Here is a 71,699-nt window from a genome sequence, read left to right as displayed (position 1 = left end):
TAAAAACCAACTCTGTTAGAGTTCATCTTAGTGCAGTTGGCGCATACCACCATGGTGTACATGGTATGCTCATCTCTGTACAGCCTGTAATTTTACGTTTCATGCGAGGCCTGCTTCAATTGAAGCCTCCTGCTGTGTCTTGTGACCTCATTGTGGTGTTAGTTGATGAAAGCTCCTTTTGAGCCATGACTACGCCACTGGATAAGATGGGATGAGCAGATGCTCCAGGGAAAGATAATATTGCAGAGAGGTGGTAGGTGGGGAGAGTGATTGGAGGTGGAACTAGGCACAAGGGAAAGGCTAGAAAGAAATGGGAGGTGGAGCAGAGGGGAGTATGAGCGACAGGCTTGGATATAGGACGGTGCTCCCACATGTATTACTGTGAATTTTAGGCACCAGATTTTTAAAAGAACGTGGAAGGGAGCCAAAAAAGTTGTTGAAAGGACGAGGGTAGTACTCAGAAAACAAGGTTGACTTAGCCTGAAGATGAAACTTGAAATAAGAATAAAACATAAAAGCAAAAACTAGAAAAAGTTAAAAAAAAATTTTTATAAATTAAATAGAAAATAATGAATAACTGATTGTCAACAAACCCTACACATTTTGGATTTATTCAAAAAATAAAAACAATTTACTTTTACCAAGTCAGTGGGCGATCTCCACACAACTTTTCCGTCCAAGGTTAAATGGTTGACAGCCAGGTTGCTCACTATCAATATCAATTAGTCTTGACCTACTGATGGGTTTCATTGCCCCTCTCGTCCTGTTCCCCCTGACCCACATACACACAAGGACACTCATGTGGTGCAGCCTATTTGACACACGATTGTGGGGACAGGAGGAAAGAGGCGAAGCTAGGGCAGACACGTCTGAGCAGAAAACAATTGCTCAGCTGCCTTCTCCAGCCCCTCGCCTCCTATTCCCTACAAATAGCTTGGAGGGGAGGGGCTGAAGCAGGAAGCAGAACAGCTGCATTCTGCCAGCTATGGTTTGACCAATAGAGTTCAGCACCAGCCAGACCGTACACCTGTGCTTCTGCCAAGGGAAAACCTGCTGCAAGAAACTGGCGTCTCCTTTTTAAGGAAGCAACAAGAGATGATGTTAATGCCTGGGCTTTCTTGTTGCTTCTTTTAAAGATATCTACAAAGACTCCATGTGATGCACATCCTGTCCCTCAAACCAAAGGGTAGAAAGGCTGATGGGCAGTCGGGAATAAGCAAAATCTAAGTTAAATCACTATGTTACTTCAACCCCAACTTTAATTCTTAAAAGATAAAAATGACGGTGAATGCACCCTATGAGATAAGTACAAAGCTCATATTGGGTGGTGGTACCAGTGACTGTTTTATGTTGTTTGCAAAAAATGTTCTCAGTCCTAGAGCTGTATGTGATGAGGGATGAAAGGCTGTTGTGCATGGAGCAAGAGAGGGACCTTGGTGGGATTAATGTCTGGCGATCTGAAGATGGTGAAGCAATGTGACAAGGCGATAGCTAAAGCCAGAAGAATGCTGGGCTGCATAGAGAGAGGAATAACCAATAAGAAAAAGGAGGTGATGATCCCCTTGTACAGGTCCTTGGTGAGGCCTCACCTGGAGTACTGTGCTCAGTTCTGGAGACCGTATCTCCGAAGAGACAAAGACAAGATGGAAGCGGTACAGAGAAGGGCGACCAAAATGGTGGGGGGTCTTCATCAAATGATTTATGAGGAGAGGTTGAAGGATCTTACTATGTACACCCTGGAGGAAAGGAGGAGCAGGGGAGATATGATACAGAACTTCAGGTACCTGAAAGGTTTAAATAGTGCACAATCAACAAACCTTTTCCATTGGAAAGAAATCAGTAGAACTAGGAGTCACGTAATGAAACTCCAGGGAGGACAACTCAGAACCAACAGGAAATATTTCTTTAGGGAGAGGGTGGTGGAGGCCTGGAATGCCCTTATGGAGGAGGTGGTGAAGACCAAAACAGTGAAAGATTTCAAAGGGGCATGGGATAAACATTGTGGATCCCTAAAGGCTAGAAATGAAGAAAAGAGTTCTTGGGGGTAACTCGCTGGTGATATGGTTACTACCCTTAACCAATAAGCCTTGATACTGGTGATGCACTCCATTATTGCTCTCTGCTTTAATGGAAGGGGGGGAAGAGGAAAAGGGGAATTAGATTCAGACAGCAACCAACAAGAACATTGGATTTTACGGTCAGAGAAAACAAATAAGCATGGCGGTAATTTGCTGGTATGGCAGACTACCCTTAACCAATAAGCCTGATACTTTTGATGCAACTTCAACATTGCTCTCTGCGTCAACGGCAGGAGATAACGGGGAATTGGACTCATACAGCAACCAACAGGGGCCCTGACTTTGACGATTTGGGAAACTAAGTAAGGGGGTGACTTGTATGGTGCAGCAGATGCTACCATAAGCTTGCTGGGCAGACTGGAATGACCGTTTGGTCCTTTTCTAAGTTTTTATGTATGTGAAGGCAGATGATTATATAAAAAGGTGGAGATATGAATGTGTGACAAACATTTTTTGATGACACCTAGTATGATGGTCACATTGTAAATTCCTTTTAAGAATTAGAGTTGGGGTGGAACGCAGTAATTTAATGCAAGTATTCTCGCGTCTCATGCAAAATAAGAGGAAGTAGTGTGATGTTGTATTACAAAATCTAAACTAGCCATGAAGTTAGTCTCATGTTGAATTGGCACATTTAGTCTGTCCATGAATTTGGGTGCTGTACACTTAACCCCGAGCTATATCCAACAACTCAACTGCTGTCAGTTTTGATCATGGCAGTCGTGGTTCAGTAACTCCTGGTCTTGCCATCCTTAAAGGGGGCCATTAACGTATGATAAAGTAGAACTGAATTAATTAATGGTTTTTCCACTGCCTCGGAGCCAAGGTAACTTACAAGGTTACACATTTTACGATGATACAGTTCAGGCTTTGTTACTGTATATGAGTACTGTACTTAGTTTCAGGGACTGAAAGAGGATTGCAGCAGCAGTGTTTAACCCAGAACTGGAAGGTGGGCGAAGCTCCCTTTGTCTCCTCTGTAATCGACTGAAGTCTCAGAGGTCACAGTCAGTATTTCCAGCAGTAACGAAGGAGACGCGTTTGCTGCACAGAACTCAGTGGAACATACGCTCGGGGATCTGCCATGCTGCGTTGAATTTCCCCGTGACAGGTCCAAGTCAACCTGCTTTTGCAAATAAAAAAAATAATCCACCAGAACAAGTATCTCACTCTAAAAAAAAAAAAAAAACAAACCAGAAAACATTTTCTCTGTGGGTGTCCATCTACTGACGGGGACACACATTCGAGAGCGCGTGACACCTATTTTCAAGTCGTTACACTGGTTGCCAGTTCACTGTCGTATGCAATACAAATTGCAGGGCTTATACGCAGTTCACTCTGTTTCTTCCCCTTCGATCGCTTCTGCCTTACGGATTCATGCACCCTCACGTCTCTTGCGCTCTTCCAGACAATATCTACTAAATATCCCCCTCACTGAGACCGGCTTGCCTATCTGGCTCCTTTTCCCATCTCTGGTCCTACACGAGGGAACGCTTAAGCTATATCCGCCCTACCCAAGACAGCAAGGAATTTAAGAAACTGGTAAAACCACATTTGTTCAGCACGGCTTTAGCTAACGCTGACCGACGTTTTCTCTTGCGCGCGCTCCCTGTGTTTGTTATATTGTCACTGCTTGATATCTCTAATGCCTCCTCCTTTTGTTAAACCTGTAGCGTGATGGTATTGTTTCTGATTGCGTTATTAGTAAAAATTGCGTTATTAGTAAAAATTTGTAACTTATCATTAAAATCATCCATTGTACCTGAAGACTGGAGGATAGCAAATGTAACCCCAATATTTAAAAAGGGCTCCAGGGGCGATCCGGGAAACTACAGACCGGTTAGCCTGACTTCAGTGCCAGGAAAAATAGTGGAAAGTGTTCTAAACATCAAAATCACAGAACATATAGAAAGACATGGTTTAATGGAACAAAGTCAGCATGGCTTTACCCAGGGCAAGTCTTGCCTCACAAATCTGCTTCACTTTTTTGAAGGAGTTAATAAACATGTGGATAAAGGTGAACCGGTAGATATAGTATACTTGGATTTTCAGAAGGCGTTTGACAAAGTTCCTCATGAGAGGCTTCTAGGAAAAGTAAAAAGTCATGGGATAGGTGGCGATGTCCTTTCGTGGATTGCAAACTGGCTAAAAGACAGGAAACAGAGAGTAGGATTAAATGGGCAATTTTCTCAGTGGAAGGGAGTGGACAGTGGAGTGCCTCAGGGATCTGTATTGGGACCCTTACTGTTCAATATATTTATAAATGATCTGGAAAGAAATACGACGAGTGAGATAATCAAATTTGCAGATGACACAAAATTGTTCAGAGTAGTTAAATCACAGGCAGATTGTAATAAATTGCAGGAAGACCTTGTGAGACTGGAAAATTGGGCATCCAAATGGCAGATGAAATTTAATGTGGATAAGTGCAAGGTGATGCATATAGGGAAAAATAACCCATGCTATAATTACACGATGTTGGGTTCCATATTAGGTGCTACAACCCAAGAAAGAGATCTAGGTGTCATAGTGGATAACACATTGAAATCGTCGGTTCAGTGTGCTGCGGCAGTCAAAAAAGCAAACAGAATGTTGGGAATTATTAGAAAAGGAATGGTGAATAAAACGGAAAATGTCATAATGCCTCTATATCGCTCCATGGTGAGACCGCACCTTGAATACTGTGTACAATTCTGGTCGCCGCATCTCAAAAAAGATATAATTGCGATGGAGAAGGTACAGAGAAGGGTGACCAAAATGATAAGGGGAATGGAACAACTCCCCTATGAGGAAAGACTAAAGAGGTTAGGACTTTTCAGCTTGGAGAAGAGGCGGCTGAGGGGGGATATGATAGAGGTGTTTAAAATCATGAGAGGTCTAGAACGGGTAGATGTGAATCGGTTATTTACTCTTTCGGATAGTAGAAGGACTAGGGGACACTCCATGAAGTTAGCATGGGGCACATTTAAGACTAATCGGAGAAAGTTCTTTTTTACTCAACGCACAATTAAGCTCTGGAATTTGTTGCCAGAGGATGTGGTTAGTGCAGTTAGTGTAGCTGTGTTTAAAAAAGGATTGGATAAGTTCTTGGAGGAGAAGTCCATTACCTGCTATTAAGTTCACTTAGAGAATAGCCACTGCTATTACTAGCAACGGTAGCATGGAATAGACTTAGTTTTTGGGTACTTGCCAGGTTCCTATGGCCTGGATTGGCCACTGTTGGAAACAGGATGCTGGGCTTGATGGACCCTTGGTCTGACCCAGTATGGCATGTTCTTATGTTCTTATGTTGTTACTTTTATGAAATTGTGTGTGTTTTAGGGCACCTTTTGGAAGGGTGGGTGTAATAGATGCTTTTAAATACATGAAATAGTGTGTGGAGTTGTGAGCCAGAGAATTCATTCACTCAGCAGCTTCCTCCTGCTCCCTTGGAGTCCCAGCTCCGTCAGAAGAGCCGCTATTCCCTGCTTTTCATAGTCCATCCCCCTCCCCCACACCTTCCTAGCCCATGCAGCGACTGAGCTCGGCCGGAGCTGTGCACCCTCTGAATCCGGTCAGCAGGAATTATTACTGAGCAGAAATGGCTGGGAGTCTCCCGAATGCTGCCCAGGGACAGAAAACCTGAGCCAGCATTGGAAAAGCAGCACTGAGTCCCCAGGACGAGCCCCACATCGTTCATTGCAAAGGGATATATATTGGGGTCCATATTCACAGGGTGGGGGGTTGGGCCTGCAAGGCCCACTTTTGCGCTTAAATTTCTATCACTGACTTTAACAGCGGGTTTTGAAATTGCTGCTGCTTTCGCCACCTCCGACTTAACCTGGCTAAAAACGTAGCCTGCTAAGGCAGGGGTGGAGCAGTGTTATCCAGCTAACTTGACCAATATTTTATTTTTATCCGGCTGAGGTAGCCAGCACCGAGCAGTCCTAACATTATCCAGACCCATGAACTCGGATGACTTGGTACTTAATTAGCTATATTTAAAAGATAGTTGATTAAGTATAGGTTAAAAAAATGTCTTTCTGGCCCCATCCCTCATCTCCCCCCCTCCCCCCCCCCCCCCAAAATAATTTAGGTATGTGTTGGCTAGTGCCCCATCCCCCTCCTAACCTACCATCCCCCCAAATTAAAAAAAAAAAAAAAGATGCAGGCCTTAAGCCACCCAAGGCCGCTCCGCCCTCCCCATGATACTTAAGAGTAAGGTCACCGAGCCTGCTCCTGTGTCCCTCTCCGGACTCCAGCCGGAAGCACCGCATTCCTCTTGCCCGCCTCCAGCCGCTTCTCGCATTACTGTCAGGGCAGCGCTGGAAGGGGTTAACAATGTCCTTCGCTCTCAGCTGGAGTTTTAGGGGGGTTAATGGGGATGGGGAAGATGCAGGAGAGAGGGCTGGTTGACTTTTCATTCAGTATCATGGAGGGCTTGAGGGTTGGACTCGGGGTCACTAAGGCCTGCTTTTTTTTTTTTTTTATTAATATATTAGGGGGTTAGGAGGGAGATCCTGCTCTATTCAGCCCATTCCTCAAGCTTTTTTTTTGGGTGGGTGGCTCAGGGATGGGGCCTGGAGGTTACTTATTTATATATTTTGTGGCCTGACTGTATTCTGAATGTATCCGTTCCGCACATCCTTTTCCCCCATCGGGCTTTTCACGGATTCATGCCTCCTTTTCCTTTGACATCAGCCCCATTGGCACCTGCTTTTTCCGCAGCCACTTTTTTAAATGGGGGGAAAAAAAAAACCCCCATGCATGAAAATGTAAAACGCAGCCTGTGCGCGTGGGCTTCCCTCCCCTGCCAACCTAAGCGCGCCCTCAGGAAAGCCTCCGCTCCAGGCCGTGCTAACGTTCAGCCGCATGGGGGGGGGTGGGGGAAGGCAGCTGTCAGAGAGCCGATTCACGCAGGTAAATTACTCTGTACCTGGGTAGATGGCTTGGAAAATTGCCCCCCCATGGCACTAAGTTGTGACTGTCTTGAATGAGAGAGTTGCTTGAGCAGATGGCATTTCTACTTCATCTCTTTCACGACTCGGTCATTGATGACTTAGAGTGACCAGTCTCACCTCCTGAGAGGGGTCATCCTTCTTATCAGCCAGGTCATGTTACAAATAAATCCTGGGCTAGATAAGTTGGGAGAGGGGTTACAGCATATGGGGAAAAAAGTCCCCAGGCGAATGAAGGTTTATGACACCGTAGCCCCAACAGAAGCCAATTGTGATTGAACTGGAACCCCCAAGGAGCAGGTCCAAAACTGCTTCTGGGTCAGCAAAAAAAAACAACTTGAAAGTCTCATTCTCCTTCAGTAGATGCAATTTGCTTGGTGTGTCATTCTGTTTTCTTTGTCTTCTGCAGGTTCTCCGCAGGACATAGCCGTGGCAAGGAACCAAGCAGCCCTTCAGAGCATGAGAACGTCGAGGATGATGGCCCAGAGCGCGGGCATGCTGCCCATGGCACCCTCCCAGAACCCCGGCACCATGCCCATGGCAGCTGCCCAGCCCGAAATGGGGATGGCTCCGTATAGCAACGCATCAGCCGGCCCGGCAGGAATGTACAGCATGAGCACGGGCATGAGCCAAATGTTGCAGCAGCAGCAGCATCCAAACCAAAGCAGCATGAGTATGGCACACAACCCGGGGCAGGGACCACCAAGGCAGCCTGCTTCTGGGCAGGGCGTAGGGATGGTCGGAGGGTTTAGCCAAAGCGTTCTCGTGAACTCGGCCCTGGCCCAACAGCATCAGCAGCAAATGAAAGGACCTGCCATTGGCCAGGCCATGCCCAGGCCTCAGGCTCCGAGGCTTCAAACCATCATGGGAACTACGGTTTCACAAGCCTCGCAGAACTGGCAGCAGCAAAGCTTGCAGGGGATGCCAGGGAGGACTAGTGGTGAAATTGGGGCGTACAACAACGGCACGGTGTATCCCATGCAGCCTGGACAGCCAAGGATGTCCAAGCAGCACTTCCCACAAGGACTCAACCAGACGATTGTGGACAGCACGGGAACTGTAAGAACCTTGACTCCATCCATGGGACGACAAATGGTCCAGTCACTGCCTGGACAACAGGGAAGCAACCAGGTACGGTCACTAATGCCTGGTGTGGGCCAGGGAGTCCCTAGTCTGACTGCTTTCAATCAGACTCCCAACCAGCACATGGCAGGCAGTAACTTTGCTCCGAGCTATGACCGCAATCCTGGTCAGGAAATGTCGTACAGTTACAGTGACGGAGCTGGGGGCTCCTTTCCAGGGATCGGAGACAGTCCAGACCTCGTAGACTCTATCATTAAAGGGGGACCCTCTGACGAGTGGATGCAAGAACTTGATGAATTATTTGGAAACCCGTAACGGATGTGCTTGTACAGTTAAACACAATTCTGATTGGGTGGAAACAGGATGTTAGCTCATCCTTGGTTTTTTTTTCTGTGTAGCTGAGCAGCTGGTTGCGAAAGTGATTAAAGCGTCATTATCAAGTTTGCAAAGCAATGGTGGCCCCCACAGCAGTGTGTTCTGTGGGGGAGGCAGAGGCCTGAAGACTAGGTGGCATCTGTGGGCAGTCGGTGGACAGCACTGGCAGCCTTTGATGTGAGGGATGCTTACAGAGTGGGCAGTGTTCTCATACCTTACCTGCCCCGGTTCATTACGAAAAAGGAACAGTGTCAGGCGTACAAAGGGAGGTGTTCAGATTGGTCTGGAACCTGCCGGGGCTACTGAGTGATTGCACACAATTTACCTGTGGGGCCATAAGTGTGCTGAATTCAGTGGGTCGAAGGCAAGTTAAAGTCAAACTACTGTCTCAAATGAGGAGCGAGGCTCAGGCCGTATGTTATAGGCTACCTGTGACTGAGTGGGAGGGTCCAGGCACTTGCCTGTTGGCCAGAAAGACGTGCAGTCTGGTAGTGCAAATGGCACTCGGTGAGGGAGAAACCTGAGAGTTTTCAGGAGCGAGGCAAGACCAGAAAAGACAATGAGAAGCTAGACAGGGCGTAGCGAAGGTCCCCCCGATCCGAGCTCCTGTGCGACCGCACTAGTGTGAGGGAATACAAATAAAGCGATACCAGAGTCAGCGCGGTGGATGCCACCCGAAACCCTGCAGCAGGAGAACGGAAGCGTAAGCTCCAGGTATTTCCCTTTCTTGCTGTTCGGAGTATGAAAGCATTCCCCCGGGGCTGGGATGCATGTGCCATAAAGCGCATACTGTGCGGAGCTACTTCTGTTCTTCTACAGCAAATTGAGGGATTTTACAAAGCAAGGCAGAAAGAGACAGGAAAAAAAAGGACCCCAGTGATCATTAGTCAATGGAAACAACACTTAGGTGTGAGTTTCATCATCTGTAACTCGATTTAAATTTGATGGGGAAAAGAAAGCACCCCCCCCCCCCCCCCCCCATGGGAAAATGTTGCACACGCAGCGTTTCTTCAGATGTTTAACGCACCCAGGAGGATCGGTTGGGCTTTCCTTCTGATCCGCTTAGCATAAGCCCCCGATCAATTCCAAGCAGTCAACTTCTCCCATTGGTTTATCTTCTGCCATTTTCTTTCCAGTTGTTCACTGGCTTCTTACTGTTAGATAATGGCCAGGAGTGTGAGCGATGAGGATGTGTAAAATGGACCCCCATTACCCATAGACCCAGATTGTCCATCCCCAGAGCTTCTCCCTGCCGTAAACAACAGAAACCAGCCGAGGGCTGAAAGATAAAAAGCACATTACAGAGGACTAGATCTCTGTCACACTATAGCATCGAGGTGGGGGTAGAGAGAAGAAGATGCAGTGTGTTTCTTTCTTTTATAACAAGGGGGAAGGTGCACCACATGGCTCCATCTGAAAAGTGGACGAGCTGCTTCAGACTGGGGTTTACGCTCATTGCACGGGTTCTGGACCTGTTCCAGTTCCTTAAGAGGCTGGCTCGGCGTGGCCCAGCCCTCTTCACGTGGGTCGCCCAATCAGAGGAAGGGGGCGTTGGCCTGTCACCTGGAAGGGGCGTGGTGCAGAGTCCTGTCCTGCACGTCTGCTGGCCGATGACTCTCGCAGTACTGCTGCGGGCGGCTCGCCCGTCCGGGAAGAACCGACCTAGGGAAATCGGCTTAAGACAGATCCCCAGAATGGTGAGCGCGGTAACTGGCGTGGTAACGTAAGGAGTGTTACAACTCTGTGACGAGGACAGAATCACTGTTTGTAAAGCTTCCTCCAAATACTCCATATTGGGACCAAGTACTAGAGAAGTAGATTTTAATAGATTTTTTTTTTTTTTACTTTTTACTATGGTGCTGATGTACATGTAATGTGTAAAATGGTTATTTGTAAATATCTTTTTACAGAAATACAGCTATCACTGGGTCTATGATCTGTAAAATAATTATATATAAATATATATATATTATATATACTGATTGTTTAAAAGATAGAGTATTTTTCTTTCCTTGTTTAACTCATCATCACTGCAGTGGTATTGCACTTCAGACAATGTCTAATTACTAATTTGTACTGTGTACTTTATAGAAGCTTGCTCTACTTTATTCAGATATTTCTAGTTTTCTGTTTTTACTTTGTACATTAAGCATTGCTTATTTCCTTTTAAAAGCTGTACAGATCTCGGACGTGTAGAAATAAAGTGATGTTAACAAGCCACTTTTAAAGAGAAATAAAATAAATAAATAAATAAGCTTGTTATCTGATTAAATGCAAAGCGTCTCTTAGAGCCCTCATCGGGACGTGGACTCCATGGCCAGGTGGCAGGGCTTTCTGCTGCCCGGAAGGACTCCCAGAGCCGGCCAAGGGGCTGGCGACAGACACTGCAGAACTGAAAACAGCCTGGTGGAGGCAGGAGCCAGCAGAAGGTGAGATATGATGCTCCTTTCTCCTCCTGCCGGCAGGATCACCAGAATCGAGCTGGGGAGAAGAGATGACGACCCCTGGGATGGGACGAGAGAGTACCCATCTGCCTTCCCACCCAACCTAGCTCCTCCTTCCTGCAGCCGGCTGTCTTATGTTTTTCTTTTTTTTATTAAAAAGTGGGCCCACAGATCTCACGTGTGGAACAGCGTCATCCAGATTACTTAAAGGAAGCAATGGCAAGCTGGAAAGGGTAAACAGGGTTTGACTAATTTCTCAAACTGGCTCCTTCCCCATACGCACATTTTGTTGGCCCGCATCTGCCCCTGTTCTTCTGGCGCTTTCCTGCTTGTCTGATTTGGCTGCCTAGATGTCTCACCACCATCTTAAACTTGGCCAAGACAGAGCTTCTTGTCTTTCCCCTCAAACCTGCTTTCCCTGTATGTGCCTGGATCAGTCCAGACAGAGGGTTGAGCCTCCTGTCCAGCAGATGGAGACAGAGAAAAACTGAAAGGGTATCCTATATCAGGACAGAGCCTACCCTGTGTCCCTTCAGTATTTCTCTGTCTCCAGCAGATTCAGACAGGAGAACCTGCGGTTCCCTAGTTTTCTCTCTTTCTATTCCTTTGGGATTTTTTTCTCCTCTTCTTCCCATTGGGTTGATTCCGGATCAAGCAAGTATTGTTATTTCCATTTATAAAGCTTTAAAGTGAGACTTGTTTGTCTCCTTGCTCTTACTGGGTCCCAGGGGGGACTTGTCCCCTTGAGTATTCAGCCTGGGACCCACTTCCCGGTGACCTGGAGCCTGGCCTCAGGAGTGATACTGGTGGTCCAGTCACTCCCCCTTTTCTCTGCCTAGTCTGCACCCTTTTGAGGTCCCTGCCTCGGGTCCCATTGCAAGGAGGTTTTGTTCTCCTCTGTTTGCCTAAAGTTCTACAAGAAAGAAAAAGCAGCAGACTCACAGGCGATCGGCAGCAATCGGCAACGTTTTAATTTCAGCTTCTGGGGAAGGAGCGAAGCAGGGTTTGTTCCCTTGCTTCAGCTCAGGCACTGCCGTTCTCTTCTCACGGCTCCAGTAGGGTGCCCCCCCCCCCCACACACACACACACACTGAGTCATGCCGCGTTCGTCAGCCTGCCTTGCCCGCGGGAAGCCTGCTCCACGGCTCTCCCGCGACGGGCTTTGGTCTGTATGTCTCCCTGGAGGAGATACCACCGGGGCAGTATCTAAGTCTCCGGCTCGGGGTCAGGCCGTGAGTCGCGCTCCGAGGCCGGCTCGCGCGCAAAAAACCACGGGAATGGTGGCCATTTTGTTGTCGGAGCTACCGGCTGATACAAGCCCTGCTGACTTTCCAGAGCCGTACTTTAACTCTTTGCCGCCCGATCTCAGCTCACATGCGCTTTCTCCGGGCCTGGTTTTTTGACACACACACACACACACACACACACACACACAATCTCGCAGTCCTTCCCCTCCCCCTTTACCTAGCAAAATTCAGTAGCGTTTTTTCCCCCCCACCGGCTAAGGTCCCTCAGCACGGGACAGTGCCCTAGGGCCCCAGATTCACGTGCTGCTACTAGGGTCCGGTCCGTACCGGGCGTTCTGGATCCCCCGGACCCCCCCCCCCCTCAGCCATCTCCCGCGTCTGATGCAGATTCTTTCTGACTTGGTTCTTCCAGGTCCACCAGTCGACGGGGTTGATCCACGGGTCCTGCAAGGAGGAGCTGGGACCGCTCATTCCCTTTGTCCTGGACAAACTGGGATTTGATGTTCCCCTAGAGGATCCCCGCACTCCTTCGTCTGCTCGCAGTGTGGACCCAGTCTTGGCGGGACTGAGAGCTCCACCGTGCACTTTTCTACTCCACCCCCATCCTTATGCAGTTCCTGCTATGGGAGTGGGAGTCCCCCGAGTCAGGTCTTCGGGTGGGCAGGGCGATGGATAAGCCTTACCCCCTGCTGGACCAGTGCCTGGAGATGCTTAAGTGCCTAAGGTTGATGTTTCGGTGTCCGCAGTCACCAAGCATACCACCATCCCCGTGGTAGGGTCCATGGCATTGCAAGTTTTGCAGAATCAGAAGCTGGAGCTTCACCTCATATGGATTTTCGAAGTTCTGGCTCTTGGAGTCAGGGTGACAGTCTGTTGCAGTCTCATGCAGCGGGCAAGCCTCAGATGGGTTTAACAATTACTCAGCACCCAGGACCTCCCGTCTGCAGAGGCAGAACAGGCAGAATGCCTGGAAGGCGCATTTGTGTTTGGGGATGATGCCCTTTAAGATCTTCTCCGGGTGCAAGCCAGAGCCATGGTTCCTGCGCTTTCGGCTAGATGCCTCCTCTGGCTGATGAATTGGGCTGCGGACTCCTCTTCTCAAGCGCAGTTGGGCACGCCCCCCCCTCCAAGGGTAAGTTGCTTTTGGACAGTACCTGGAACAGCTTATTAAATCCTTGGCTGACGACAAGGTGCATAAGCTGCCGGAGGACCGCCCCAAACAGTCCAGGTCATTTGTTCCGTCACTCTCCCGCTTCCAGGGCCTGTGCAGATATACCAGGCTCCAAAGAGTTTCAGCGCAATACCTCCACTAGGGGTCAAGCATGGCCCCAGTTCTTTCGAGGCCAACGACCCTTCCGTGACACCACCTACCAAAGCTCTGCCTCCAAGCCCCCGCTATGAGATGAGGCTGGCCCATTCCTCCATTCCAGACATAAAAAAAAGACAGATCCTTCCAGCCAATCCTGGATCTCAAGAGGATCCACAGGGCCCTCATGGTTCTCCACTTTCCCGATTCGCCAAGAGTACCAAAGGTTCCTTTGTTTCAGCATTCTGGGCAGACACTATCAGTTTCAGCCACTCCCGTTCGGTCTCGCCACCACGCCGCACGTTTACCAAAGTGATTGTGGTGGTGGCAGCCTTCCTCCGGCAGGAGGGAGTCCTGGTCCATCCATACTTGGACGACTGGCTCGTTCAAGTGAAGTCAGAGGACCTGTGCGTGACAGCAGTCAACTGAGTTTTGTCGGTTCTTTTCTCACACGGCTGGATAGCCAACTTCTCCAAGAGCTGCCTCAAGCCCTTCCAGGTTCTCCAATTCCTGGGAGCCCGATTTGACACCTGCATGGGCAAAATGCTGTTACCCGAGGCTTGGGCACTCAAGCTCATGCATCAAGTGCAACATCTAATCTCTCTCTCAGTTCCCATGGCCTGGGATTATCTCCAGGGGCTGGGCTCTATTGCTTCAACTATAGGCTTGGTTCTTTGGGGCTTTGAGCATATGCGTCCTTTACAGAAAGCCTTGCTGTCCCTCTGGAAGCCAGCCTCGGAGGAGTTTCAAATGCCCCTGCCGCTGTCCGATGCTACCATCGCCGCCATATAGTGATGGCTTTCTCCCGCCCACCTATTGAAGGGGATGCCCCTGGAAACGTCTCGGTGGATCATTGTGACAATGGACGCCAGCCTCTCCGGCTGGGGAGCTGGGTATCAAGTTCAATCTACGCAGGGATGCTGGTCCCCAGTGCAATCCCACTGGCACATCCATCTTCTGGGGGGGGCCAGACGTTTCGTCTGGCACTCAAGGTATTTCTGCCCCTGATTCGTCGCAAAGCAGTGCGAGTCCTCTTCGACAATGCTACCACGGTAACCTATATCAAGCGGCAGGGTGGCAACAGAAGTCATCCGGTGGCCCCTGGAAGCCAGCAAGCTGCTTGACTGGGCAGAACGTCACCTGGACCGGCTGGCAGCCTCCCACCTAGCGGAGAAGGAGAATGTTCAAGCCGACTTCCTCAGCCGGCAGCGTCTAGACCCCAGAGAGTGGGAATTGTCCGAAGAAAATTGATCTGATTGTGCGTGAAGGCTTCCAGATTCTTCGGTCGCCAAAGAGAGCACTGTGCCGAAGGGGTGGATGCCCTGGTTCTGTCTTAGCCCCACGACGTTCTCCTCTACTTGTTTCCACCTTGGCCTCTGGTGGGAAAAGTTCTCAGGAGGATAGAACTCCACAGGGGGGCCTGTCATTCTCATCGCACCAGAGTGGCCTCGACGGCCGTGATTCACAGATCTGGCAAACTTCGCGGCGGATGGTCCTCTCCGACTCGGGCACCTCCCAAATCTGTTCTGGCAGGGTCCAGTAGATTTCGATCAGGCAGATCGCTTTTGTCTTTGAGCGGCGGCGTCTGGGGAGAAAAGGCTACAAGGAGGAGGTTATATCTACTCTGTTGCGGGCCCGTAAGCCTTGCACCTCCCTCGTTTACGTCTGTGTCTGGAGGATGTTCGAAACAGTCTATGCTGAGTCTGGAGTGCCGGCGCGCAAGGCTCCGGTATTTCAGGTTCTCTCTCTCTCTTTTCTACAGAATGGCCTTTCCAAGGGCTTCTCTATCTCTTGAAGGTACAGGTTTTGGCCCTTGGGTCCCTCTTGGGTACTGTCGATGGTTATGCTGGGGCGGTTCACCCGGATGTAGTCCAATTCCTCAAAGGGGCCCAGAATTTGAATCTGCCTGTCCGGGCCACTTGTCCTTCCTGGAGTCTCAACTTGGTGCTTCAAGTCCTTTGTGAGGTGCCCTTCAAGCCCCTCCAGCGTGCTATGCTTGAAGATTTATCTCTCAAGACAGTGCTTCTTGTTTCCATTTGTTCCGCCAGGAGGATGTCCGAGCTTTAGGCTTTGTCTTGTAGGGAGTCTTTTTTTTTTTGCTTCTCTGATTCGGGTGTCTCCCTCAAGACGGTCCCATCCCTTTGCTGTAGGTCATGTCTTCCTTTCATGTCAATCAGTCGGTGGAACTCCCTGTTTTTTTCCGCTGAGGAAGTTGCGAGCATCTCTGGTGGTGACCTGCGGCACCTTGACGTAGGATGAATACTACTGCGATATTTACAGGTTACAAATGAGTTTCGAGTTTCTCGTCATCTCTTTGTCTTATAGAGTGGTCCAAATATTTATTTATTTATTTATTTTGTTTTATATACCGGCAACCGTTTGCACATCGGGCCGGTTTACAGATAACTTACAACCAAAGGATATATAGGCAGAGCCTTTACAAGGAAGTGTACAAAGGAAATAAGGGAAACAAGGCTTCTAAAGCTACGATTGTTTGCTGGCTAAAGGAGGTGATTGCGTCCGTCCCAGAGGGCTTAACGGCTCATTCTTTGCATTCACGGGTTGCTTCTGGGGCGGAGAGTCAGTCGGTCTCTCCGCAATAAATCTACAGAGCAGCTATGTGGAGATCTCTGCATACTTTTGCTCGTCATTATCGCCTGGATGTACGGGCTCCAGTGTTTGGGCTCCTTCGGTAGGCAAGTGCTTCAAGAGGGTCTGTCTGGGTCCCACCCTGTTTAGGGAAGCTTTGGTACATCCCACTGTCTGGACTGATCCGGGTACATACAGAGAGAGGAAAATTGGTTCTTACCTGCTAATTTTCGTTCCTGTAGCACCACAGATCAGTCCAGACTCCCTCCCTTGATCCATCTGCTCATCATTTGTTCGCTCGAATGTTTTCTTTCACAGAATCTTGAACTGGTTACTTCCTACCTGAATTACAAGGCACCGGAGGTACTCATTATTCTATCTTGCATGTAAGAGCTTCTACTTACCTGTTGAACATCTAGGTTCCAATTTATTGTTCTCGTTTGTTAAAGTTTGTTACTTGCTTGATCTTACTCTGATTCATTTTTTATTTGTTCTGCTTTGATAACATTTATACTGAAGGGACGCAGGGTAGGCTCTGTCCTGATATAGGATACCCTTTCAGTTTTTCTCTGTCTCCATCTGCTGGACAGGAGACTCAACCCACTGTCTGGACTGATCGTGGTACTACAGGAATGAAAATTAGCAGGTAAGAACCAGTTTTCCTTTCTCTCATCCCTATTTTTCTTTCTCTGTAAATGATGTACTCATCTTCCCACTCCCCTCACCCTGTTACCTTGGGGTCATCCTTGGTGCTTCTCTCTCCATCTCTCCACACATCTAAAATACTGCTGAGGTATGCCCTCTATAGCAGTGATATTCACTCCCAGTCCTCAAGACCCACAAACAGGTCTGGATTTTTTTAAAATATCCCTAACGCAGTGGTTCTCAACCTTTTCCCCCATTGTGACACACCTGACGGACAGCGCTTACATGCATGACATGCTGTTCATTACAATCCATGAGGAAAATTTTTAAAAAGCCCAGTATTACTTTCATTGTTAAAATTGACACAAGGGAAAGATAAGTACACTCTCTGATAAGAAATTACATAAATAGTAAACCTCCCATACCAGAAATGCACTAACTTCCAGCACTCAAACAGTAACCACCTTACCTAAGAAAAGGCAACAATGAAAATATTGCACCAGGCCTTAAAACACCAATGCACCTCCTATTAGGGAAAAGGAAAAGGCCAGACTGCTATAGAGCCCTACACACAAACTACACGCCAGCAGAATACCTCACCTCAGTCACACGTGTAGACCCTCACATAACAAAGAATAAGGCATAAATAGAAACATGCAGACAAAAACTGAACTGGAAACTGCAACAAGCTAGAGACTCTGTATGCAGTGCAACAAAGGAACAAGAGCAACATCATCAGTCTTCATAAAACAAATCAAGAAATATAAAATCAATAGCAGTAAAACCATACTAATAAGAAGTACAGATTATTTTTAAACAGCTGATGAATGGAATACCCAATAATTAAAAATTCATAAAAAATGACACCAATAAAATATTTCAAAACAGACATGAAGACCCAATAATTGAAAATAAGGATTTTAAAAAAATGCTCTGTTCTCCATACCTGAGAGTGTTGGATTTCCACATGCCCTGAGATTGTTGTGAATTAGCCAGGGGCGTTGCTTGCAACTTTCTCCTCTCGCTCAGTCACACACAAGCTCTCTCTTTCACACAGGCTCTCGCTCTTTCTCTCTCTTACACACACACGCTCTCTCGCCCACAAAGGCTGTCAATCACACTGAGGGAGTATATAAGAAAATCCCTCAGAAGACCTTAAAGGAACAGCCACAGCTATCTATACTGGGCCTCCTTAAGTCCCAATCCAGCAAGGGATTCTGGGCTATGCTGTATTATGGCAGGCCAGAGATAAGAAACCAGGGTCCAGAGGGTTGGGAGAGGTCCCAAAGAGCAGAGAGAAAGCCTTCCTATGAGAAGACAAGTTGCCATTAATGTTTGAATACTGTCAGAACAACAAGGTGAGCTACATCTGTTTTGCTTTCACTGTAAATTAAAGTACATGTAAGGAAACAGCCAAAGTTTGCTTCCTTTATTTTCCTGGCTGTTTCCCAAGCTGCTACCGCACATGGTGCTAGCAGTGGGATATCTTGCCTAAGCAAGAAGGCCAGAGCTGCAGCAGAAAAAAACCCAAAACCTGCAGAATTGTTTTTTATGGGGCCTTCCAGTTCCACTCCTCCACCCAAAGCTACAACAGGCCAAAGGGGTTAGCCCCACCTGTGGAGTCAGGGGTCAAGCAGTAAGTCAGGGCTGGACAGGCCAGTAGGGTTTTTTTTCTCTCTCCTTCCCCAGAGAGAGACTCCGGCTGGAGGCAGCCTACGAAGCAGGCAAGAGCCTCAACTCAAAAGAAAAAAGATACCTCATAGCATTCAAGCCACCACAAGAATGAAACTTCAGTTACTTTTACTTTCTGTGACCTCTGTGCAGGTAATGGGCATCCGCAATGCTGAAATTGAAGAGGCCTTGAGAGGAAGTGTTAAAAGCCAAGGGGAACCCATAAGAACAAAAGATATGCTATACTGGGTCAGGCCAAGGGTCCATCAAGCCCAGTATCCTATCTCCAACAGTGGCCAATCCAAGTCAAATGTACATGGCAAGTACCCAAACGTTAAATAGATCCCATGCCACTAATGCAGGCAATAAGCAGTGGCTATTCCCTATTGATTAACAGCAGTTTATTGACTTCTCCTGCAGGAATTTATCCAAACCTTTTTTAAACTTAGCTTCCTTAACCACATCCTCTGATAACGAATTACAGAGCTTAATTGTACATTGAGCGCAAAAGAATTTTCTCTGATTTGTTTTAAATGTGCTACTTGCTAACTTCAAGGAGTTCCCCCTAGTTCTTGTATTATCCAAAAGAGTAAATAACCATTTCACATTTACCCATTCAAATCCTTTCATGATTTTGTAGAGCTCTAACATATCTCCCCTCAGCCATCTCTTCTCCAAGCTGAACAGCCTTAACCTCTTTAGTCTTTCATCATAAGGGAGCCATTCCATGCCCTTTATCATTTTGGTCACTCTTCTCTATTTTCTTCAGTGCAACTATATCTTTTTTGAGATGCAGTGACCAGAATTGCATACAGTATTCAAAGTATGGTCTAACCATTGAGCGATACAGAGACATTATGACATCTTCTGTTTATTTGCTATTCCCTTCCTAATAATTCCTAACTGTTTTCTTTTTTGACCGCCCATAGCACACTGAGCCGATTTCAATATAATATCGACTATGATGCCCAGATCTTTTTCCTGAGTGGTAACTCCTAAAATGGAACCTAAAATTGCATAACTACAGTATGGGTTATTTTTTCCTATATGCATCATCTTGCACTTGTCCAGTATATATTTCATCTGCCATATGGATGACAAAACTTCCAGTCTCCAAATGTTCTGCAATTTATCACAATCCACTTGTGATTTAACTACTCTGAATAATTTTGTGTCATCTGCAAATTTTATCACCTCACGGGTACCCCTTCTGGATCATTTATAAATATATTTTAAAAAACACCTGTCCAAGTACAGATTCCTGAGGCACTCCACTGTTTACCCTTTTTCACTGTGAAAATTGACCATTTATTCCTACTCTCTGTTTCCTGTCTTTTAACCAGTTTGCAATCCACAAAAGGACATCGCCTCCTATCCCATGACTTTTTAGTTTTCTTAGAGGCCTCTCATGAGGGACTTTGTCAAACGCCTTCTGAAAATCCAAATACACTACATCTACCGGTTCACCATTGTCCACATGTTTATCTACCCCCTTGAAAAAATGAGCAGACTTGTGAGGCAAGATGTCCCTTGGGTAAATCCATGCTGACTTCTGATCGCATTCCATACTCCTGGCTAACAAATCGCCTTGAAATGTACTGGACAGATTTAACCCTGTGTAACCCCTTTTTTGGAGGACTTCCTCCTAAGGACTCATAACTAATTAATATCTTCAGGGGCTACTCCGGCTAACCATTCCATCCCATGCTGACTCTTAATCCCTGGGGGGACAATGACTCACTTATGGCCCCAACGATGAGAAAGGTCGCCAGTGTGTGTGTGTGTGTGGGAGGGGGGGGTCATTTTGTGCTTCCCATGGGGTGAGAGGCTGTAATAACTCAGGCAGGATCAGGTCTAGGTGTTAAATAAAAGTTTACTGATTAGTACTCATAAATTAAAGTCCATTATCCAGATGAGTGAGTTTACATCTGACTGATGATGCAGGCATGATTCTTAGTGGTTTAGGTAGGTAGGTGTCCAATTCAAAGCCATTTAGCTGGATAACTCACAAGTTATCCAGCTAAATGGCAGCTTCTGAATATTCCCCTTGCCTCTCCGGTTAAAAGTTAGCTGAATAAGTCTTTCTATAGCTAAGACTGGGGGCATGATGTGGGTGTTCCGGGGAGGGGTTGAGTTAGCCGAAAACCTATCCAGCTAACTCTGAAATTTAGAGTCAGCTGAATGAGTTATTCATCTAACTCAAGACGTGCCTGAGAGCAGGTCTGATGTTATCCAGAAACATGTTCCCAGGTAACTTTATCCTTAGCCGAGTTTATTTGAGATACTATAGCTGGTCAAGTAGAGCTGTGGAGGTTTAAACAAAAGCAGGACCTATTGGCCTTATCACTGCCCCCTCCCAACCCAAGCTCCAAACGCTCAAACCTACCGGCCGAGCCTGCAGTCTCCTTCCCCAAATTCCCTCCCTCTCAGAAATATGAAAATAGAAGGCCCAGTGCCGGTCTCACCCCACCCCCTGCTTGCTCCTGGGTCCCATCAGATTTGTAACAAATAGTGGTTTCCCACTTCTACCCCCCCCCCCCCCTAACCTTCCCACCCTCCCAGTACCTTCACGCTGTACTTTCTTCAGCCCAGATCATGGTAGCAGCCCTACTGTGACCTGGGTCCAGTGCTTCTGCCATTGCTAGGCAGCTACCCTGCAATTATCTCGGTACTGGAAAGGCTTGTGCTCTGATAAGTCTCCGGTGCCTGTGCTAATGGATGGTGCCAGTGGAATATCCATGCTGGAAAGAGATGCAGTTGATGGCATAGGCCTCCACATGGATTTCTTAGCATGCATCATAACGAACTTCTTGTCCTTTTCTGTGCCAATTAAATTTCTCAATGCTATTTCAGTATCACTTGGAGCCGAAGAGTGCAACTTATCTCCCTGCTGTAGGAAAATATGGGTTTTCTGCATTTTGTGGGTAGCCTGCTTTCCTCTCCCCCTCTCATCTCTCCCTGTCTCTGGGGCAGCCCTACTGAAGATTACCACCTATTTACCTTCTCTGCAATATGAGTAGCCCAGGAAAGGACAACTGCTTAGCTCAGAATCAGACCTTTATTTTTCTGACATTTCAGGCTTACCAATTAGAATAAGACAGACAACTCATGCCTCTGCAGGCCTTAATAGGAGCATAAACTTTGCATCATTGGTGAGCTCAGGGCAAAAAAAAATCAGATACTTATGCTTGCTTAGGGTGTATGAATAAATGTATCTAGCTAACTACCCCCATAACTTTAAGGGCTTACCATCAGTCCTCACCATTACAGACGCCTGATTTGCAGAGACATTGTAGCTCTTGGAGGGGTCTCTGGGGTGACAACAGACGTTAAGGTGTTGTCTTGACTGCCCTGCAGGAAGCAGAACCTTCTCTGATGGACAGGGACCTTGGGTAGTTGAAGCTGGTCTGCTGGCTGTAGGGATGAGCAGGGAGCGATAGCAGAGGCATCGTCTTCTGATATTAATGGGTCTTCTCCTGCCAGCTGCCTTCCTGAACCCTCTCCTCTCCTGCTTTTAACAGGCAGGACATGCATATGTAAGAACTCATGCATAGCCCAACAGGAGCATGAAAAAGGGGTCTCTCCTTCATGTCAGACAGCTGGACATCCCTTCTAGCGCGTGACTGCTCCTGCCGCGTGGCAACTAGGGTTGCCAACTTTTCCATAGACCAGGACTGGACACTTGAAGACCAGGGGGAGGGACTAGTACCCCCTCATTTGCATAAATTTTAGATCCTTCCAGTGAATTGCCTAAACAGTATATCTATGTATCCGCAGAACCCCTGGGAGAGGAGGGCTGTGCTGTGCCCCGCCTCCTCTCCCTATGCTGTCCAATCATAGCATGGGAAAAGAGGCAGGGATACAGCACAGCTCTCCGACGATAGGCTCCTACCTGCCTTTCTCTTCCTCTAAGAGACTGTGGGGGGAAAAAGGGGGACAATAGCGTGTCCCTAGCGCCTCCTTATTAGCGTTAGAGGTCTGTGGGTCCAACAACCGATGCTCTATTTTACCGGCGTTTGTTTTCGAACCCGCTGACAGCCACAGGTTAGGAAAACGGACACCAGTAAAATTGAGCATCAGTTTTGCTGACCGGTGGGCAGATTTTTTTAACTTTTTTTTTTTTTAAGTTTTGGTTCCTCTGACTTAATATTGCTTGGCTATTAAGTCGGAGGGTGTACAGAAGAGCAGTATTTTCTACTTTTCTGTACACTTTACCGGGTTGCTCAGAAATTAACGCCTGCCCTTGGGTAGGCGTTAATTTCTGAGCATAAAATATGCAGTTTGGTCACACATTTTACTTTCAGTATCCCGGGGACTAACCAATAGCCTCATCAACATGCATTTGCATGTGATGAGCACTGTTAGTTTTCGGGGGGGGGAAGGGTTGGCCATTCGTTTTCGACGTGCTAAACCCCTTACTGTATAAGGGGTAATAGACGCGCAGCGAAAACAAGCAGCCAACTGCAGGTTAAACGGTGCCCTCGGCCAAGCGCGCCTTACTGTATTGGCCTGACTGATAATAAAAACAAAGGTTTTTGTTTGCCATCATAACAGGACGTAATACACTGCTAAATATCTGTTGTGCCAGTTATTTGCCCTGGGGCTGAAGTAAGTTGCACGCGCTGGCCAACTGCTGGCACGCGATCCCCGGCACAGCGGAAAATGGCCACTGTGCCTGGAGCCTCTGACCCCGCCCCACCCCCTTTAGTAAAGCCCCGGGACTTACAAGCATCCCGGGGCTTTACGCGTGTCGCCGGACCTTTTAAAAATCCTCCGGATTTATGCGCGTAACCCTTTGAAAATCCGGCCCTTTCTCTGTAGTACAGAGGACCCTGGAAAGATATCTTGCCTCTCCTGTTGGAAATCCCTCTTCTCCACCCGCTATAGCACCCGAAGAGGTTGTGCACTCATGACCGTGTTGACTGTATTGCAGTGATTTGAATAAGAAATGCCTGACGTATGGTGACAAGTGACATAGTTACAACAGATGAAGTTAAATAAAATACCTTGCATAGAGGTTAACCTTCCCCAGACACTTCCCATGACTGCTCAGTCGGGTTACAGCAGATTAGAGTGAATGACCACTGCACCAAGCATTCTCTTCTCTTCCCATTTACTGCCTTACTCTGTCTTTGCTGACGTGAACAGAATGATTGCTAATTTTTTTATTTTTTTTTGGGCAGGCGGTGGGAGGCGAAAGGGGGCAGGTATCAAATTCTAAATAAATCAATGTATTTGTAAATGCTGTGTTCGGCATTCACACACTCGGCCAACATGATACCTATGAAGTTTGGTCCTTTGTCACTTGGGGTAGAGCCCCTTCTCAAAGTTTCTGCTGGTAACTTTTTTTTTTTGTTTAAATTATTTTTATTACAATTATTTAAAATGAGCCAGCAGGACTGAGAGGACTCACTGAGCCCTCCCATTTCAGGACTCGGCTGAGTTGCAAATCGTGACTGCCCTCGGGTAGACGGCCACCCAGTAATGGCGGCTGCAAAACTATGCAGCGGACTCGTCCACAGCGTTCCTGAGTGCTGAGTTTGCTCGGCGAGTAGGCAGATGACGTTAACCTGCCCAACCAGCAGAAGCGGCCAGCTGTGGGATCAGCAAGGCTCTCGGCTTCCTGTAACTGTGCAGGGGCGAACTGAGAGTCAGAGATGGAGAGGTAGGAGGAGCGTCAAGGTCCTATTGAGCTGGGACCTGCATTCTGCTTTCAACAACTTGAGGCTCAGAAGGAGACGGAGCAGAGAAGTCAAAGAGGATCATCACCTCCTCCTGCTGAGCTGGGCCTTTTGTCTTACAATATTGCAGGTCCTGCCACCACTGTGCAAGAGAAGCTCTGAGAGCCAGGGTGCTCCAGGACTCATTCTCCAGGGACGACGGCTGAATGATACAAATTGGAGGAGACCAACGTGTAAGAGGCACAAAGTGAAAGCAGTACGAGTGAAGGGCACAAAATGAGGGCAGCGCATGAGCTGTGCAAGCAAAGATGAGCCCCGCTTCCTGATGCTACCTGGTGGAGAGGGAGGCAACACAAAGCAGCATAAAAAATGTTAGACACCACCTGCCACCGTCTGTAACACATGACGGAGAGGATGAGGTGAGTTGAATTTTTCCCTATTTCTGTCTCCATCATGGATACCCCCACTCCATAGGGCATTCCTTGCCGTCCTTAAGGTCTGTCTGAGGCCCGTCCTCAGCACTACTTGTTTGGCAGCGCCGCCCTTCCCAGGCCTGAGTGTTCCCACCTCTACAAGCATCCTTGGGCGCTACCATACGAGCCTGGATCCCCCAGCACACTGAAGGGCTACAGCCTGAACCAATGGGGCTGTCCTTAGATTAGGGATGGGGGTTTTTTTGAGTGCTCGAGACAAACTCTGGGGAACAATCACTCCATGCATTTGCAGAAGTACTTTTCCCCCGAGTGCCTTTTTCACACCTGAGCACTGCATTAGTACATAAGATTACTTTAAAGAAAGATTTTGGTGTGGGGTGGAGTGGATATTTTATTTACTTTCAGAGTGAACACAAGAATAAGCAGCAGGCACTGTCAGAGCATCTTCAGTCATAACAATTTGCATAGTAGTTATCCTCAGTACTTGGTTCTAATGAGTCATTATTGTACAAAGAAAGACAAGGTTATAAAAAAAATCTCCAATGCATCGCAACAAATCCTGGGAGGCAGAGCAGACTGCCTTAAATGGTCCGGCAGGCCGTCTTCATTTTAACGTCTCAGGCGCTACTCTTGCTTGCCTGCTTGACTTCAGAACAATCGGCGTATTTTCTTCAGCAAGTTGAAATCCAAGTATTCATCAAGAGCGCGATTAGTAATCCCAGCTGCACCCAGGGCCATCAAGAAAAACAGGGTAACCAAGCACACGTGGAAACCCGGCAGTCTGGAGAAGAGAGACAGAGAAATACATCCTTATTAAACCTGCGTACGAATGTGCTCTTTGGGGCATTTCTTTGAAACCACGGCACAGGCGAAAGGGGAATTCTCCTGTTCTGAAATTCAGGAGCCTCACCGTCCCAGGCAGGTAAACTTTCCTTAAGTCGAGAGCTACTGCCATTGACTTTCTGGGGTGATTTTTGGGTTGTTGGGGTTTTTTTTGTGCTTTCGACTGGGCCTATGAGCAGGAGAACCCCAGTAAGGAGAAACCCTAAGGGTCTTGAATTGGTATTGTGGCCTGCTCATGGTCACGAGCCTCCCCGTGAGTCCCTGGGCCCTGGACCAGACTGGGACAGGGCCTACACAGTTATAATATTTAAAAGCAGTTAACACGACAACCATAGTACTTTGGCCAAATAAGTGGATGCCTCCTTTATAAAGAGGGAAACTTGACAATTTTGATGCTCAAATAGTTTTATCTCTCTCTGTTACCTTCCATAAGAGTCCTCCATGCTCTCTAACATAGCGGGCCTGGTGCCAGAAGACAGTTACAGTATCACCGTCCTGTCTCTTTTTAAAGCACACAGCTTGATTTGGCTTGGCTTGGCTTGGGGAAAAACTGTAAAAAGTAAAAAGCATGGGCATGCAGTAAAAGGAGTTTAAAAAGCAGATTTAGGTAATGGAATTTTTATGCTCTCAAGTAAACACAGACAGTGCATGAGTTCCATGTTTAGCCTGATGAATCGGGTCCGAGTGTGACTTCTGACAGCAAAATAAACTGCAGCTACAGTGCAAAGTCAGTCAAGAATCCTGGCCCCAGCAGATAGAGAGGATGCTATGATGGAAACTCTTTCTTGCAGTGCCTGTGTACAGAAGAGTCCTATACCCTAGGTGTGAAAAGCTTCCATTTCTGTTGCATGCAACCCCTTTACTAAAGTCTTGCCAAAGCTGAAGATAATTCTATCCTATTGCTTCTTTTTTTCGTTGTCCCCGATTTGCTCCTTCCGCTCTGATGTCCTATCCCAGTCCCATGGGTCACAGTATCCTGCTGAGGACGGCGGAAGGGGGAGCCAGGGAAGTGGAGGCGTTCGTGCTGCGCACAACCTTTGATTATTGCCACAAACTGCAGCCTTTTCACAAACATGCACCTGGCCATTGTAGATCAAGAAAAGCAAGCTGACAATTTGTTACCCCCCTAAAGTTCTGTCTTGTTTTATCTTACTCTGAAGTCACACAGTTGATGCATAACAGATTTATACAACTAGTAATGTTGGTCTACTGACTCAAAAACCAATGTACTGCAGCATTTTCTTATGCTGGAACAAAAAAGGTATCACGCAAGCTGCACACACGCACTGCTCGCATCAAGAGCAGCAAACAGCAGTATATCCATGAAGCAACTGGATCAAAGCCCAAAGCTAGGAGCCCATCAACCACCAATGCCTTGGTGTGGAAATAAATAAAATATGGGTGGGGAGAAACCAATTTATAAAATAGATTTTCTTGTTGAAAACTGACCATCGCGTTTCGGGTGAAGGTTTTGATTTTTTCGCTGACAGAGGAAGGCAAACACTGAAACGTTTCAGCCATGGGAATCCTAGGTGCTCTGCTCCACTGCTCTGTTGATAGTTGGGCTGTGTCCAGTCCCAAAAGGGGGCCAGAAAGTTGCAGATCCCCTCTAGTTTATGGTACTATAGTGATATCACAACGGTGGGAGTGGTATTGTGGCATTATAGTGATATCACAACGTTGGGAGTGGTATTGTGGCATTATAGTGATATCACAACGGTGGGAGTGGTATTGTGGCACTATAGTGATATCACAACGGTGGGAGTGGTATTGTGGCATTATAGCGATATCACAACGGTGGGAGTGGTATTGTGGCACTATAGCGATATCACAACGGTGGGAGTGGTATTGTGGCGTTATAGCGATATCACAACGGTGGGAGTGGTATTGTGGCGTTATAGTGATATCACAACGGTGGGAGTAGTATTGTGGCGTTATAGTGATATCACAACGGTGGGAGTAGTATTGTGGCACTATAGCGATATCACAACGGTGGGAGTGGTATTGTGGCATTATAGTGATATCACAACGGTGGGAGTGGTATTGTGGCACTATAGCGATATCACAACGGTGGGAGTGGTATTGTGGCACTATAGCGATATCACAACGGTGGGAGTGGTATTGTGGCACTATAGCGATATCACAACGGTGGGAGTGGTATTGTGGCACTATAGCGATATCACAACGGTGGGAGTGGTATTGTGGCACTATAGCGATATCACAACGGTGGGAGTGGTATTGTGGCACTATAGTGATATCACAACGGTGGGAGTGGTATTGTGGCACTATAGTGATATCACAACGGTGGGAGTGGTATTGTGGCGTTATAGTGATATCACAACGGTGGGAGTGGTATTGTGGCGTTATAGTGATATCACAACAGTGGGAGTGGTATTGTGGCGTTATAGTGATATCACAACGGTGGGAGTGGTATTGTGGCGTTATAGTGATATCACAACGGTGGGAGTGGTATTGTGGCACTATAGTGATATCACAACGGTGGGAGTGGTATTGTGGCGTTATAGTGATATCACAACGGTGGGAGTGGTATTGTGGCGTTATAGTGATATCACAACGGTGGGAGTGGTATTGTGGCGTTATAGTGATATCACAACGGTGGGAGTGGTATTGTGGCACTATAGTGATATCACAACGGTGGGAGTGGTATTGTGGCGTTATAGCGATATCACAACGGTGGGAGTGGTATTGTGGCACTATAGTGATATCACAACGGTGGGAGTGGTATTGTGGCACTATAGTGATATCACAACGGTGGGAGTGGTATTGTGGCGTTATAGTGATATCACAACGGTGGGAGTGGTATTGTGGCGTTATAGTGATATCACAACGGTGGGAGTGGTATTGTGGCGTTATAGTGATATCACAACGGTGGGAGTGGTATTGTGGCGTTATAGTGATATCACAACGGTGGGAGTGGTATTGTGGCGTTATAGTGATATCACAACAGTGGGAGTGGTATTGTGGCACTATAGTGATATCACAACAGTGGGAGTGGTATTGTGGTGTTATAGTGATATCACAACAGTGGGAGTGGTATTGTGGCGTTATAGTGATATCACAACAGTGGGAGTGGTATTGTGGCGTTATAGGGATATCACAACAGTGGGAGTGGTATTGTGGCACTATAGGGATATCACAACAGTGGGAGTGGTATTGTGGTGTTATAGGGATATCACAACAGTGGAAGTGGTATTGTGGCGTTATAGTGATATCACAACAGTGGGAGTGGTATTGTGGTGTTATAGGGATATCACAACAGTGGGAGTGGTATTGTGGCGTTATAGGGATATCACAACAGTGGGAGTGGTATTGTGGCGTTACAGTGATATCACAATGGTGGGAGTGGTATTGTGGCGTTATAGTGATATCACAACAGTGGGAGTGGTATTGTGGTGTTATAGTGATATCACAATGGTGGGAGTGGTATTGTGGCGTTACAGTGATATCACAACGGTGGGAGGTGTCTTTGTGTTCAGGGTATAAAGCCTTCTGTATTGGGCGGGACAGGGATCCTTTACCTGCTATCAGCCCCTGGGAGTGTGAGGGCCCCAAGGCCGAGCACACCCAGGCTGCAGGATGATAGATCCTCAGTGCCAAACAGGCCCGAGGCGTGTGGGGAGTGTCTGTGCCGTGGGGAGTCTATCTTCACTACAGATTCTGGGAATGGTTCAGTCAACCAGTGAAGGAGAAGAGGTTTGGGAGAAGAAGCTGGCTAAGGAGCTGACCAGAAGGGCAGCAAACCCTTTCTGAGGGAGAAAGGAGACTGCCTGCTCGGAGTCTCTGAAGCAGCCTCTACCTGGAGAGTAAAAGTCTGGAAGATTTCTCAAAAAAAGCATCATCCCTACCACCACTTGATGGGAACTCTAACCTGCCACTATCTTTTTTTGTATCTTTTATTGTTATGGACTGATCTTGTATAAAGTTTCACAGGCCGAAGCAACTCGACGCGCAGTAAAATGGGGAGCTCGTACCGAGCACGCGTTTTCCTAATTGTGTACGATTTTCATGATTGCTTTCTTGTATATTGCTTAGACTTATATTTTAGTGTTAAGCGATTCATAAATGTTAATAAATGTAAATGTAAAACGCGCGCAGGAACGCCTCTCCTGGGCGCCCCTTGCTATAATCTAACGACCTGCCGCGCTAAAACGGACGCGCTAGGGAAAACCGTGAATCGGGCGCCCCAGAAGACGTGGCTGTGTGCTGGTTAAGAAAACGGACGCTCAATACCGGCGTTGGTTTTATCCCACCGCGTCCAGTGGAAGACGGCGAGCCTCGCGCCTTGACGTCAGCTCGCTCGCTCCCCCTGCGGCTCGTGTGGGTTTTATTCACCGCCTAATCTAAAAAAAATTTAAAAAGTATCGGCTAAGTGAGACAAGGGCCTAGAAGCAGCAGTCCAGGCGAATATAGATACTCTACATCCCTTTAAGGAAAACCTGTCACAGACAGGACGGCAGAAACAAAACCTGCATGCGCCGGTGAAAACAGCTGCAGACAAAGCAAAACGACAGAAAGCAGGTTTTTTGCTTTTTAGTTGAGCCACTGACGCGCCGCAATGCTTAACGCCAGCTCCGCGGCTGGCGCTAAATTCGTCACGTTAATAAGTGCGCATGGGGCGCGCGGTGAATTTCTGCATTAGGGGGCAATAGCTAATAGCCTCATCTACGTGGCACTTACATGTGATGAGCGCTATTAGCTACGCCTGCGTTTGGATGCGCATTTTGGGCGCGCTGAATCCCTTATTGCGTCGGGCGCGAGCCTAGCGCATTCAGCCGCCTGATGACCCGTGCACTGGGCTGAGCGTGCTTTATTTTAATCAGCCTTTTAGTAAATTTATTTTTGCTTGTACAGCCAGACCTAGGTCTGGACGTTTGTTTTATTGAGGATTGGCTGACAGAGTATTTAGAAGAGGGACCTGAGAGATCCCTGTCTTCCTCCTTCCCCCCGGCGGCTTAGAGCTATGGGATGTGACGTGCCAGCCCCTAATCACTGAGAAACCCTGTTTACAGCCACAGGAGGACACCAGGGCTACCCCAGCATGCTCTACCTGCTTTTTTGTGCACTGTCACCAAACTGTACTGATGATTTGTACTTTCCTGGGGGTTTTATTTTCACATTTTGTATTTTGGTGTCAGGAACAATGTATACGGGTGCTGTGGATGCATCTTACAGACTGTTAAGACAATGCTCAAGGCCTTGGAGATTATTCTTCCCCCTCCTGACGGGGCTTAAAGAAAAGTATGGGCGGTTATAGCAGCATAGGCCCGGAACCTGCATATGACCCTTGGAGTCCCGTGGGAGGGACATCAGCCCCGGGGTTACCTCAGTGTTAGGTGAACAGTCCGTGGACGTAAAGATGCCCTGGAACGGACTGCAACTGTCAACGTGGGGCGGGTGCTTACCTGCCTTGTGCGGACTCTGCATATCCATGGAAGTACATGTGGCGGGCATACATGTAGCACAAACCGATAATGGCAGCCAGCTCTGGAGAAAAAAAAACAAAGAGAAGACAGACGTTGGTGAGAAAATCACGGGCAAGCCCAGGTTTTAAAACTTAGCCAGCTTGGTCTTTGGCTGAAAGTCAGTCTAAGTCTGAGCAGCTCAAACTCGGCCATCTCCAATCTCTGGGCCCTAAACCTAGCCGACTAGGGACAAGCTGGCTAAGTCCTCTCCCACCTGCTCGAACATAAATACAACAGCCCCTTCATCTGCCCTCCCTCCCAATATGGAAAACATAGCAGGTCCCCTCCTCCTCTCTCCCACCCGCCCTCCCAACCCAACAAATTCTGGCAAAAAAACTTCTTCTTCTCCTCCTCCTCGCCCTATCCTCCCTACCACTGGCCAGAATTCCCCTAAAGCCCCCTCCCCACAAAGCTTCCCCCCCCAGTCAATACAGGTTGCCCTCCTTTCAGCTTGGTGCCTGTATATTTTCTGCAGGTGGGGGAAGGGACTGTTGACTCCACTACATTTTGTGTGTCAGGAGGTTGGGTGGGAGGGGGTATTCAGGTGGCTGGGAAAGGAGAGGGTTCATGAGCACCTGCTGGCCAGCTCCAGGCCTGCTATTGGCCACTCTAATTAGGCACTTGGCACTGAAAGTCAGCAGCGGGTACCAAATTCATTTTCCCCACTCTGACTCCGCCCCTGGCCATGTCTCCTTTTCAAGTACCTAAATGTAGGCGCTCGGCTCTAGTCAGCTTTCAAAGATGCCAGTTCAATTCTAAGAGTTTATAGAGCGTGCAAAAACATGCCAACGGTATTTCTGTTTGCAAATGCTATTTACGACCCAATGTCTTATGTTCTAAGAAGAAGGTTTCACTTAAAAGAGCAAAACCTTTCTGTAGAAATCTCAAAATTTGTTTGGGAAAATAGTGTCCCTGTATTTATTTCACTGCAACTGCCCTGTAAAGTGGCCATTTGCTATGTAGGTTGGGTGCCAACTGCCCATCACCAGGTGCTTTATAACAGTTTATTTCAGGGGGGATGCCACAGAAGGAGTGACCATCATGCAACTTAATTATTACCTCTCTCCCCAGCTTCTGGAAGAGATACCTGTGGTACGTTTCCAGAAGTGTGAAGTAAATAAATGAGAGACATCTGTCCTCCCACTCAGAGGACCAAAATAGGATTTTGCCTCCCTCTAAGGGAGTGGTGAGAAATTTGCACAGTCTATGGTTTACCTTTAGGACGGTGCGAGCATCCTTAGAACCAATAAGGGTTGTGGCCGAACCCTCTGCTGAGCTGCAGCGGCAGGGCTGGCCGATTTTGCAGTCTTTTCTCATTCTCCTCAAAGACTGGGGGATGTCTCTCGTGATGCCTTGCATGACTTTTTCTTTCTAGGACTGAGCTGAATGCCTGGCAGTTTAGTGCCTGCATCAGATGTAGAGCCTACCTGTGTTTTGGATGCGGCCCAGGCAGATATGGGATGCCTTGCTCTCCAGTACAATTGTTGGCGATTATGGTGGAAGTGTATTGAACATTAAAGAACATTGCAAATGAAATGTGTGTGTGGATTTTATTTCATTGTGATTTCTACTTGTAAAAATCTGTGCCTGAGTTTTCACCCCTGCTTAGATTTTTTAAATAGCTGGGAGGGGGGGTGGGGGTGTAACCTGAGCATCCTGTCAGGTTACACCCTAAGCCCTGGGAAATGTCAGACAAGAGAGATTAATATTTGAGGGGGAGTTACCTTTCAAAATTCAGCCCCCTCCTCTTGCGGGGGTCGGAAAATGGCCGTCCCCCTGAGAGGCTTTCTAACGGTTCTCTCCCAAGAGTCCGGGGGCAGGCCCTTATGGTTTGTCCAGAGTTAGGGGGTGGAAAGGAGCATTTGTCTTTTTAGTTTTTTTTTTCAGGCCCAGTCAGAGAATCCAGGAAAGCCCTGCCTGGGGTTACTGACCGGGGTTGGGAAGGTTTTCCTTCCAGTCTGCTCCCTAGCTGGTAGGGATAGCCCTCTGGGTTGTTTTCGGGCATTTTGGACTTTTTCGTGGTAGGAGCCTCACTGGAGACCTGGGCCTTTCTTGGATTCAGAGCACGGGGAACACTGAGTCTGGGATGCCCAGGGTTAGGGTAGACCTGCCCGAAGATCAGAGTAAACCATCAGTAAAGAGGCTTGAAAACTGTTACTCATTTCACTTTAGACTCAACAATCAGCAGAGTTATGTTGACATGAGTCACTTGGGTGTTAGCATCACAGGATGGGGGATCTCGAGGAGCAGGGTTATCTACGATGATAGCTTCAGGCAACAGAAGGAAAACATCCTGAGAGAGGGAATTCAACAGCTGTTGGGCAACAAAAGCTTTTGCTTGGTGGATTCAGGGAATTTGCATTAATTGCAGGGGGGGGGGGGGGGGGAACACTAGAAATCTCAGGGCCTCTCTGTTTACAGCTCCAGCCACTCCCCTTCCTCAGTAAGCCTGCAGAGAACAGGAGAAGAGGGGCGAGCCTGGAGCAGACGGTGCAGGCAGCACCTGGGGAGAAACTGGAGAGGGCCTGCAACACACCCAGCTCAGTCTGCAGCTGTGATCCCAGGTCTTGGGAATCAGGGAGGATGCAGAAGGCATGGAGGGAGAAAAGAGAGTGCTGGGGTCAGGGAGAGACGAAGGGGAAGTATGCTGGGTCATCTCCGGCGGTGGGGGAGAGAAAAAAAAAGAGAGTGTGGATTCCCCCTATACCCCACCCCCACCCTCTGCTAATCAACAGCAATCTCAGGGTGGCCACAACTCAAAAGTTCCCAGGTACCATTTAAGTTCCCTTTCACCTCCCTCACGCTGGGTGATGGCGCGAGCTCTTGCAAGCACGGGCCTTGCCCGCATGGTTGTGCATCCTCTTTATGGAGGTCACCATGCTATAAAATAGGGGGGGGGGCGCGGAAATCCTGGGGGAGTTGCGACTGAAGGCTCATGGTGTCAGATCCCAGCGCTGGCTCTGATTTAAGCTGGAGGAAACTGCTTGGGGGAGGGGAGGTCACTATAAAACAGCTCCAGTTACTTACCTGGACTGAAAAACCAGCCGGCCGTCCAGAGTAAAACCAGAAAGAGCGGGTAGAACTCCAGGCAGTTTTGTCTGCAGAAGAGTGCAGCTGATTAATGCATTCATTTGTTTTTAAATACTCATTTCTTTTTTTTTTTTTTTTTTAATTGTAGCATACAATCCCTTGACAAGGACTGACTGCTGGATTTCCTGTTAACGTTTCTTTTTTTTTTTGTAATTTAAATTTTTATTGAGACAACAACCAACATAAGCATTACAATAAAGTCTGGTAACAATAATAAGGGAAATAAGGAACATATAATAGATCAACTGAAACATCAAGGTGTGTCATTAAGTAACTAGGATACCCCCCTGTTCCCCCACCCCCCTCCCTACATTACCCTGCTTATGATAAATACTATTGATGGAGAGAAACTATAGCACTAGCAAGTGATGATACAAGAAAGAAAAACAATGCTTCAAAATATCAGTGTGTTGGGACGTGATCTAGCTATGATTGCTCCCAAACCCGCACTAGGAATCTACTTAGACTGATCAGATTAAAGTAGTCCTCCACTTAATATATGGCTGCCATACTGAATAAAATTGCCTCATAATTTTCCTTGTTTTGGCAGTGATCTCCGCTAATACATGTATCTTTCCCACATTATGCTGGATTTCGGTGATACTCGGGGTGGATGAGGATTTCCATTGCCTTGCGATCACTAACCTAGTAGCTGTGAAGATGTAATTGATTAAACGGCTCTCCCCCCTCTTAGTCGGGAGTAGTTGGGCACCCAATAAGGCATGATGTGGTGCTGCTGCTATAGGGGCGTGCAGCATTTGCCCAATCCAATCTTCCACATTATGCCATAAATCACGAATCGCAGAACAATCCCACCACATGTGAATATAACTTCCCTCTCCTCCACAGCCTTTCCAGCACCGATCTGAATAAGTGGGTCTAATTTTATGTAAGCGCGTCGGACATATATGCCATCGATAGAACAATTTGAGGGAATTTTCAATCATTGAGGCCGCGATCAGACCTCTACCCAGCTGTGATATAATTGCTTCCCATTCTTTCTGTGAAAAGGAGACACCCATGTCTCTTTCCCAGGTGGTCATATGGGTGGCTTTTGAGAAGGCCACATTGCCCAGCATGGCATAAATTGCTGACAGTAATTTTGTAGTCCGATCTGCTTTATTACATAATATTTTACAATCTGACCTTCCCTGGCTTAGGTGTCCCACTATATGCTGGGTCAGTAGAAAATGTTTTAGTTGCAGATATGGATAGATGCCTGCATCAGTTAACCCAAATTTCATTTGTAGCACTGGAAAAGGGACCAAATCCTTCCCCCCCCCCCCCCCCCCCCCCAGACATGTTCCCAAAGATATATACCTTTAGATTCCCAAGAGCGAAAAGCTTGAGATTGATATCCCGGAGTAAAGTCACCATTCCAGGACAAATGTGTACTAAGATGATATTCCCGTGTACCCAATACCATAAGAACATAAGAACATAAGAAAATGCCATACTGGGTCAGACCAAGGGTCCATCAAGCCCAGCATCCTGTTTCCAACAGTGGCCAATCCAGGCCATAAGAACCTGGCAAGTACCCAAAAACTAAGTCTATTCCATGTAACCATTGCTAATGGCAGTGGCTATTCTCTAAGTGAACCTAATAGCAGGTAATGGACTTCTCCTCCAAGAACTTATCCAATCCTTTTTAAACACAGCTATACTACCTGCACGAACCACATTCTCTGGCAACAAATTCCAGAGTTTAATTGTGCGTTGAGTAAAAAAGAACTTTCTCCGATTAGTTTTAAATGTGCCCCATGCTAACTTCATGGAGTGTCCCCTAGTCCTTCTACTATCCGAAAGAGTAAATAACCGATTCACATCTACCCGTTCTAGACCTCTCATGATTTTAAACACCTCTATCATATCCCCCCTCAGTCGTCTCTTCTCCAAGCTGAAAAGTCCTAATCTCTTTAGTCTTTCCTCATAGGGGAGTTGTTCCATTCCCCTTATCATTTTGGTAGCCCTTCTCTGTACCTTCTCCATCGCAATTATATCTTTTTTGAGATGCGGCGACCAGAATTGTACACAGTATTCAAGGTGCGGTCTCACCATGGAGCGATACAGAGGCATTATGACATTTTCCGTTTTATTCATCATTCCTTTTCTAATAATTCCCAACATTCTGTTTGCTTTTTTGACTGCCGCAGCACACTGAACCGACGATTTCAATGTGTTATCCACTATGACACCTAGATCTCTTTCTTGGGTTGTAGCACCTAATATGGAACCCAACATCGTGTAATTATAGCATGGGTTATTTTTCCCTATATGCATCACCTTGCACTTTTCCACATTAAATTTCATCTGCCATTTGGATGCCCAATTTTCCAGTCTCACAAGGTCTTCCTGCAATTTATCACAATCTGCTTGTGATTTAACTACTCTGCACAATTTTGTGTCATCTGCAAATTTGATTATCTCACTCGTCGTATTTCTTTCCAGATCATTTATAAATATATTGAACAGTAAGGGTCCCAATACAGATCCCTGAGGCACTCCACTGTCCACTCCCTTCCACTGAGAAAATTGCCCATTTAATCCTACTCTCTGTTTCCTGTCTTTTAGCCAGTTTGCAATCCACGAAAGGACATCGCCACCTATCCCATGACTTTTTACTTTTCCTAGAAGCCTCTCATGAGGAACTTTGTCAAACGCCTTCTGAAAATCCAAGTATACTATATCTACCGGTTCACCTTTATCCACATGTTTATTAACTCCTTCAAAAAAGTGAAGCAGATTTGTGAGGCAAGACTTGCCCTGGGTAAAGCCATGCTGACTTTGTTCCATTAAACCATGTCTTTCTATATGTTCTATATGTGCTAGCGGAGTGGTCATAGAAGTTGGTAGGATATTTTCAGGCGATAACAACCACGTTCTTTTGGGTTGCCATAAATAACTCGTGATCGGAACCTTTCCCACCAATTGCTGACTGAAAGTCACCCATGGCTTTATTGGATTCTTTTTATGCCAATCTACTAACGTTTTGATTTGGGAAGCCCTGTAGTATTGCAATAAATTGGGGACCCCCCATCCCACCTTTCATCCTAGATAGATACATAACCCTTCTGGCTATTCTGGGCCTCCTATTTCCCCAGATGTACTGCATTAATCTCTTTTGCCATTTCAATAAAGTAGCTGTGGGTACAGCCAGTGGAAGTGTTTGAAACAAATATAACAGTTTGGGGAGCAGTGTCATCTTAACTGCCGCTATCCGGCCTAGCCAGGAAATGCTATATCGGTTCCATTCTTCTAGATCCCGGGTAATTTTCTGCCATAATGTATCATAATTCAATTGAAACATATCATCGATTACACTGAGATAGACCCCTAAGTATTTTAATTTAGATTTTGCCCATTTAAATCGAAACTGTTTCACTAAAGTAGTAGACACCGAAGGCGGGACATTTATATTTAAAATTTCGGATTTCTCCCAGTTTACTCGAAACCCAGAAGCGGAACCAAACTCCTCCAGAGCTGATTGAACGTGCCTCAAGGAAGTTTCGGGATCCACAATCATAAGCAAGATATCGTCAGCGAAGAGTGACAATTTAGAAGAAAATTGGCCCTCAGATATTCCTTTTATAAGAGGGTTTTGTCGTAATTTGGCAGCAAAAGGTTCCAAAAAGATAGCAAATAAAAGTGGGGATAAGGGGCACCCTTGTCTTGTCCCCCGCCTTACTGAGAAAGTATCAGAATATCCCCCGTTTCTAGTAACCATACCAGGCGGTGGTGACACCTTTCATAGGGCCAAATAAGATACGTTCGGCGTTCATGAAACTTCTGATGTCAAGGGGGAGGAAGGAGAGATGCCAAGAGGATCCTGAAAGCTAACGTATGGTATCGCCTCTGGAGAATTCTTGGGCCGGTCCCATTAAAAGGCGTCACGACCTGCCCTACGTCCTTTTCAAGACTGCACGCGTCATGGCTCCCTGAAGATCTACAAAAAAGCAGCTCCAGAACTCCAGGGATCCACAACGAGTCTCAGAGCGGAGAGCTCGCATATTACCCTCATCAGGGAGGAGAAAACAAAAAGGCTGCACAAACCAACACAAGCCAGAAGGAGAAATACCGACTCGGGGAACACAAAAGCAGAAGATTAATGAAAGAAAAAAAAAAAAAAAGCAAGCAGGCAGGCAGGCTGAGGTACAGATGCAAAGGGTGCTAAGGGCAAAATCCTTCCACTGACCTCTGGCCACAGCTTACCGACCGCTGCCTCTCCCGGGTGAGGTGGGATTGAGGCTGCGATAATCAAACTGCCTGCGCCGGTGCAGTATTGCGCCTGCTTTTCCTATGATTAGGTTCACAGGGTCAAAACTGTTCCTGCTTTTTGGGCGAGTGGAAATCCGCTTCACGTTTATATGCGTAGGTTTGAAAATGCAGTCCATACAGGTAAATTTCCCCTCGCCCCGGGCCTAAACGCGCCCTCAGAAAGGCCTCTCCCTAATGCAGTTAAAATTGCACGTCTTGCAGTAAAACCGCGCGTGCAATTTTATTTTGCAACGGCCAATTTCCGCTAGCAAAATGTTGATTTACTCACAGAAATGGCTTTAGAAATGCCTCTCTCCGTGCCCTTCCTAGTCCTTTGAGATAATTTCCCGCTGCACGTGAAGGGTAGCGGGAGTGTGAGCCCTTTGTGCTCATACGAGTTTGATTTGAAAGTTATGAGCCAAGAAACAGCTGTATTAAAGCTAAACTAGCACGTTGTAATACAGAGGTGCCCAAACGTGTCCCAGGGGACCCCCAACCAGTCCGGTTTTCAGGATATCCACAATGAATCTGCATGAGATAGACCTGCATGCACTGTCTCCATTGTATCTCATGCATATTTACTGCAGATATCCTGAAAACTCAAAGGGACTGAGAGTCCCCCCAGGCCAGGTTTGGGAACTACTGATCTAATAGAACAGACTGTCTCATATCGATGACCTCACCACCGTGATGTCACTGAGCAGGCAACAGTTTGTTCTCCTTGAAAGAGACCAAGCTCTGTGGAATTATATTAATATTATTATTAAAACATTTGAAGTAACATTTGTAAAGTATATGAGCAAGTAAACGCATCTAAGAAATATGGTTGAAAGTTTTCCTTAAACATTTGCCCTCAGAGTGATGTGAGACAGGGTAATGGAGATAATGAAATGAGGTTAAACTGGTTTATGTTCACACATAAATTAATAAAGCCATCAAGTTTTGTAGGCCCCTTACTGATAGAGTCAGTGATACCCAGCAAACTCTAAAATGGTATAGGGTCACATTGCTTTATTTAATATACTTTTTTTGAATTTTTTATATCGATATATTTGATAAAATTAATCTCACGATATGCTCAATGTCCAAATATGCTGACAAACTCCAGGCTCCGACATCAACTAATGTATCATGTTCTAAAAATGCAATCGCAATTCATTATCATAAACAAATTCCAGCAGAAATACTCATCTCATTTTTACATCCCAATCCCGACACGATCGTGTTTCGGACCCAATGGGTCCTGCCTCAGGGGAATAACACCTTCACCGCTGCTTCTCTGTAACCACCGACAAGTCCATCATCGTTCCATCAGCAAAAAATGGCTTTTCCTTCATTTTATTTTCCGCGGTCCCTATTCGGACTCGCTCCGTGGTAATATGGCGGCAAAACAGAGTTTCTTTTAAACACCCTAAACCGGAAATTGCATCACCACCCTCAGTCTACAATCAGGTCATCTATAGTTCTTAACAAATACCAGAACCAGTCTTCTATCACGTCAGATTCTAGACAGCCCATATATCTACTGTCTCTCGACAGAAATACCCGGAAACGGACTACAAAGCCCTAAACCGGAAAATACGTCACCACTATCGGTCTCCAAACAGGTCGTCTTTAGCTGTTGTTAAATCTCCAACTAGCCTTCCACCACATCCATCTCTAAACCACCTCAGTGTATACAGTCTTCAACCAGGTCTTAACCAGTCGGGCTGCAATAACCCGCAAGCATTTTCTTTACATCCATCATGTCCAAACCACCATAGCTATCATCAGCACCTCAACGGGGACATTTTCTCATTTGTGAAAACATTTCATAAGACATTCTCCACTGAGATCGGTACCACTAAAATCAAGAGAATGAACTCTAAATTAAGGAATACCAGTTGATCTTCTCGTTCAGGATATGGACCGCGGAAAATAAAATGAAGGAAAAGCCATTTTTTGCTGATGGAACGATGATGGACTTGTCGGTGGTTACAGAGAAGCAGCGGTGAAGGTGTTATTCCCCTGAGGCAGGACCCGTTGGGTCCGAAACATGATCGTGTCGGGATTGGGATGTAAAAATGTGATGAGTATTTCTGCTGGAATTTGTTTATGATAATGAATTGCGATTGCATTTTTAGAACATGGTACATTAGTTGATGTCGGAGCCTGGAGTTTGTCAGCACATTTGGACATTGAGCATATCGTGAGATTAATTTTATCAAATATATCGATATAAAAAATTCAAAAAAGTATATTAAATAAAGCAATGTGACCCTATACCATTTTAGAGTCTGCTGGGTTTCACTGACTCTACCGTATCAGTAAGGAGCCTACAAAACTTGATGGCTTTATTAATTTATGTGTAAACATAGACCAGTTTAACCACGTTTTTTGATTTGTTGGTACACAAATAAGGTTACTGGAATACACTTTGTGTGTGTGTGGGTGTTGTATGTGATTGATAATGAAATGAACCAGGATATGGGTGGAGGCACCTGGTGACCTGAAGGTCATCAGGGGTCCAGGGACTGAGTTAGTCCTGACTTCCATCCCTTTTAACTTATGAGCTAGTCCACCTGTCCAGACTATCAAAACTACAAATCCCTTTCAAAGGAACAAGAGGTCCAGTGTATGTGCGATGTCCTGCAGCCTTGGCAATCCGTGGGAAAGGGTAATTACGATGGGAAAAGCACCCCAAACACAGCCAACCTTACGTTTTAAGCTCTGGGAATGATTCCCTCAAAATGCACAGCAGGCAAGCATAATTACTCTAAAAGACAGAACAGGTCAACAAATAAATGCAAATCAGAGGTTATTAATGAGGTCTGATGTAAAGGGGGGGGGCGTTTTCTGTGTGGAAGAGAAGAAGCCTTGGGGGGGGGGGGAATGGCTCTCGGATCCTGAGTGCCTGACAGGAATGGAACGTGCCAGAGCAGCCCCCCTGACATGGACCAGTCCAGAGAAGAGGGGAAGAAGGTTTAGGAGTTTCTAGGAAGAACAGTTGAGGTTTGGAAAGGGAGATGAGGAAGGAGGGAGAGGAGTGAGGTGCCCCTATCAGAGAGGAGCTTTGAGCACAGATTGAAACGGAGGACCTGAGAGGCACTGGATGAATAATGGCCACTGTAAGATGGGAACTTGGAGAAGGCGAGAGGGAGAGAGAGAAAGCCCCTCCAGTAATGTTTCAGTGGAATGGGGATGAAAGACCAACTGTGCTAGATCGGCGGCCCAAAAAGGACGCTTTGATGGCTCCATCCTGGTGGATAGAAGATAAGGGGAACTTGTTTATGCTTTCTGTGGGCAGAGAAGTGCGGCGTGAAGTATAGGCAGAGCCAAAGAGTACGCTAAGCGGAGAGAGAAACTGCAACTCAAAAGTATTCAATAAAGCCAGGCTAGGCAAATTATTTCACACTAGCGGTTCCTGCCTGCACCAGAGACTGAGAGAGAAGGGGAAGAGCCAGGGAGAACCTCCCACCATCACAAGCGGTGCAGCCAAGAGCCACCGCGGTTCCCGTCTCTAGGAATCAGGAGTTCAATATGGACGATTCCTTTTCCTGACCATCTGGGCAGTGAGCTGATACACAGTGCAGGAGAAAAGTGGTGGCCTTTATATTTAAAAGAATTCCCCAGATGTTCCTACCAGCGTGACTGAAAACAAAACACGAAGGCAGAAAGGCCCCCCCCCCCCTTCCCCGCCACGCCCAGGTCCCAAACCCTACTGGATCTCCGGTTTTGCCTCGGCATCCTCACGTCTAGGATCGCACGTGCCCCTTCTTTCCTCGCTATCCCTGCAGCCTCCATCCCAACTCAGTCAAGGCCTCTTTTGGCAGCTCCTGTATCTCGGGCATTAACTTCCTACCTCCACAGCCTCTGGGTGGTTCCCAGGAGCGGCTGTCCCAGTGCTCCTTTTCTGCTGGCCCTGCGGACTCTCAGGTTCGTGGAGATAAAAAAAAAAAGTAGAGATCAGCTGCTCTCATAACAACTGATCGTTGAGCTGCCAGGAAACAGGCCGATACAGTAAAGTGGGGCCGCGGTTACCCCGCTCCTAACTCGCTTTCTACTCACTTTCCGGCCGCGTTAGCACTTCCTGCGATCCACAATCCCCTTTAACCCATCCTCACCGCCTCTTTAAATCCCCGGGTAACCCCTTCCGCACGCGGCATGTATATTAGATGTAAACGATCAGATTAGCTATTCCCTCCCATACAGTAACGCGCGCCCCGACTATCGCTATTTTACCCTGCCGTTTTGCCGCGCGTTTCACCTGCTAACTTACCGCCTACCCTTACCCCTGCGTTAGAGGCAGGGGTAAGGGTAGGCGGCAAACTTTCCCCCAAAATGAAACCTCTAAAAACCTAAAATCCCCTCCTCCCGAAGCGACTCGACATTACTTTTTGTTGTTTTCTTACTTTTTGTGGCTTTCAGCTAATTTCTCTTCTCTGCCGTCCTCCGGAGGGGGCAGCAGGCGGTGAAAGCGGCTCGCAGCGTTCCCCCCCCGCGCAGGTCCCGGTTCTCCTGGCTCGGCCCTCATCAAATTGTCAAGTCGGGTGAGAGCCCACTGTTCTGTGCCCTCTCCAGTCACGGCGCGAGCGAAGCGCACTTTCATTGGCCTGAGCGCCCGTCAATTTGGGCGCTCAGGCCAATGAAAGCACATAGACGGGCGCGCGTGACGCACTTCGTGACGTCACGCGCGCCCATCCATGTGCGCCCAAATTGACGGGCGCTCAGGCCAATGAAAGTGCGCTTCGCTCGCGCCATGACTTTTGATTTGAATATCTCCGAGCAAAGCAGGAACTGTCTGATCACCTTAGCTTGAGCGTACCTAGGTTTCTCGGGGTATGTAAAACTAAGACTGGGACTTGTGGAATAATTAAAAACCAGCAGCCTTAGCCAAACAGGACGCTTTCCCATTCTGTGCCTATGGAAAACGTCCTCACTGAATTGGCGCGGGGGGGACGGGGACCACTGCGAGCCGTTTTCGCCGCCGGCTGCCCCCTCCGGAGGGCGGCAGAGAAGGGAAGGGGCTGAAAAGCAACAAAAGGTAAGTTGGCACATGTCGAGCCGCTTCGGGAGGAGGGGATTTTCGGTTTTTAGGTTTTCCTGGGTTAAAGTTGGGATCCACTTCCTGGTGCCTGTCATTTCAAATGTCAGTTGAAATGACATTTGAAATGACAGGTACCAGCGCACCCAGGATACTGTATAGGTGCTGTATTAAGCGCCTATACAGTAAAATGGGTTGCGCGGGCCTAACGCTTCGCAGACGCGGCTTGCATTTGCAAGCAATTTAAATAGAGTATCGAGCGGTATGTGATCAGAACAGTCGGGTCGATACAGTAAGGACGCGTTAGAAAGAGTGCGGCAGTGCCGGGCGCACCCTCGTTTGCCCCCATGCACTGAAGGGTAGGGTGGGAGATGTTGCATTAACGATGGAGGACTGAAAGAGTAAATGTGGTCTGGGAGATACAGTCCACAGGGAAGCAATGAGCCTCTTTATACTTGGAATGGTAACTGCTCGAGACAGACTGCAGAGCACAGGTGCATGCCAGGCACCAGAGGTTCAGGATGAAAAGGGACTCGGGAGGGAGAGAACTTTACAGAGAGAAAATTCATGCCAAGGACACCAGATTAGTTCAGGGAAGATTCCAGATTTATTCACCTTCCTCAGGGCAAACAAAAGACAGGAGGACGCTGGGACCCTAAACTCTTCAGGCCAACCTTGGAGAAGTGGATTTTAAAAATCGACCACTGCCACCCACAAAATGTGACACTAGGGCACATTTTTACCATTCATCCCAGCTTTATCGACAGTGGCCGATCCCCTGAACTTACTGTGCCCGGAACACTCTCTCGAATTCTGCAGGTCCGTTGATTGCTGGGGGCATTATTTTGTGCTTCTTTCGGCATTTCCCCACCAGGCCTGCGTAATAACCTGCAACAAAAAGGGGGAGGGTTGTAAAGAAACGTTCTCTGTAAATCTGATGGACTGTCTTTGGTGGGTGGGCTTCAGGCCTGCATAAGAAATGTACAGGTTCATGTCTGGTCCGATGAGCCGGATTTATTATGCTCCAGGGTTGCACTGCTAAATGGAACAGTTTTGCTGCTGGGTCAGCGAGGAGCAGGGGACCTGCTCCCCCCCCCCCCCCCGCCCCCCCCAGCTCGGCCCTGTCTTCTTGAGGCTGTGGAGCACAGGGAAGCGTGCGGTTGCAGAAGATGGAAAAGGAATATTTCTGATTGCCTACAGTTCATTGTCAGCTTTAGGTAAAAAAACAAAGCAAAAAACCCCAAAAACCTTTGAATGCACGCTGGAGAATGTAGAGGTCCAAATGCAGATTACATTTTAAACAAATTTAGAGACTGAGTGCGTGTCCGTCAGGGCGCTTTTTTTGGCAGTGAGAGATTCAAACCTGTCACATGATGAGATGTGCAGTCCCTGGGTCTGTGTAAGAAGAAAGGCAGTAAAAGGAGTGAAACGAACGTTCAGTGAACCTGCAGGGAGTTCAGGTTGAGTGACCCGTGCTCCGGGGATTCTCTCCTGATGGGGGTCGGAGGGGGGGGGCACACTTTTTCCAGGGCCCCTAGGCTTCTGGAGATCCTCAGCTTGTCGCAATAAAAAAAAAAAAAAAAGCATGCTACACTGCTGTTGTTCCAGAACAAATCCTGTCACTGGGATATTTGATGCATAGGAACAGTCTAGCGAAAGGTACGTTTTACTCTGGTGTAATCCATACGTACGGTACATACTAAAATTCAAGGCAGTTCAGAAAAATCACAGTCAACGTACAGCCATGGGTTTCTTTGCCCACTAACTCCCAGTTTCAAGAGGCACCCGCTCTGGGCTTTTATTGTATTTATTTATTTCATTTTATAGGCCGATATTCTGATCCAATCATGCCGGCTCACAAGCACAATATATACGTCCCTACAAGGTACATAAGTACATTACATAGTGAAAAAAAAAGATTCAGCTCTTTTTGAACAAAGAAGAAAGGAAGTGTGGTGCTGGCTCAGACCAATGGTCCATCAAGCCCAGCATCCTTGTCTCTGACAGTGACCAGTCCAGGTTGCCAGGAGGTACCCGGAAAATCCCGATACCAAAGCCTCATGTTTCATGTTTCTCTTCCCAAGAATTTAGGAGGTGGAGAAACCAAAGTCTGTCTGGCTAATAGTGATTTATGGATCTGTTCTCCAGAAACTTGCTCAAACCTTTGTATGATCCACTTATACCACTTGCCTTAACCACATTTTCTGGCCACAAGTTCCAGAGTCTCATTGTGCGGTGACTGAAATAATACTTCCTCGAATTTGTATGAAATCTGCCAGCTGTTAGTTTCAGGGAGTGTCCCCTAGTCCTCCTACCACTCATCATTTTATAAACCTCTCTCATATCTCCTCTAAGTTGTCTCTTTTCCAAGCTGAAGAGCCCTACCTGACCCGTTTGGCCTTTCTTCACAAAGGAGCCGCTCCATCCCCATTGGAAATTTCCCCAGCCCTCCTGTGTCTGTTCCTTTCCTGGTTCTGCTGTATCATTTCTGAGGAGCAGTGAGCAGAACTGCAGACAGTACTGAAGCCGCACACAGGCATTGATTTTATTCCCAGCTTTTCTTTCTGTTCCTTTCCCAAATAATCCCTAAATTCTATTCGCCTATTCACTAGAAGCCCTTGAATACGTCTCCTGATACAAATATGGATGAGCTCCCGCAGAAACTCTGTGGAAAAACAACTCTCTAGCTGTTTCCCAGGTCTGGGAGTCCTTCCTCTGACTCTTCTCGAAAACGTTACACCTCTTAGACTGCACTTAAGGCAACTCTTCAAGGACACCAAGGTGCATGGCGCTAACACCCCTTCACCACTCTTTACCTCTGGGGCTTCTCAGTCCTGAGATCCCCTTAGACCAGGGGTAAGCAACTCTGGTCCTGGAGTGCCACAAACAGGTTGGCTCTTTCAGGATATCCACCATGAATAGGCAAGAGATAGATCTGACTTCAAGTGGAGGGGATGCATGCAAACATACATTACCTCGTGTGTACTCACTGTGGAGGTCCTGGAAATGAGAGCTGTCTTGTGGCACTCCGGAACTGGAGTTGCCTACCCCCTGCCCTAGACCTTAAGGTGCTCCCACTCAGGGAGCGGATTTAGGGTTTTGCTACCTCGAAATGTTTGCCACCCTAGGCACAGGCATGGTGGGTGCCTACTGACAAATCCAGGGCTGCTCCCACTCCTGGGTGCCAGCCCTGGATTTGTTTCCTAGGACACAGGAGAGAAGGACCCGAGTCAGGGCAGGTTCATGAGGTTTATAGAAATACATTCCTTCAAAAGACGCCTCCCACTGAGGGTTATCTAAAAACCACTACACCCTGCTCACTACCTCATCCTCCAGTGTCTGTGAAGATATGATATAATTCGTAAGGGACACTTTTGTGACACCCCCTATGTTCCTTAAAACATAGCCCGGGTCTAGATGAGAAAAGGAAGAATATTCCAGAACTCTGGGAGAGTCTGATCTGAGAGAAAAAAAGTGGCTGTGAGCTTTGATAAACGCTAGTGTCCCCTGGAAGGACCTCAAAGACCTCACCTCATATAAGGGTTAGAACACAAGAACATGCCATACTGGGTCAGACCAAGGGTCCAACAAGCTCAGCATCCTGTTTCCAACTGTGGCCAATCCAGGCCATAAGAACCTGGCAAGTACCCAAAAACTAAGTCTATTCCATGTTACCGTTGCTAGTAATAGCAGTGGCTATTTTCTAAGTGAACTTAATTAATAGCAGGTAATGGACTTCTCCTCCAAGAACTTATCCAATCCTTTTTTAAACCCAGCTACAATAACTGCACTAACCACATCCTCTGGCAACAAATTCCAGAGCTTTATTGTGCACTGAGTGAAAAAGAACTTTCTCAGATTCGTTTTAAATGTGCCACATGCTAACTTCATGGAGTGCCCCCTAATCTTTCTATTATCTGAAAGAGTAAATAACCGATTCACATCTACCCGTTCTAGACCTCTCACGATCTTAAACACCTCTATCATATCCCCCCTCAGCAGTCTCTTCTCCAATCTGAACAGCCCTAACCTCTTCAGCTTTTCCTCACAGGGGAGCTGTTCCATTCCCCTTATCATTTTGGTAGCCCTTCTCTGTACCTTCTCCATCGCAATTATATCTTTTTTGAGATGCGGCGACCAGAATCGTGCACAGTATTCAAGGTGAGGTCTCACCAGGGTTAAGTTGTGAAAGTCCTCTACTGATTCTAAGCAAATCTGATGTCAAAGATTCCCGGACCGGGGGGGGGGGGATTATCTTCTAGGACCTTAGCATTGTTCACATAGTAAATTCTTTTTCAGAATGTCTTGTATACAGCAGTAATAATCTCATGGCTGTAAACAGCATTAATAATCACACTGGCAGCTAATCTTGGTTTGCAACATAACTTATACTGATTAATGTCAGAAAACTGATTAACATGTTCAGTTACAAATGTAAATCTTCTTCAGCCTGTATACAGGTTTGGTTCTTTTAATACATTTGTGACTTTAAGCTTCCAGTTGATTTCTTCTATTACTGATGCCAACTGAGCTCCAATGAATGGGATAGTTTTGGAGCTTCCTCCCAGGCTAGGATGAGCTTTTCCCATTTTGTGCACTTAAATGTAACGCACTTTGTCCTACCTTAGTCCATCAGAATTCTTACTCCTTCCTTCCCTTTCTGGCACCGGGAGGTTACCTGCATACTTCCCTCTTCCACATCTTGATGATGTGGATGGTGCGCAACACCAGATGGGTGCCCACAGATCTTCTTCTGCTTTTTCTCCCCAGGAACGAGCCCAGGACATACGATAGTCCACCCATGCCCCTCTGGCTGAGAGACACCACTCCTCTTCCCTAAACCACACTGAGCCCCCCAGGCCCTAGGGAACTCAGACAGCTTATAAAAATAAAACTTTATAAAAAAAGGGGGAAATCAAGAGAGAGAAAGGTAGGATGGACAAACATCCTCCTTCAAAAAAAGCAAAAGGTTCCCGAGGGACATCTTAAGATTAAGCCCAGGCACCTTTCTCTCCTTACTACACCCAGGCCTCAGCCGTAGAGATCCAAGGGTCTTTGCCTAAAAAAAAAAAAAAAATCAAAACAGGGAACAGCATGGTGGCATGCTGCCCCTACACAAGTCTATACCCTAAGATGGTGGCATGGGTTTATATACTCTGGGGACTCACCATCTCGCTCCCCCACTTGAGGGAACTACAAGCCACAGTAACCCCCTTAACAGGAGAAACCCACATTTGTAATCTCATATTAGTGTCTTCTGTAACCCAGCTGCAATAGTAAAATTGGATGTAATCCTAGTGGGAAATACTCACTGTTTGTTTATCCTCCTTATCAGCACAGAAAAGGTAGTACCCGCACTCTAGGCAGACGGATGGCATGGTAGGGACCCTTTTTTTTGGAAGAACTGTCATAAGGAGATGCAGAAGAACCCAGGAAGATGGGAGAGGATAGAGACGGAGAAGAACCTAAGGGAAAGGAAGAGAGCGAGAGAGAGAAATCCAATAGCAGGGCGAGATAAGGACCCTGGGGGAGGAGATGATGGAAAGGAACTTATGGGCAGGGTGCAGGTAGGGGCAGAGAAGGTGATGAATCACAATAGCTGAGATGTGGAGGTTTCAGCATGGCTCTACTTATCTGGAAAGACTAATTAATGCAGGAGAAATGACGTATGAACAGGCAATGTCCCTGAGAGACAGATTCAAGCCATCCATACGTATATGGTCCCCCTTTATTAAAAGACTGCAGAGGCAGTCTATGGTAGAGCCTGACTAATAGCATTAGTGAGGAAGAATATGGGAAAGAGAATGAATCTTTCATACAGACCAAGGTACTAAATGGTGATAACATGGACAGTTCATTTGCATCAATTACCTCACATTGATAGCCCATGTTAATGACATGGCCATCAGTTTGCAGGTAAAGCTCTCATATTAATGCTGAAATTAACGCAAACAAACTTAACTGCACCTCCCCGAGGTGTAGTTAAGCTTCTTGTGGAAATGGGTCTGCATATTTTAATATGCCTTATTTTACTATTTGTTCATAGGAAAGGAGCAGATTTGTGCAATTATTAAGAACATAAGAAATTGCCATGCTGGGTCAGACCAAGGGTCCATCAAGCCCAGCATCCTGTTTCCAACAGAGGCCAAACCAGGCCACAAGAACCTGGCAATTACCCAAATACTAAGAAGATCCCATGCTACTGATGCAATTAATAGCAGTGGCTATTCCCTAAGTAAACTTGATTAATAGCAGTTAATGGATGTCTCCTCCAAGAACTTATCCAAACCTTTTTTGAACCCAGCTACTCTATCTGCACTAACCACATCCTCTGGCAACAAATTCCAGAGCTTAATTGTGCGTTGAGTGAAAAGAATTTTCTCCGATTAGACTTAAATGTGCTACTTGTTAACTTCATGGAATGCCCCCCAGTCCTCCTATTATTCGAAGGTTTAACTAACCGAGTCACATCTACTCCGTCAAGACCTCTCATGATCTTAAAGACCTCTATCATATCCCCCCTCAGCCGTCTCTTCTCCAAGCTGAACAGCCCTAAGCTCTTCAGCCTTTCCTCATAGGGGAGCTGTTCCATCCCCTTTATCATTTTGGTTGCCCTTCACTGTACCTTCTCCATCGCAACTATATCTTTTTTGAGATGCGGCGACCAGAATTGTACACAGTATTCAAGATGTGGTCTCACCATGGAGCGATATAGAGGCATTATGACATTTTCCATTTTATTAACCATTCCCGTCCTAATAATTCCTAACATTCTGTTTGCTTTTTTGACTGCCGCAGCACACTGAGCCAACGATTTTAAAGTATTATCCACTATGATGCCTAGATCTTTTTCCTGGGTGGTAGCTCCTAACAACAGCATGGGTTATTTTTCCCTATATGCAGCACCTTATACACTTGTCCACATTAAATTTCATCTGCCATTTGGATGCCCAATCTTCCAGTCTTGCAAGTCCTCCTGTAATGTATCACAATCCGCTTGTGATTTAACTACTCTGAATAATTTTGTATCATCTGCAAATTTGATAACCTCACTCGTCGTATTCCTTTCCACATCATTTCTATATATATTGAAAAGCACCGGTCCAAGTACAGATCCCTGAGCCTCTCCACTGTTTACCCTTTTCCACTGAGAAAATTGACCATTTAATCCTACTCTTTGTTTCCTGTCTTTTAACCAATTTGTAATCCACGAAAGGACATCGCCTCTTATCCCATGACTTTTTAGTTTTCATAGAAGCCTCTCATGAGGGACTTTGTCAAACGCCTTCTGAAAAGGCCTTCTGAAAAGGCCTTTATCCACATGTTTATTAACCCCTTCAAAAAAATGAAGCAGATTTCTTAGGCAAGATTTCCCTTGGGTAAATCCATGTTGACTGTGTTCCATTAAATTATATCTTTCTATATGCTCTACAATTTTGATCTTGAGAATAGTTTCCACTATGTTTCCTGGCACTGAAGTCAGGCTCACTGGTCTATAGTTACCTGGATCACCCCTGGAGCCTTTTTTAAATATTGGGGTTACATTGGCCACCCTCCAGTCTTCAGGTACAATGGATGACTTTAATGATAGGTTACAAATTTTAACTAATAGATCAGAAATTTCATTTTTTAGTTCCTTCAGTACCCTAGGATGCATACCATCCGGTCCAGGTGATTTGCTACTCTTTAGTTTGTCAATCTGGCCTACTACATCTTCCAGGTTCACAGTGATTTTGTTCAGTTCGTCTGACTCATCACCCCTGAAAGCCATCTCTGGAACTGGTATCTCCCCAACATCCTCATTAGTAAACACGGAAGCAAAGAATTCATTTAGTCTTTCTGCAATGGCCTTATCTTCCCTAAGAGTCCCTTTAACCCCTTGGTCATCTAATGGTCCAACCGACTCCCTCACAGGTTTCTTGCTTCTGCTCAATACCTATTTTGCATAGATTTTTATTTCATTTTTGTATATGTACTGCCTCACCAGGTTACAAGGCTTGCCCGAAACAGTAAAGAACAGAATCTAATTACCAAGCCTATAAAACCACACTCATAAAATAACGAAATCATAAGCATTGATATTCAAAATCGCTAAATAACACAAATTAAAAGTGCCGCTAATGTATGTAATCAACGTAATGCACTTTAACGGTGCTTTTAACGTGGGTTCATGCCATCACAAGCACCAGCACAGTTTAGTACATCAGACTCCTTGGCATGTTAAGTGGTTAGTAAATTATAAAGTTTATGGTTGATACCAATTATCCAAGTTTGTGTCACCTTTTACTAGACTTTATCAAGCTTGAATCACCAAGAGCAGACCGGAAAGTTTTAAGTTTCAATGGAAAATGACCAGCATGTGGGAGGCCATCATGAAAGCTGAATCTGGAAACAGCCTCTCCCCTAGCCTTCCTGAGATACGGCCTCCAGAACTGAACACCGTGCTCCAGGCTCTACCTCAGAGAGGACAGATGGAGGCTACAGACTGTCCAAGGAACGGCAAACAAAATGGAGTTTGCCCCAAAAGCCCCCCTGAGAGGAGACTGAAGGACCTTATCATGTGCACCCTGGAAGAGAGGTGAGACGAGAGGGATTTGACACAGACATTTGAAATATCTGAAAGGTATGCACAGGAAGCCAAGCAATATTTCATAGGAGAGGAAGCTGTAGAACTAGGGGTGACCGTATGAAGCTCCAAGCGGGTAGATTCAAGAGCAAGGTCAGGAAATATTTTTTGATGGATAGGCTGGTGGAGGCAAAAACTGTTAAACAGACTTCAGAAGAGCATGGGATAAACCCAAGCGGATGACTCGCGAGTGGCAAGAGAATGATAATGAAGCACTCTCGTAACCTGCACAGTTACAGCCCAAGACGGCGGTGATAGGACTGCATTGTGCTTCCCTAGAAGGCACTGGGGTGATCTGTGTGGAGTGGCAGTTACAACCCTAAAAGTCACAGCCCAGTAGTGGGTATTAGATTCCATGTGGGAATCTGATCTGCTTTGGTTAGGCAGATACTGGGCAGACCGGATGGGCCATGTTGATCTTTATCTGCCATCCTTTACCAGTTTTTGTGTGTAGGTCTACGTGCGTGCGTGCGAGAGGGAGAAGGGATCGGTGCTGCTGTGTGTGTACCTATGTCAGATTGGGTGGGAGGGCAAGGAGGGACTGGGACACCAGCCTCCTCTTCCTCAATCCAGATCCTCTCTCTTTTCAATCTCGGATTCTTTCCCCCAGATCTTGCGAGCTGCCTTCCTTCTTCCCAGATCCTGAAGCCCACCCCCCCTAACCCCTCTCCTTCTTCAATCCAAGAATTTACTTCCCTCTTCCCCCCCCCCATCACAGATCCCTGATCTTCCCCATCTCCCGTCCTCGCTCACCTCTCTTTCTCCTCACCCCTTCCTCTCCAGATCCCTAGACCTCCCACCCCATCCTTCTCCCTCCCTGTACTGATACTTGAGATGCATTTTCCTCATGTGGCATGGCTGCCACTTAGTGCTGCACTGGTCCTGTAGTTTTATGGGGGGGGGGGGGCAATCACATGTTTACATGGATTTATTCTGTGCAGTGTTTGAAAGTTTAAAAGTGCAAAAGGGCAGGTTGTGCTCTGGGCAAGCCTGGGCAAAGGATGTTGGTGAGGAGGCACTTTGGGGTAGCAGAGGTTCAGAGTGTTGTAGTTTGTTTTTTTTAAATATTAGTTAAACGTTTATCCTATTTCCTGAACTGGGAAAATTCCAGATAGCGTTCTAAGATGGCCCGGTGGAGGTGACTGGCAGGCACAAAGCTGGAGCAGTGGCTGACGTTTTGTATCTGGTATTCATCTGTGTGCGTGGCCCGTGAAAGGGGGCCAGCCACTGATGAAGGAACAACTCGAGCGGGGTGAGGGTCTGGAGGAGCCAGGCCACACGAGGAGCACTACAGGGAGTGGGCAAGGGGACTGCAAGTGAGGATAAAAGGGAACAAGTGGGGTGTGAAAGATCTTTTGAAGGCTGGGAAGTTCTGCAGAAGTCAAAGATAACTGGAAGGCTTGAGTAGAGGTTGGAGATTTTTCCCCCTCCCCCCTGCAGGAACTGTGTTGGGGGAGGGGGGTTGTTGGCCGGGCCCTCAGGGGAGAGAGGCACCAGCTGGCTGTTTCTTCACAGAGCTTGAGACTAGCACTGGCTCCCAGGGAGGGGAAAGGTGCACTGCATTCATAGGAGCTGCTCCTGAAGGGAAGAGTCTGAAATCCTAACAGCTTCTCAAGAGTGAATGCAAATTTGGGATGTCTGTGTCAGAAGGAGATAGTTATCCAGGGCACCCCCCCCAGGGTTCTCAAGTGAGAAAGAAAGCGCCAGAGGTAAGAGGAGTGGAAAATGAGTTAAACAGCAGAAGTTATGTAAAGGCCTCGTCTGCACTGGGAGTAACTACTACAAATACCCAGCACAGGGAAAGGTGAACCGGGGAGCAACCCTGCAGCCCAAAGGAGACCTTGGAGAAAGAGTGATAACTGGGAACTGATTTTTGTGATCTGAACAGGATGGCGAGTGATGCGACTACGATAACGTACTGCGCACTAACTAAAGGCACGTTTTGGCATGGGGATCACTACCCTTAACTAAATAGCCTTGATGCTTTTGACGCAACCGCAACACCGCTCTCCACTTTGATGGGGGGGAATTGGTTTCTGAAGACAGCCAACACCGGGCTCCGACTTTTACGGTCCAGGGTACTGATACGCTGACATTAGGAATAAAGCACAGGACTGCTCCTACAGCCAAGTCCAAAAGCAGAGCACATTCAAGCAGCGCTGTCTGAATTATCATCAAGGAAGGCTGCTCACCCCCTAAAAATGTTGCTAGCAGTCATTTTGTTATGGGTTTGACAGTTGCTTGGTTTGCATTGTAAATGTTGCTTACCCTTAACATAAGGCCTGGGGGTGGCCTGCACGGCACAGCAGTAACCACCAATTGAAGCTTGCTGGGCAGACTTGGTGGATGGACCATTTGGTCTTTTCCTGCCGACAGTACCATGTTGTCGACTTTTCCTCTTCAAATAAACGTATTCGTTTTTGGAGCACATTGGAGTTTTTATGGAGGTGTGTTCTGTCAGTTTGGCCTAACAGGAGGTCCTGGACCCAAGTCGCCACCCTGGGCGAGCACCTCCTCCAATGCTCCCGGGGGCTGGGAAGGTGGCCCCCCTTGCCTTGGCCCGGGATTTACACTCGTCTACTAAAAGGAAGCGGAGTTACCCAGACACAAGCAAGGTTAGAAAACTATTTTTACAGTGTAAAATAAAAGTTGGAAACCCTTGTCGACGTGCTTCAGAATTTCCTAATTCTTGCCACAGAATCTGCCTCTGAGCTGCTGCAGGAAACGGTGCCTTCTCCAATCTTGGGGGGGGGGGGGGGGGGTTGGGATTGACAGCACTAACAGTGCCTTGGGGCAGCAAAACCCTAAATCCATGGCTGCTTGCAGTGCATTGGTTATCAGCTGGGGAGGCCGAGAGTAAAATCACCTCAGGGTGCCAAAATATGCCCTGCCTCGGCCTCCCCCCAGCCGAAACAGGTACAAGCGGTGACACGCCCTCAGCTGACCCCTGACCCCAGGCACCTTCTTGAATAATCCTCGTTTCATCTTCTCCATTCCAGCATTTTCCTTTCTGGTGCCGGGGCAGCTCAGAAAATGGCAAGAGCAGCCTGAGGAGTCTGCGCAGCAGAACAAAAAAAAAAAAAAAAAGAAAGTCCCGTCAGGGTCAAGGAAGCAAACGCGCCCAGCCTGCAGCTTTTCTGAGGAAGGAGGCGAAGGCCGCGTGGTGCAGGATCCCGGCCCACTCGAGATCCGACTGAAACCCCCCCCCAAAGCAGCACGGCCCCTCTTACCTTGCTGACAGGCCGAAAGGAAAGAGACGGCAGCGAGGAGGAGAGAAGAATCGCCGGCCATGCTCCCTGCAGCCTGGGCCCGTCCAGCACTGTAGAGAGGGGGGGGGAGGAGGTGTCAGAGAAAGGAATTTGCTTTAGTATTTACCAAAGGCCAAGGACACACCTTGTAAAGAGAGGGAGCAGCGAGCGTCTCACACAAACCCTGCTTCCTGTCTTTTGTTCTTTCTACCGCTACCTTTCTGTAGTGCCACCCGGAGGTAGGCCGCGCTGCACGGATTGGGGTTGGCACCTGGGTCCTATTCATAAGGAGCAGGCTGAGCCAGTCTTGGATTCAGGCTGTTGCATGCAGGGACTTGTAGCTGTGTGGCTACTGTACCTGAATGTAAATCCGCTTTGGAAGTGTTTGAAAGGCAGAATATAAATTGGATTGGAATATCCCATTGATTTACCTGGGACCATCAGTACCAGAAGACCGCCTACCCACAACTGAATTAGATTGTTCCTTATGACAATGGCAACCCTAGTAAGCTGCTCAGTGGAGTTTATAATCTAGTCAAGACCAGGGCCTGTGCAAGATTTCTGGCTGCCCTGTGTGATTTCAAAATTGGGTGCCCTTGTCTCACAACCCCCTGGTCAACATCGGTGCCAGTAATGCCCAATATATACATCCCTTCTTCCTGGCGTTTGTTGCCTGCTGCCAGGTCTTCCCTATTGCTAACTCATCTGCTCAGGCCCTCCAGTGTACACTGGGCAGCCATGCGGGAACCATGAACCTGCCATACGCTCGCAGTCCCTGTGGCGACACGACTTTGTCTCTTCCCCTTACCCTGCGAGTATGCCCAAGAGGGGAGGAGCCGTCACAGGGATTGCAAGCATGCTCCAGCCCACAACCCAATCCACACTGGCTGAGCAGGATGGCAAAGAGGAACAGAGAAGCGTGTCGGTGAGGAGCTGGAGGGTGCCCAGAAGAGGAGCAGGAACGATAGGGGACAGGGAGTGCTTGCCCCCCGGGTCATGCCAGCCCCGAGAAGAAACTCTATGATTGCACATTTTGACATCCCAAGTTTGGATTATGGACCATCAGAGAGACGGATGTGGGGATGAGGGCAGGGACGGGGAATAGAGAGGAGAAAAATGATAGTGGGGGTACAATTACCCCCACTCCCCAAGACACACACACACACGCAATTACAGGACATAGAGTTAACGAGTAGAACACCATCACTGCAAGGTGGTTCACTTAAAATTTAAAATTATATATAAAGGTAATTTAAAATGTTCCAAAGCCACATATGGGCCGACATTAAAAAAAAGCTGAATGCCTTATTTTCAGCTGAATTTAGGAGCCTAAGATATCCGTATTCAAAGCCACTCACAAGTTATCCGGCTAAATGGCAACTTTTAAGATATTTGGCCATTTATCCGGCTAAATTATAGCCAGATGTCATTATCCAGATATAATTTAGCCAGATAAAAAAAAGAGGTGTTCTGGGGCATGACCAGCTTATCTGGCTAATTTAGCTGATTTTCAGTTGCAATTGGCTAAGGCCTAGATTTACTGAGCCCTGATAATGTGATGTTGCGAGGTAAACAGTCTGTAACGTGCGTTAAATGCACTGTCACCATATCATAGTGCTACGTAGTGCGTCATATTGTAGCACTATCATGCAATACACCTAAAGATTTCCTCCTCCTTTGGAAATAAGCTGCATTGTATGCATTTACATGCATAAATTTCCTAAGGCATGCAAAGCAGCTTGTGCATAGGCCATCCTAAGTTAATAAAATAATGAGGCTGACTTAGAAGAAAGTCAGCCCCGTTATTTTAGTGCGAATGAGGGAAGTGTAGATATTTTCCAGAGGGAGCATCGGCATGCTAACACAGGTCCCTGATGGCCTCACAGGAAAATTTAAGAGCCAAGATGCCCAAAATTCATCTCCCCAATTAGTGAAAGCCTCCCAGGGGTCTTTGGAGACCTCCGCCCGTTCCCCCTTTTCTCCCCTACCCGTTCCCCCTTTCCTCCCTCATGCTCTGGCCCGAAAAAGAAAAATGTTGGAAATTGTGCAGCGATGACCCATTCCCTTTCCCCACCCCTCCCTCTTAAACAAAAATTCTCCCTTTGGCTTTAGGAAACCCCCCCTTTGGCTTTAGGAAAACCCCCCCCCCCCCCCAATATCCCCATCCCTTCTCCACCTCTCTCCAAATAATTTAATATCTCTGTAGTCTAGAGGTAACTCCCCAAGCTCCAAAAAATGACCATGGTGGTCTGGGGCAGGCGGTTCCCGCACCCCCTAATCCCCAGTTACCTCTAAAAACAGTCTTTGGTAGTCAGTGGGGGCCAGGAGCATCCCCTAGCTCCAGGCCTGTCTATGCCTTTTTTCAAAATGGCATCGACCTGACGTTGCCCTATCATGTGACAGGGGCAAGGTCTGGGCCTGGAACTAGGCCTCTGAGACAGCCAAGATCCCATCTTCAGTCAACTAATGCACCCTCCCTCTTCATGTCTGAGGAGTGTTTGACAGGGATACCCTCTGATCCCCCACCTGAGCCTTTGGAACACTTAGGCCCACCAGAGGACCTCTCTTACTCCAGATTTCTGGACAAGTTGGGTACAGCGTTCGGAGTCTGTGTTCGTAAGAACAAGGATCCTCATGTGAACGCCTTCGGCCATCTCCAAATTCTAATGACCCCCGTTCCAGTCCATGATATTCTGTAAGAGTTACAAACAAGAATGTGGGAAAATCAATTTCCTGCATCCAGTAGCAAGGAAATTAGACTTTAAGTACAGAGTACAAAACTCTCCAGGTTAAGGAGTAGCACAACCATCTCATTAATCGGTAGTAGTGGAGTCAGCTCTTAAAAGAGCCTAGAAAACGATATTTTCCAATACTCCACCAGGACTGAATCCCTGGTTAGTGGACAATTTTGGTAAGAAAGGATTCCAGAGCTCTATGCTCAGTGTATGGATATCTGCTCACCAGTTGTACATGATCCTGTTACGTTTGCCGGGTCGCAGGCTGCTCCCCCGATCCGGCTCACTCACTTGATACCTCCAAGACTGCCCAGCACTGCTGATCTGCGTGGCCAGTTACACTGCCGCTCCATGCAGCCAGGAACGCCGCTGTCTCCAGCATCGGGCCCTCCCTCTAGGCACGCACCGTCATATGAAGACCCCATGGTAGGAAAAGAGCTCACTGGTGCTTCCTGATGACATCACATAGCCTGGTATTTAAACCCCAGCAACGGATCAACTATCCTCAGATAGTGTGAGTTGCTGTTCCAGAGTTCCAGCTCATGTTCCAGCCTGGTCTTCAGCCTTGCCTCCCTCTCTTCAGCCTTCCCAGCCTTGCCTTCATCTCTTCAGCCTCGTCCAGGCTTGCACTCCTTGCTCCTAGCCTAGCCTGCCTACAGACCGATAATCAGAACTGACCTTAGCCTGTACCCTGACTACTCTTACCTGCCACAGACCCAGCCTGGACTATGACCACCCTTTCCTGCTGCCTACCAATGACCCTAGCCTTGACTCTTGTCTTCCCTGTTTGTCTCCTGCCTCTGACCTCAGCCTGACACCGGAACTACGCTTCATTTCAGAGACTGCCACTTAAGACCTGCTGGCCCCTGGAACCTAAAGGCTCAACTCAAGGGGAAAGGGGTTAATACAGGCGAAGTTCCAGCTCAGTCCCTGCACTGTCTGCTCCGCCAGTTGGCAACGAGGTCCTACAGGGCCTTCTCTCTAGGCTGCGTCAACCTCACCCCAATAAAAGGGTCCACAATCCTAATAGGTTCAATTCTTATATGCTTGCTAGCAAAAGATGAAGCCATTCCTTTTGTAAGGTGGTACAGGCTCAGCATATCCACAACATTTTCATGATGCAGAAGAGTGCATATGCCATGTTATTCAATCAATTTATGATAGGAGCATATCAGATACCTTGGTTACATGCCAGCAGCTTGTGGGATGATGTCCATGATAAGCTAGCAGACATCCCTTGCCTGGGAGACCATCTTTTCAAAAACAAGCTCAGGGAAATGGTTGCTCAAATCAAAGAGCAACATATGGCAGTCCAATCCCTCTCAACCGGCTCAGAGTAACAGTCCACCTCACGCCGGCTGTACAACGCTTTTAAAAGGCCATACTTCCAGAGAAACCCCTTCTGGTAATTTCAGAGGTTCTGAATTCCACCTCTGCTTCCGTAGCAGCAACAGCTTCTTGTCCAAAACAGTGGGAACACTGTCAAACTAAAGCAGCACAATGAGCCCAAGCTAAGCCTGGGTCAAGTTTTTGACCATCCTCCAGGCCCAACAATTATCCTCTCCAGTAGGGGGAGGATCCAGTTCTACCTGGAGAAATGGTGCAAGATTATCAAAGACCACTGGGTACTCAAAACTGTGGTGTCTGGATACCTCTTACATTACTCCCAACTTCCCACGTTTCCTCATTGCTCAGCCTTCAATCCAATCCGTCTCACGGAGTCACTTCTCAGTCAACGAGCAATAGAACCTGTTCCACCCCATCAACCTGCCCAGGGCTTCTACTCCCACTACTTCCTTATCCTCAAGAAAACCAGGGGATTGAGACCCATCCTGGAGGAGAAGTCCATTAACGGCTATTAATCAAGTTTACTTAGGGAATAGCCACTGCTATTAATTGCATCAGTAGCATGGGATCTTCTTAGTGTTTGGGTAATTGCCAGGTTCTTGTGGCCTGGATTGGCCACTGATGGAAACAGGATGCTGGGCTTGATGGACCCTTGGTCTGATCCAGCATGGCAATTTCTTATGTTCTTATTTAAAAAGTCTGAACAAGAATTTGTTCTGGGAGAATTTCAAAATTAACTCTCTTCACACAATTCTTCCCCTCATTCAGAAGGGGGAGTGAATGTGTGCCCTGGATTTGAAGAACACTTATGCTCATATCCCCATCCGTTCCTCCCACTGGCTCTCGCTTCGCTTTGTGGCAGACTCCTGTCATTACCATTGCCAAGTACGCCCCTTCGAACCATCAGCATCGCAGAGCGTCTTCACCAAATGCCTAGCTATAGCAGCAGCGCATCGACAAGGCATCCAGGTCTTCTCTTGCCTAGATTGCTGGCTAGTGACAGCGACTTCTCCGGAAGATTCTCTCACCTCTTTGCAGAAGTCAATTCAGCTCTTGCAGTCATTAGGTTTCCTGTTAAACTTCAAAACATCAATTCCAGTTCCCATCCAGAGATTAAAATTAATAGCAGCATGGATAGACTCCCTGTAAGAAAAAGCCTTCCTCCGTCAGGCTGGGTGAACACACTCATAATCTTTGTATATCAACTGCTGCACTCAGCTCAAACGACAGCCGGGAACATTCTGGTCATGTTGAGACACATGACAGCAATTCATGTAATTCTGCTGACCTGCCTTCACACGGGGACTCCTACAGTGGGACCTCTGCTCCCAGTGAAACCAAATAAATGCAACCCTTGATGATCTTAGTGGACATCTCACAAGAAATGAAACAGGAGCTTTGTTGGTGGCTACAGCCCGCAGTCCTGTGGAAATTCTGCGCTACTGTGGAACGCAGAGTTCCCCCTCCTGCACAGTTGCACAGGATCTGTGCGGTATTTGGCAGGCCCCAGCCTGCCACGAGCGAGATGACCTCTGCTCACCGCATGCCTGGGCCTGCTCCTTTCTTGCCGCGAGCAGGACGACCTCTGCTCACGGTATGCCTGGACCTGCTTCATTTTCACCGCGAGCGAGAGAGGGAGCCAGTGTGCAGGGGTGTGTGAGAGAGAGACCTAGGTAGCCTGTGTGCATGTTCAAACTTGCTTTATAGCTTCACAGTGTGCCCATGAGGACCACTGGATAAAGTTGTCAATTATATACTCCTTTTCTGAAAAGAACTGGCTTCACAGTACATCCAAGGATACTTACTTCACAGCACACTCAAACTTGCTTTACAGCACACCCAAGGAAACTTGATTCATAGCATTCCCAACGCCATGGCCTGCATCAGGGGATTATTTCTCAGCTTACGGACTACCACCGGCTTGCTGGTACATGATGAATTTTAACCACCAATCCTTTGAAGAATCCTTCAGCTCTGTTTCGTAAAAGTTGCCTGAGCAGTTCAGGTGGCATTCCTGAGTTGGGCATTGTCAAAGAGGAGGCTTAGAAACTGGGCTCATGGCTGAATAGTTGGGGTGGGGCAAAAGTCTTTTTGCAGTGGCTGGCATGATCTCAATAGTCAAGTCCTTGAAGTTTTAAAACAGAATGACTTACTAACAGTACTTTATATGTGTCTTTCCACCTGGATCTTAGGCAGTCTTTTCGCTGAAACACCTTTAGTAGCACAAAATCACCCAGCTGTACATCTAGAGGCATCGGATTTGCTAATGCAGAAAAAGTCTTGGCTGATAACTAGCTGTTTTCTTAATCTGTTGATGTAACTGAGAAACAAAACGCATAATCAGTTCATCCTGTGCAAAATCAATGTCCACAGGGAGTTTAGGCATCCTGACAGTAGGCATGGGCCTTACCATTAATTGTTCATAAAGGGTCAGTCCTTATTTTCGGTTAGACATGTTTCTTGTGCTCATTAGGGCCAAAGGGAGTACATCTGGCCACTTAAGAAAAGTGTCAGTACATATTTTAGCATTTTTGTTTTTAAGAATACCATTCAATCTTTCAACCAGTCAGTTGGTTCATGGCTTATGAAGGTAATGGTAGTAGAATTTTATTCCCAAAGCTTTTCCCATATGCTGCATTATTTCACCTGTAAAATGTATACCTCTAGTGTTGGTGACACACTTTTTAGACAAACATAATTTCGGGACACAGTAATTTAGTCTACTAGCAAACCAGAGGTTAAAGGTTAAATGAACGAAATTTATTTTGACAATTTATGTATGTTTTCTTAAATATATACATAATAAAATGTTTCACGACACAACCTATCTTGTGAAAACCTCTCATTTATATTAAAAATATATAATATTCCAAGATTAATGTTATTGTTCTAATTTATAAATAACAATAAAACAAAGTTATTGTCTTATTCAATTTACCTCTTTAATGAGATATATGGGCTTGATGGGATGAACACAGATTTTGAATATTTGGTGATAATAATAAGACCTAGTCTTGAGTATCGGTATATTAAAAGAATTTAAATAAATAAATAAATAAATAAATAATAAGAAAGTCCAAAGGGTCTTCTGTGTAATTTTAAAAAGCTGGCCAGTTTCACACTATATAATTATTTGATAGCCTCATTCAACTAATTCTACTAATTCTATATGGCTATGAGAGTGAAGTCTGGAATTTATAGGAAGGGACAGAATGTCAATATAAATCCTGCACCTCCAGTTCTGTAACTCTGTGCATCCACTGAAATTCCCCCAAACAATGGAGCTTGGATGTTTCCCTTACAGCTCATCATACTAAAAGATATTTTCAAATTCTGGTGTCACCTCACAGTAACAGCAGCACAAACACCTTCCACTGCCAGGCACATTGTGAACTAACACAAAACCTCGCAAAAAAGACACTCAAAATCTATACTGCAATCCTATTGTAACACAACAGTAATAACACCAAGGACTCAAACAACAATAACCCTACCTGTGAAAAAGCAAGTGTAAATATTACACTGGGTCCAATACCAATACACCACCTACTGAGGAAACAAAACAAACCAGATTGCTGTAGATCCCTATGCTAGCAGAATCTCTCATCATGATCACACACACAGAGCAGTGACAGACCCTCACCAAATACAGAATACAAAATAAAGGAACACAAATTAGACAAAAACTGAAATGGAAACCCCAAGAAGCCAGACTCTGTGTATTAACAATGGAAAAACAGAACCACCATTCCTCATAAAACAAATAAAATCAAGAAACATAAAGCATCAGTTATAATAGTAAAACCGTACTAATAAAAGAATATTTTAAAACGACTGATAAATAGAATTTCTATTAATTAAAATCATATACATTTTTTACAATTTCCCAAATACCAATAAAATATTTAAAAACAGCACATATATCAAATAACACCCAATAATTAAAACTAATAAGGATTTTAAAAAGCCCCTGCTGTCCATACGTGGGAGCTCTTGATTTCCAGTCACCCTGATACTGTCGAGGATTAGGAGGTTATCCTCTCTCTCTCACACATACTCCCATGTCCATTCTCTCACACACATACACTGTCATATACATACATATTCATGCTCTTATACCCACCATAACTTCTTGCTCTCACAGACACTGACACACTCTCAGGCTCTAAAACACTCTCTCCCCCTCCACACACACACCCCCCCCCCCCCCACACACACACAAACTCTTACTCCCCTGGATTTTCTCATACACACACATGTTCTCACTCTCTCTGGCTCCCTCACATACACACAAACACACACACCCAGGCAAGTTCCCAATCATTCTCACACAAACACACACACCCAGGCATTCTCACACACTGAAACTGACCCCCAGGCAGGCTCCCATTCATTTTCACACCACTCCCTCACCATTCCCCAGGCATGCACACATTCATTCTCACACACACAGACCCCCAGGCAGGCACCAATTCATTCTCTCTCACACACACATACACCACACACAGGCAGTCACCTATTCTCACACATACAAACCCCAGGAAGACACCCATACATTCTCATACACAGACACACCCTCAGGCAGGCACCCATGCATTCACACACATACACCCCCAGGCAGACTCCCATTCATACACATGCACACTAAAGGCAGACCCCCCTCTCTTTCTTTTGCCAGCAACCTCAGAGCCTCTCTCATTCCTCTGCTGCCACTGTCACTGATGCCGCATGGCTATTTGGGAGGCGCTGATTGCTGCTATTGGCACTGAAGCCCATTCTGCTGCCTCCTCTGTGCAGGCCCTGTGGGTTTCCACATCCTCCATGTTGATCTCATACATTGTGAGATCCGCATAGAAAAAGTGCTACTCTTGCACATTACCAAAGATTACATGTGCCAATCAGTAAAAAATAATTTTTATTTTTTTTTTACCTTTGCTGTCTGATCTTAGTTTTCTAATCGGTTGGTCACAGGCTTTTTTTTTCCACCTCCCCTTTCTTATTTTTTTGCCATTTCCTTTCATATTGTCTTTGTTTTCTATTTCTTTTCTCTCCATCTTTCTTCTTCTCTCAAACATACAGTCAGGTTCTCATTCTCACATGCTTTCTCTCTCTCTCACACACAAACAGGCTCTCACTCTCACATGCTCTCTCTCATACAATCATTCATACACAGTCTCTCTCTTGCACATGCTGTCTGACTCTCACACACCCAGGCTCTCTCTCACTCCCACATGCTGTCTTTCTCAAGTACAGACTCTCACTGTCACATGCTCTCATACAATCATTCATACATAGTCTCTTTCTTGCAAATGCTGTCTGACTCTCACACACCCAGGCTCTCTCTCACTCCCACATGCTGTCTTGCTCAAGTACAGACTCTCACTGTCACATGCTCTCTCTCATACAATCATTCATACACATAGGCTCTCACTGGCACATGCTATCTCTCTCACACACACACACAGGCTCTCACATGCTGTCTCTGCAAACATTCAGGTCCTTACTCCCGCACACAATCTCTCATCTCATACATGCACTCTACGGGCCCTCAGCCTCTCTCTTACCTCTGGGCTCTTCTTCACGGGTCGCTGCAGGATGGGCTCTGCAGCGGCCCTGATCTTCGCGGGCTGATCCGCGGCAACGGCGTCCCTGATCTTCGTGGGCCGATCCGCGGCAGCGGCATCCCTGATCTTTGCGGGCCGATCCGCGGCAGCGGCGTCCCTGTTCTTCGCGGGCCAATCCGCGGTGGGGACCCTGCTACCGGGCCTCCTCCTCTTCTCGCCCGCTGCAACAATGCTGCTCCTCTTCTGCACGTGGCTGATGCTCCTCCTCCTTCCTGCCCGTGTGGCTCCGGCAACATTTTTCTTCCGGGGCCACATGGGTAGGAAGGAGGCGGAGCACCTGCATGTTTAGACGTGACCTTTTTCTTTGGGCCGTGGTGACGTAAGCTCCACCACGGCCCTGCCGATCTTCCTGCTGTGTGTCTCCGGCCCACAGCACAGCCCAGCCCAGCGAAACTTCACTGCTCAGCCACCAGTGGGATGAGGTCCACCGGCGGCCGCATTGGCTCCCACTTGCCGGTGTGTCACGTGCACCGGGCTTGCGCGACAAACCGGCACACCTCAGGCGACACACTAAAGTGTCGCAACACATACTTTGGAAAGCTCTGCCCTAAGGATATGAACCCGGTTTTGGGAGGGCTCCGGGCTCCAGCCTCGGCCTTTCCCTTCCACCCCATGCTTAAGCTCCTTATCCTGCGGGAATGGGAGGCTCCTGAGGGTGCGCTTCAGGTGGGGCGTGTGATGGATAAGCTCTATCCCCTCCCAGAAGAGGGCTTGGAGCTGTTGCGATATCCATCGGTGGATTCTTATGTTTCTGCAGTGGCCAAGCACACCACGATTCCGGTGGAAGGTTCTACGGCCTTGAAGGATTCACAAGATCGTAAGCTGGAGGCTCACCTGAAGCGCATCTTTGACGTCCTAGCCCTCGGGGTTCGGGCGTCTTGCTGTAGCAGTCTCATGATGCGGGCGGGCCTCCAGTGGGTCCAACAGTTACTCTGCGCCCGGGAGCTTCCGCCAGGTGAGGCAGAACAAGCCGAACGTCTGGAGGCGGTAATCGCTTACGTGTCAGACGCCCTCTACGATTTGGTCCGTGTGCAGGCAAAGGCGATGGTTTCGGCAGTGGCTGCCCAGAGGCTCCTTTGGCTACGCCACTGGTCGGCTGATCAGTCCTTGAAGACCCGGCTGGGCACGCTTCCCTTCAAAGGTAAGATGCTCTTTGGCGAGGACCTCGACAAGCTTATGGACTCCTTGGCTGACAACAAGGTCCATAAGCTTCCAGAGGACCGCCCTAAGTCTTCTTGGTCCTTCGCGGTCTCTCGCTTTCGCTTCAGGGGTCAGCGTTGCTCCGCTTCTCGCGGGCGGGGCGGTGCTGCGAGGGGGTCTTCTCGTGCGCAGTCCTGGTCGCAGTCCTTTCGTGGCAGGCGGCCTTTTCGCGAGGGCCAGCCCGTACGTACCACCGCTAAACCTGCCACGCAATGAAGTTCAGCCGACCCATTCCTCGGTCCCTTACCTCGGCAGACGCCTCTCCCTGTTTTTCGAGGAATGGGTCAAAATCATGTCGGATCAGTGGGTCCTCGACATTATCAGAGACGGGTACGCTTTCGACCTCGTCAGGGAACTTCCAGATCTCTTTCTGTTCTCCCCTTGCGGCCAGGCCAAGAGGGACGCGGTGGTCCAGACTCTCTCCAAGCTTCTGGATCTGGGGGCAGTGGTCCCAGTCCCAAAAGGGGAAATTGGCGCCGGCCAGTATTCTATTTACTTCACTGTGCCAAAAAAGGACGGGTCCTTCTGCCCAATCCTGGACCTCAAGAGGGTCAATCGGGCCCTCAAGATCCCCCACTTCCGCATGGAAACCCTACGGGCGGTCATTGCGGCAGTCTGTCCCGGAGAGTTCCTTGCTTCCCTCGATCTCGCAGAAGCATATTTTCATATTCCCATCCACCGCGACTACCAGAAGTATCTCCAATTCCACATTCTCAACCAGGACTTCCAGTTTCGAGCTCTCCCCTTCGGCCTCGCGACCGCTCCTCGCACCTTCACGAAGGTCATGGTAGTTGTGGCAGCGGCCTTGTGCTGGGAGGGGATTCTCGTCCATCCCTATCTGGACGATTGGCTCATCAGGGCCAAGTCGGAGACCTCTTGCCGGCGGGCGGTGGATCGAGTCTTAGAGCTCCTTGCCTCTCTCGGGTGGATAGTGAACTTTTCCAAGAGCAAGCTTCAGCCCTCCCAGGAGTTGGAATTTCTGGGAGCACATTTCGGCACCCGAGTAGGCAAGGTATTCTTACCTCGGGCGCGAGCCCTCAAGCTGATCGATCAGGTCCAGAATCTGAGTGCGCTATCTTCCCCGACAGCCTCGGATTATCTCCAAGTCCTGGGCTCCGTGGCTTCTACCATCGATCTGGTCCCCTGGGCCTTTGCTCATATGCGTCCGTTACAGAAAGCTTTGCCGTCTCGTTGGCAGCCAGTGTCGGAGCAGTTCCACGAAGTCCTTCCGTTCTTGGAGTCTACTACCGACGAATTACAGTGGTGGCTGTCTCTTCCTCATCTCCTGCAAGGGATGCCTCTTCAAGCTCCACAGTGGACGATAGTAACCACGGACGCCAGCCTGTTGGGCTGGGGTGCGGTCTGCCTTTCTCAGTCCACCCAGGGGACATGGTCCCAGACTCAGTCGCACTGGCACATCAATCGACTGGAAACTTTGGCTGTCCGCCTGGCCCTTCAGGAGTTCCTTCCCTTGATCCGCGGCAAGGCGGTACAAGTCCTGTCCGACAACTCCACCACAGTCGCTTACATCAATCGCCAAGGGGGCACTCGCAGTCCCCTGGTAGCCTTAGAAGCCAGCCGCCTCTTCGCCTGGGCGGAGCGTCACCTACAGTGCCTTGCGGCCTCTCACATCGCTGGAAAAGACAATGTTCAAGCCGACTTCCTCAGCCGGCAGTCGCTCGATCCGGGAGAGTGGGAGCTCTCGGATGCGGCCATGGCTCTGATAGTGGACAGGTGGGGTCCTCCTCATCTCGACCTCATGGCGACTGCGCAATGCCAAGGCCAATCGGTTTTTCAGCCACTGCCGGGAGCACGGCGCAGAGGGCGTGGATGCTCTGGCTCTCCCTTGGCCAGCGGACGTCCTTCTGTACGTGTTTCCCCCGTGGCCTCTGGTAGGAAAGATTCTCAGGAGAATCGAACTCCACCGGGGTCCGGTGATTCTCGTCGCTCCCGAGTGGCCGCGAAGGCCGTGGTTCGCGGATCTCATCCATCTAGCGGTGGACGGGCCCCTGCGCCTCAATCATCTCCCTCATCTCTTCCGGCAGGGGCCTGTATTTTTCGACCAGGCTGATTGCTTCTGTCTAGCGGCCTGGCTTTTGAACGGCGTCGCCTGAGGCGCAAAGGTTATAGGGAGGAGGTCATCTCCACCCTGCTGCGAGCCCAGAAGCAGTCGACTTCTCTGGCCTATGTGTGCATCTGGAAGGTCTTTGAGTCCGCATGTACGGAGGTGGGTGTCCCGGCGCACTCTGCCTCGATCCCTTTGGTTCTTTCTTTTCTTCAGAAGGGTCACTCTAAGGGTCTCTCCTTCAGTTCCTTACGCGTTCAAGTCTCTGCACTCGGCTCTCTCCTGGGTAGGGTGGACGGTCATTCCTTAGCTGCTCACCTGGATGTGATTCATTTCCTGAGGGGTGTTAGACACCTTCGCCCCCCCTCCCGGGCCACGTGTCCATCTTGGAGTCTCAACCTGGTCCTTCGTGCTCTCTGTGCGGCTCCCTTTGAGCCTCTTCGCCATGCTACGCTCAAGGATCTTACTCTTAAGGCTGTCTTTCTAGTCTCTATTTCCTCTGCTCGTCGTATTTCCGAGCTTCAGGCGCTGTCCTGTCGGAAGCCCTTCTTGTGTTTTTCTGATTTCGGGGTCTCTCTCAGGACGGTTCCTTCCTTCTTGCCTTTCACATCAACCAGTCGGTAGAACTCCCCGCGTTCTCTCCGGAGGAGATTGCGGGTACGGCTGGGGGCGACCTCCGTCGGCTGGATGTCAAGCGAGTCTTGCTTCGTCATCTTCAGGTCACCAATGACTTCCGCATATCGGACCATCTCTTCGTCCTTTGGAGTGGTCCCAACCAGGGTAAACAGGCTTCTAAGACCACGATTGCGCGGTGGTTGAAAGAAGCCATTTCCTCGGCATATCTTTGTCAGGGTCGTCCGCTTCCTGAGGGTCTGAAAGCCCATTCTCTCCGTTCTCAGGCTACTTCGTGGGCAGAGAGTCAGTCTGTCTCCCCGCAGGAGATTTGCAGGAATGCTATTAAGTCGGTAGCTTACTCCTATTCCCAAATGCCACTCCTTCCTTTGAAGGAACCAACAGTTAGGGAGTGGACCTTACTAATTAGGGGTGTTCAGGTAGTACCAAGTTACTTTTCAATTAATTTCTTCGCTGTTTTTATACCTTTAAAATCCTTCTAGACCTATTAAAATTATTGCCTATAGTTATTCTTAACTTTTCTTTTGTTTTTTATTCTTGAAATACCCATATGGTTTGTGCAATTACCATTAATATTTTTCCCATAAAAGCTATTAACTTAAAATTTTCACTAATGGCTATATAGGTGTCCTTAGTATTTTGGCCGGTTTCTATTTTTATTTTTAAAAACATTTATTTTTTAAAGCTATTTTTGCCCCTGAATGACTAGGACTTCTTCAGGGTAATTTGAGTATTTAAAACAGCTTTTGGGGTTGAGGAGTTGGTGTCAGACAGTGACTCCATTGTTTCTTTTCTATTTTACTTCTTTTTCTTGATTTTATAAAAAAAGGAATAGCCCCCCCCCCCACCTGAATCACAGATACCCACTGACGTCAGTGGGTCTGTGGCCTATTCACCAGCTGCATCGGGGGCACCCTCCAGGCCCTCCATCACCAATCACAGCATTTTTTTATTTTTTGTGGTTTCAGTGGCAGCACTCGCCCAAACGATCCTGTAGCGACAATGGCGACCCCCAGTAGCGATGACCCCCGCTCTCTGACGGCACTCCTTTCCCACACACGGGAGGAGGACACCGCTGGCAGCGGTCAGCGGACTCCTCCCGCACAAGTTTCTCGGCCTCTCTCTTCCTCCTCCAGTGCTCAGGACCCATCGCGGCAAGGCTCTTCCTCCGCCGCTCCGGCAACAAGACCCGATCGTCTGAGGCCTGGCATCGATCTTCCACATCGCGCCCGACTCCCTTCCAGGCCCCGACGCTCCCAACCACCGCCGGCCTGGTCCTGTCGACCTGGCGCAGGCTGCAGGGGCTGCCCTCCCGATTGCGGCCCTCTCCACCCCCAGGTTCCCTGCCTCCGACTTCACGTTTCTCACCCAGTTCAGCAGCAGCCCCAAGCCGCTTCTCACCACAGCTGTCCCAGTCAGCATCCCTCTCTCATGCTGCTGCTGCTGAGAAGCACTGGGCCCAGGTAACTTTTTTTTATTTATTATTCTACTTTATTTACAATAGGTAAAGTGGGGGGGAGGCTGCAAGGCTGAAAGTTTGCCTAGAGTGCCTAATATCGTTGTGCCAGCCCTGAGGTCTTACCATCTAGGTGAAGTGAGATAGCAACATCCTAAGTAGGATGTGGGGTTACGGTTATATTTTTTTAGATGGCGCCTCTGCAAGAAGCACTAGGCAGCTTACAAAGACAGCACACAATAAAACAATAAAGTGAATTAAAACTAAAATAAAACATACAATAATATTCAAAATTCAGTCAAAAAAAACAAACAAACAGAGAATAAAACCAGTAAAATTGGTAATAAAAGACGTATTGAGAAAGCCTACATACTACTGGTTTGTGGTACCACTGACTTAAGGGCTCCTGTAGGAATGCCAGCAGAGTGACGAGGAGGCGTCCTGCAAAGCCAGACACGAATGCACGCGTGCAGCGGCAGGGTAACGCAGCAAGAACGGTGGAAGCCTATTTTCAAGAGCCTCTGAGCGCCAGATGCGCTGTGATAAGTTACGTTCTCTGCAATTTTTTAATAGTGCCTTGGGGAAAATATTCATAGAGCCCAGATTAGAAGGATCCAGCTGTGATGGGAGAATAGTGTCCAGTGACCAGAGTGAACATGTTGGTAGGCTGTAAAGTAACAAATTAAGAAGTTACCTTACCAAAATGCTCACAGTCTGAAATATCAGGCCAGCAGCGAGGGAGGTAGGAAAAGTCAGCTGCACGCATATTTATAACCAGCATTCTAGCCCTCACCAGCTCCATCACGCTCCTCTTATATTAGGTAATTCTACATTACAGAAGAATGTTTAGCTCTTTAAAACAAATCACTGGGCCGCACAAGGTGTCTCCAGGAGGATCAGGGCTCTTGGTCGTAAATCTGCAACAGTTTATTGTTTTTTTCAATTATGCCGGCTCCAGACTTGCACAGCTTCAGAGGGTTCACTCAATCAAATTGTTAAACCATTGTCTGCAAACTTGCAGTATTGCACCAGGGAAAGTGGAATCTTCATTCCAGGCAATCAACTCTGAGCTCCAGAGGCCTCTGCCTGACTGCTGAAGCCTGCAGCGTGTGGAGGAAAAAGCACAAATTGTATATATATATATATATATATATCCCCCTGCTGCCAGCTAACAAGGCTCAGGGGCACACTGGGGAGTGCGGGGGCCACATTCTGACCCATGTTCCTGAGTTCTTTTCCTGACGGGGGGAAAAGGAAAAATCATTCAAGGCCCTGTGGACGTCTTCTGCTTCTCACAGTAAAAGAAACATACTGCACGTGGTAGCTGCTGTTCACCGAATACTTGATTGCAGATGAAAAATGACAAGTGGGTGCACTTTTGGATACAGATTCCTTCCTAGCAGGGAACTGGAAATCCTGCTGATACACTTCACAAACAACTGGGACCTTCTTCCTGGGAGGCAGTCTTCCCCTCCAACTCTCCAGAAAGAAAATCTCCTTAATCCATAACACTGAAGAAAGCTCTCTTTTGGTTCCTTCAAATATCTCAGAAGCCGTTACCGGACCCCCCAGGACAAATCTC

General features: G+C 47.5%; 2 protein-coding genes across 3 annotated transcripts in view; one reads left to right on the top strand and one right to left on the bottom strand.

Annotated features, from left to right (window-relative positions):
* Positions 1-10,721, top strand: part of MAML3 (mastermind like transcriptional coactivator 3) — a 576,691-nt gene extending 565,970 nt beyond the window's left edge. The window contains exon 5 of the mRNA XM_029596416.1: positions 7,425-10,721. Coding sequence (XP_029452276.1) covers positions 7,425-8,413 — 989 coding nt within the window. The 3' untranslated portion in view covers positions 8,414-10,721. The remainder of the gene's footprint in view (positions 1-7,424) is intronic.
* Positions 10,722-24,863: 14,142 nt separating this feature from the next.
* On the bottom strand, positions 24,864-55,183 carry MGST2 (microsomal glutathione S-transferase 2). Of its 2 annotated transcripts, none has more exons than XM_029596289.1 (5): positions 55,040-55,183; positions 43,972-44,071; positions 33,844-33,914; positions 30,757-30,838; positions 24,864-25,271 (listed from the first exon to the last, which is right to left on the bottom strand). In XM_029596289.1, exons 1-5 carry the CDS (start codon positions 55,098-55,100, stop codon positions 25,139-25,141), a joined length of 447 nt encoding a protein of 148 aa, XP_029452149.1. In that variant the 5' UTR covers positions 55,101-55,183; the 3' UTR covers positions 24,864-25,138. The 2 variants fall into 2 exon arrangements, with proteins under 2 accessions (XP_029452149.1, XP_029452066.1); XM_029596206.1 differs by lacking the exon at positions 55,040-55,183 and adding an exon at positions 54,078-54,533.
* Positions 55,184-71,699: the final 16,516 nt, after the last annotated feature.

Source organism: Rhinatrema bivittatum, chromosome 1, assembly GCF_901001135.1.
Source record: "Rhinatrema bivittatum chromosome 1, aRhiBiv1.1, whole genome shotgun sequence".
Lineage (NCBI taxonomy): Eukaryota > Metazoa > Chordata > Amphibia > Gymnophiona > Rhinatrematidae > Rhinatrema > Rhinatrema bivittatum.
Note: the sequence above shows the minus strand (reverse complement) of the source record. Positions and strands in the feature narration are given on the sequence as shown.

Excerpts from the sequence above, each read along its gene's own strand:
- MGST2 (XM_029596206.1), bottom strand. The coding sequence starts at position 54,240 with ATGTGCTCCAAAAACGAATACGTTTATTTGAAGAGGAAAAGTCGACAA. Across the intron at positions 33,915-43,971 it reads GAGAGAGTGTTCCGGGCACA|ACAAAACTGCCTGGAGTTCT; the intron begins GTAAGTTCAGGG and ends ACTCTTCTGCAG. Across the intron at positions 30,839-33,843 it reads CGGCTGGTTTTTCAGTCCAG|AGCTGGCTGCCATTATCGGT; the intron begins GTAAGTAACTGG and ends TTTTTTCTCCAG.